Source organism: Triticum dicoccoides, chromosome 1B (genome assembly GCF_002162155.2).
Source record: "Triticum dicoccoides isolate Atlit2015 ecotype Zavitan chromosome 1B, WEW_v2.0, whole genome shotgun sequence".
NCBI lineage: Eukaryota > Viridiplantae > Streptophyta > Magnoliopsida > Poales > Poaceae > Triticum > Triticum dicoccoides.
The window spans coordinates 670,474,111-670,539,868 of NC_041381.1; the positions used below are offsets into that span (position 1 = coordinate 670,474,111).

At 46.8% G+C, this 65,758-nt stretch overlaps 5 protein-coding genes across 7 annotated transcripts; 3 read left to right on the forward strand and 2 right to left on the reverse strand.

Annotated features, from left to right (window-relative positions):
• Positions 1-30,818: 30,818 nt before the first annotated feature.
• Positions 30,819-31,812, forward strand: LOC119349540 (monothiol glutaredoxin-S9-like). The gene has a single exon (XM_037617579.1). It carries the CDS (start codon positions 31,025-31,027, stop codon positions 31,451-31,453), a length of 429 nt encoding a protein of 142 aa, XP_037473476.1. The 5' UTR covers positions 30,819-31,024; the 3' UTR covers positions 31,454-31,812.
• Positions 31,813-37,789: 5,977 nt separating this feature from the next.
• Positions 37,790-42,270, reverse strand: LOC119349541. The gene is made up of 4 exons (XM_037617580.1): positions 41,892-42,270; positions 40,937-41,046; positions 40,351-40,455; positions 37,790-39,012 (listed from the first exon to the last, which is right to left on the reverse strand). Exons 1-4 carry the CDS (start codon positions 42,250-42,252, stop codon positions 38,185-38,187), a joined length of 1,404 nt encoding a protein of 467 aa, XP_037473477.1. The 5' UTR covers positions 42,253-42,270; the 3' UTR covers positions 37,790-38,184.
• Positions 42,271-42,421: 151 nt separating this feature from the next.
• Positions 42,422-45,118, forward strand: LOC119349542 (protein N-lysine methyltransferase METTL21A-like). Its single transcript, XM_037617581.1, has 2 exons — positions 42,422-43,213; positions 44,890-45,118. Exon 1 carries the CDS (start codon positions 42,493-42,495, stop codon positions 43,165-43,167), a length of 675 nt encoding a protein of 224 aa, XP_037473478.1. The 5' UTR covers positions 42,422-42,492; the 3' UTR covers positions 43,168-43,213; positions 44,890-45,118.
• Positions 45,119-45,839: 721 nt separating this feature from the next.
• Positions 45,840-47,456, forward strand: LOC119312039. Its single transcript, XM_037587768.1, has 2 exons — positions 45,840-46,002; positions 46,103-47,456. Exons 1-2 carry the CDS (start codon positions 45,859-45,861, stop codon positions 47,255-47,257), a joined length of 1,299 nt encoding a protein of 432 aa, XP_037443665.1. The 5' UTR covers positions 45,840-45,858; the 3' UTR covers positions 47,258-47,456.
• Positions 47,457-49,727: 2,271 nt separating this feature from the next.
• On the reverse strand, positions 49,728-56,614 carry LOC119349543 (monothiol glutaredoxin-S9-like). 3 transcript variants are annotated; one of them, XM_037617583.1, is made up of 4 exons: positions 56,484-56,582; positions 56,238-56,391; positions 54,318-55,173; positions 49,728-51,183 (listed from the first exon to the last, which is right to left on the reverse strand). In XM_037617583.1, exon 4 carries the CDS (start codon positions 50,446-50,448, stop codon positions 49,942-49,944), a length of 507 nt encoding a protein of 168 aa, XP_037473480.1. In that variant the 5' UTR covers positions 50,449-51,183; positions 54,318-55,173; positions 56,238-56,391; positions 56,484-56,582; the 3' UTR covers positions 49,728-49,941. The 3 variants fall into 3 exon arrangements, with proteins under 3 accessions (XP_037473480.1, XP_037473482.1, XP_037473481.1); XM_037617585.1 differs by lacking the exon at positions 54,318-55,173 and having other exon boundaries at positions 56,238-56,614; XM_037617584.1 differs by lacking the exons at positions 56,238-56,391; positions 56,484-56,582 and having other exon boundaries at positions 54,318-56,220.
• Positions 56,615-65,758: the final 9,144 nt, after the last annotated feature.

The window sequence follows — 65,758 nt, forward strand, 5'->3', positions numbered from 1 at the left end:
CTCTAAGGGTCCCCAACGGTTTGGACTTGAGTAGGTTGAAAAAAGACATACAACCTTGGCAAGAACGACGCTCAGCAGAATATATGACCCACGCTCCTTTAGGCTCTTTAAATTCCGTGGGTGGCATAGCTACCGAGATCAATGCAGTTAATTATGTCTCTCCTAGAAGTTGGTTATCAACAAATATTCGGAGATGACTATGAAAACACCTCTCTGGATCCTCGAATTGAAAGAGAGATTGAGAGGGATCAAGAATCCTATTTCTCGCTATTTGGAATGGATCCAATTCTATTAAGTCTGACTCATAGTGATCATTTCTCTTTAGCAAAGAATGACCTTGGTTATCAAAGGATTGAACAACCGGGATCCATTTACTTATGATACCTAGTTGGCATTGATAACAAGGATCTAATGAATTATGAGTTTAATAGATCCTCTTTAGCAGAAAGACGTATATTCCTTGCTCATTATCAGACAATCACTTATTCCCAAACCTCGTGTGGGACTAATCGTTTTCATTTACCATCTCATGGAAAACCCTTTTCGTTCCGCTTAGCCCTATCGGGTATTTTAGTGATAGGTTCTGTAGGAACTGGACTATCCTATTTGGTCAAATAACTAAAGAAAAATTACGATTTTCCTTTCATTTAGGTACGAGGGCTTGGGAACGCCCCGGCAGTGCGTGCTTTGCTGGATGTCCAACGGAGATGTGACCCTAAGGTGATGTTTTTGTCGGAGACACACCTTGACAGTTATCCGGCTGAGTATCTGCGTCGAAGGCTCAAGATGGACCAGAAGTTTGTTTGTCCCAGTGACGGAAGGAGAGGAGGTTTACTGCTGTTATGGAAAAATAATGTTGAAGTTCAAAGATTAGCATTAGACCATATGTTCATTCATGTAAGAATTGAAGAAAGTAATAATGTCAGTTGGCGCTTGACTGGGATGTACGGTGAGTTCAGATGGGAAAATAAACACATGACGTGGAGTCGTATGCGATAGTTGCATCGTAGCAACAACTTACCATGGCTGCTGATCGGTGATCTGAATGAGATCCAATATCTACATGAGAAAGAGGGTGGAAATCCAAGACCAATCCAGTACATGCAGGCTTTTCAAGAGGCAATAGATGACTGTGAATTGCATGACATGGGGTATATTGGTGATCCCTTCACATGGCATAGAGGCAGAATACGTGAAAGACTAGACAGAGGACTAGCCAATGATGGCTGGTCGGTCTTGTTCCCTGATGCAGTCTTACAAAATTTGGAATATAATCACTCTGATCATCGGCTCCTATGTGTGGATACAGACTATTTTTCTCACAATCAGGTGGGGGGAAATAATGCACAGGTCAAGCGTTTTGAGGCAAGATGGTTGCGGGAAGAAAGCTTTAATGATACTGTTCTTGATGCTTGGACAAATGTAGGTGCTGATCCTAATGCTACAAGTATTTATGAGAAGCTCAATAAAATGCATGCAATGTTCCACGATTGGGACCAGCGTGTGCTTAAGAAACCAAAAAAAAGGTTGCGCAAGGCCCAACGTGAGCTTGAGAGAGTCATGGCTGGTCCTATGAACGATGAGAGTGACGTAAAGAGAAGGGAATTGGCTAAATTGATTGAGTACTTGCTTGAGTTGGAGGAGATTCAAACAAGGTAGAGGTCACGGGCGACCTGGCTTACAAGCGGCGACCATAACACAACGTTTTTTCAGGCCTTTGCCTCGGCAAGGAAGAAAAGGAACTACATCAAAAAATTGAAAGATGAAGCAGGGAACTGGCTTGAAGGTATGCCGAAATTAAACACTCACATTCAGAATTATTTTACTCAACTGTTGTAGCGCCCCAAGACCGATGCTTCAGAAGACTTCCAGCTATTCTGAGTTTCGTCGTGTGATTTGTTTTATTTGTTGCATTCATCCTTGCATCATGTGCATTGCATCATGTCATCATGCCATCATGCCATTTAATTTTTAAAACTCATCTAAATAAATTGTATGGATTTTTCGATCCATTTAAATCGAGGGACTCACATGGTGACTTCTCTTTATAACATATCCTCCAATATTAGGGAGCTATATTAAATATTTCTTTATTTCGGAAATCACCAAAACACACTTGCAAAATAATTCCCCATGCCTTTGACCTCAAACGTTGTCCAATAATTTATTTCATCATTTTCCGGAGCTCCACCAAAAATCCGAACATTTTTGGACCTTCCCAAACCTCACTTCCTATTCAAATCATTTGAATTTAAATCAAATGAGTTTGAATTTAATCTTTCAATCATGCCTCTTTCTATTTTTCTTGGTACGAGCATATTTTGTGAGTCCAAGGAAATTATCCCCTTGCGCTTTTTCTTCCCCTAACCTCTCTTTCTTTCTTTCTTTTCTCTGTTCTGTTTTTTATTTTTCATTAGAGTGAGGGAGAGACCCAGCTAGGCCTCTGCCAGCCCACCAGGCCTCTGGCCATTCTCCCATCCTCCCGCGCCGGCCCAAGGCCCAAGGCCAAGGCCCAGCCGCCCCCACCAATCCCTCTAACCCTAGCCCGGCCCCCACGCACCCCATCTCTCCCCTCGTTCCCTGCCAGCGCCGCCTACACACGCATCGAGCAGGGAGACGAGCTCCCTGCGCCCGATCCTCTCGCGGCCGCTCTCCTCAATCTTCCCCTTCCCCTCCGGTGCGCCTCCACCTCGCCCTTCTTTCTCCCTCGCGCGCGACCCCGTCGCCTCCTCCCTCCACCGGCGCCAGCCGTCCCCGTCGCCCGAGCGCTCAAGGGCAGCAGCTCCTCGAGCTCGTCGCCACTGCCTCCCCTTGCTCCCGCGCTCCGCCCTCGCCGGAGGAGAGAGCCAGGCCGGAGCCCCGACCTCCTCGTCGCCCGTCGCGCCATCTCCTGCGCCCAGTCCGCCGCCGCTGCCTTCTTCCAGCGCCACCGCCCGCTTCTCTGCCGCCGCGTCATCGTCTTCAGGCACTCGAGCACGAGCTCGCCCGCACCTCGCCTGCGACTTCTCCGTGTCGGACCATCTCTGCCTCCGCCTCCCCTCGCCGTCCCCGTCCTCAAGTCCGGCGTGGTCGTCGCCCCTGCATCCTCTGCCTCGAGCAGGAGGATGACTGCATGGCCACGCTCGTTGACCTCCATGGCCGCGGCTACCATCAGCCAACCACGCGGCTCGCCCCCTGCCTCGGCCCTCTTCGACCCTGCTCATGCCCCGAGCCTCTCGTTGCCAAGGAGCACGAGCTCCTTTGCCTCGCTGCCACGCCAACCGGAGTAGCAGCCCAGCCGGTCATCCCCTTTGGACGCGCCAAGTTTGAGTACATGGACCGCCAAGTTCCTCTACCGACGCCGTGTACGACTACATCCGAGGTGGATTTCGTCAAGTACCCCTTCGGATGCGCCGAGTTCGACTACACGAAACCGCTAAGTACCACTACGATTGCGGACGCCAAGACCGGACCAACAAGTACCCCGATGACCGTCGAGACCGCCAAGTTCCACTATCGCCGACGTGTACGACTACTTCCACGATGTCCGTGAACCACTACTGTCGACCCTCGAAGACCCCGTGGGCCCCGAACATCCACGGGACATGAACAACTACTTCCACTACGATATGTACCACTACCGACGTCATGTACGACTACCGTTGCCAAGATCGCGAGTACCTCTACCGTCGCCGTGAACAACTACTTCCCTCGACGACTCGAACCGCTCCAAAAAACGCACGCTTCGAAGGTATAACCCCGAGACGACGACCGCGATGAGATGCCCTTGCATGTATGAGATGCACCGTTTGCACCGTGATCGAATCGTCCTTGCGATGCCCTTTTTTTTGCCGTGCCACCGTCCCGTGGGAACCCGGAAGCCGGGATCACCCCACCATCTTGCATGACACGCTCACGCCTCCTTTTGCACCGGTATCTCTGTGAGCTACCGGAACCGATATGTTGCCGTGGCATCATTTTCGGATATGTTGCCGTGGCACCATTTTTTGTTTCGCCGCCGTGGCACCCTTTTTGTTCCGCCATGGTGACCAAATGCCTCATAACATGCACATGTCAACATTTTCATAAAATTGCATAAAACTTGTATATGTCATCCGCATCATGATAACAACATTTAAAATGTTTAAACTTGTTGTTGCATTAAATTGCTAAATGCATATGGGGATTTACCGAATTTGTTGTTTTTATATCCGGCCCCATTTAAATTGTTTAGATGGTATAGTTTATGTTATGCTTCACCTCTTGCCATGTTTAACAACAGTTAATATTGTTGGGTAGCTTAAACGAGAGATAACTAAATAATTGATGTGGTGTTCCGTCAACATGCACCTCGTTGCATATTGAGCTCCACTTAACTTGTAGTATTGTTTGTTGCACTTTGCCATGCCATGCCTCATTAAACCGGACATGCATCATACTTGATTGTGCATCATGCCATGTTGATGTGCTGGTTGTTTACTATGTTGTTTGCTTCTTTCCGGTGTTGCTTCTTCGGGTTGGTTCCGATAACGTCGAGGTTGTGAGGATCCGTTCATCTACGTCCGTTTGTCTTCTTCATGGACTCGTTCTTCTTCCTTGCGGGATTTCAGGCAAGATGATCATACCCTCGAAATCACCACTATCTTTGCTATGCTAGTTTGCTCGCTCTTTTGCTATGCCAATGCTACGATGCCTACCATTTGCTTGTCAGCCTCCCAAATTGCCATGTCAAACCTCTAACCCACCATGTCCTAGCAAACCGTTGTTTGGCTATGTTACCGCTTTGCTCAGCCCCTCTTATAGCATTGTTAGTTGCAGGTGAAGATTGAAGTTTGTTCCTTGTTGGAACATGGAGATGTTGTTCCTTGTTGGAACATGTTTACTTGTTGGGATATCACAATATATCTTATTTAATTAATGCATCTATATACTTGGTAAAGGGTGGAAGGCTCGGCCTTATGCCTGGTGTTTTGTTCCACTCTTGCCGCCCTAGTTTCCGTCATATCGGTGTTATGTTCCCGGATTTTGCGTTCCTTACACGGTTGGGCTATAATGGGAACCCCTTGACAGTTCGCCTTAAGTAAAGCTCCTCCAGCAATGCCCAACATTGGTTTTACCATTTGCACTAACAACCTACCACCTTACCTTGGGTTCTGCAGACTCAAGGGTCATCTTTATTCTAACCCCCCCCCCCGGGCCAGTGCTCCTCTGAGTGTTGGTCCGAACTAGAGCCCTGTGCAGCGCCCCCTCGGGGAAACTCGAGGTTTGGTTTTAGTTGTACGGATTGCTCATCTGAGTGTGCCCTGAGAAAGAGATATGTGCAGCTCCTATCGGGATTTGTCGGCACATTCGGGCAGTGTTGCTGGTTTAGTTTTACCCTGTCGAAATGTCTTGTTGTACCGGGATACCGAGTCTGATCGGAACGTCTCGGGTGGAGGTCTATTCCTTCGTTGACCGTGAGAGCTTGTCATGGGCTAAGTTGGGACACCCCTGCAGGGTATTATCTTTCGAAAGCCGTGCCCACGGTTATGGGCAGATGGGAATTTGTTAACGTCCGGTTGTAGAAAACCCGAAGTTGACCTTAATTAAAATACATCAACCGTGTGTGTAACCCTGATGGTCTCTTTCCGGCGGAGTCCGGGAAGTGAACACGGTGTTGGAGTTATGCTTGACGTAGGTTGCTATAGGATCACTTCTTGATCATACTTTTATCGACCGTGCTTTGCCCTCTCTTCTCGCTCTCTTTTGCGATTGTAGCCACCATATATGCTAGTCGCTTGCTGCAGCTCCACCTCATTACTCCATCCTTCCTATAAGCTTAAATAGTCTTGATCTCGCGGGTGCGAGATTGCTGAGTCCCCGTGGCTCACAGGTACTTCCAAAACCAGTTTGCAGGTGCCTATCTTACCGTGCAGATGACGCAACCAAGCTTAAGGAGGAGCTCGATGAAGATCTTGCCCTTTGTGTTGTTTCGTTCTAGTTGATCAGTAGTGGAGCCCAGTTGGGGTCGATCGGGGACCTTTGTCGCATTTGGGGTTCTTCTTTTATTTTGGTTCCGTAGTCGGACCTTGATTGTATCTGGATGATGTAATGCTTTATTCATGTATTTGTGTGAAGTGGCGATTGTAAGCCAACTATGTATCTCTTTCCCTTATGTATTACATGGGTTGTGTGAAGATTACCTCACTTGCGACATTGCTTTCAATGCGGTTATGCCTCTAAGTCGTGCTTCGACACGTAGGAGATATAGCCGCATCGAGGGCGTTACAAGTTGGTATCAGAGCCTTCCCCGACCTTAGGAGCCCCATTGCTTGATCGTTTTTAGCGGCCGAGTTTGAGTCTAGAAAAAAAATGTTTTGAGTCATTTAGGAATTATATATCGGAGAGTTAGGAATTCTTTTTACTCCCCAGTCTCTTCATCGCTCTGGTAAGGCATCCTGACGTAGAGTTTTGACTCTTCTCTTCTCAAATTTCACTAAAAAAAATTTTAGGATCACGCGGGTATCTTGGAATCGTTCCGATGGTTTTATGATGAGAACATTGTCTTGGTGCCTCCTGTCAGGGGTTTAGTGGAAGTGTCCCGGGGAGTTGAGCTCTGAGGTGTTGTCGTCATAATTTTATCGTTGCAGTTCTGGAATACCTGAGTTTAGTACGCCGACATCGAAAATCTCTTTTATGCAGTTGTTGGTGAGATAACCCCGATAACCCAGTACTGAGGTGAGTACGGGAGTATTGCCATGACTTGTATAACGGATGCTTTTCGAAGGTTGAGGTAGGCGATTTCCGAAGGTTTCTTGGTTATGTGTTGAAGGATGGATACAGCTGGATGTAGGATTTGTTAGTTTTGGGTGAGATATTATGCTTCCCCTGTATCCCCAACACCTGATTGCATAACCTGAAAATTTCGGGAGTTTCATAGGTGGGAATTCAAGTAGCTCTTAGGATATCTTTCTGACGGATGTATGATATGAAATTGGGGTTCGACGTCTAGTGGTCCGCCTATTCACGGTCGATTTTACAGTGGTCTCGTTGTGTCTTAAAGAGTTGTCAGGACCCCGACTCAATGCCACATCGATCTAGCATGTAACACCTCATATCACTTTGCGGCCTCACGCACGGTATTCCCACGGGTGTCGCCTTACCTTTGCCCGGGACCGTTTGCGCCTTTTGGCACACGTATATGACAGTGTCGCTAGCATCCATATGATAAGGAGCCCGGGCTAACATGGCTAGTCGTAAACCCAAAGCGGCACAGACTTACAGGGACAGGCATCCATGACCCAGCATCGAACGTGTCGGTCATCAGCGAGTGAATCCAGGCTGTAGCACTGGGCTAGCAGGACTCCGGTGAACCGGGCTGTAGCGGGCTAACAGGACTCCGGTATTCACCGCGTGACATTTCCCCGAAGGGACAGACACAGGAACGAAGAAGGACACATGCCGGCCAGCCTAAGTGTTCCGGAGCAGTAGCAAGCTACCATGGCTCGGTGGAAACACTAGGAGACATTTCCCCGTAAGAGAGGCTACTAAAGATAAACAACTAGATGGTCAGATCCCACACATACCAAGCATTTCAATAACATACACACAATATGCTCGATATGTGCAAATACAACATGGCATCACAACATGACTCTATTTGCTATTTGCTATTAATTCAAGACAGATTCTGAATGAATGGAATGACACAGCTATTGTCATGATACCCAAGATTGGCAGTCCAGAACTGGTAACTCAATTCCGTTCCATAAGCTTGTGTAATGTTCTTTATAAAATCATCTCTAAAATGCTTGCACTTCGGTTGAAAAAATTATTGCCTGAGATTATCTCACCTACCCAAAGTGCATTTGTTCCTGGAAGGATAATCACGGATAATATCCTTATAGCTTATGAATGTGTGCATAAAATAAAGAACAAGAGGGCTGGTCAGACTGGACTATGTGCGGTTAAATTGGACATGCACAAGGCATATGACAGGGTGGAATGGTCCTTTTTGCATGATATGATGGTGAAGTTAGGTTTTCATGAACAATGGGTTGAAATGATAATGGCTTGTGTTGGCTCTGTTAGACACAAAATAAGGTTTAACTCTCAGGAGACGGATGTTTTCACCCCGACTAGGGGTATTAGGCAGGGGGGTCCACTGTCCCCTTACCTTTTTCTCCTTTGTGCAGAAGGTCTTTCTAGTTTATTACAGTTTGAAGAAGAAGCTGGTGGCATAGAGGGAATTAGAGTGTGTAGAAATGCACCATCAGTATCACACCTTTTATTTGCTGATGATTCTCTGATTCTCATGAAAGCAGACGTTTTAAATGCAGCTTCCTTACAGCATTTCTAGATGCCTACTATGAAAGCTCGGGACAATTGGTGAGTTTGGCTAAATGTAGTAATTTTTTCAGTCCTAATACACCTGCAACTTCTAGGATTGAAATATGCCAGGAGTTACACATTGATACTGAGGCATTATCAGATAAGTATCTTGGGCTACCAGCTATGGTGGGTGCAGATAGGAGTGACTGCTTCAGGCATTGTTATGACAGAATAAAAGTAAAACTGAAGGGATGGATGGAGAAACAATTGTCTACTGGGGGGAAAGAGATATTACTTAAATCTATAGCCCATGCCATCCCAGTCTTTGCGTTGTCTGTTTTCAGCCTGCCCAAGGGCCTATGCAAGGAGATAACTGATTTGATAGCACAATTTTGCTGGGGGATGATGAGGAACACAAAAGAATGCACTGGTATACATGGTGGAAGCTTTGCTACCCAAAAAGTGAGGGGGGTATGGGGTTCAGAGATCTCTATTCTTTTAATCTTGCCATGCTCTCAAAGCAAGTTTGGCGGTTGATCACTAACCCAGATTCCCTATGTGCAAGAGTATTGAAAGCTAAATACTTCCCCAATGAAGTTTATTACAAGCTACCCTGAAGAGTGGTGCTTCGTTTACGTGGCAGAGCATTATGAAAGGTCTTGAAACATTTAATTTGGGGTATATCTGGAGGGTTGGTACCGGTGAGAACATTAACATATGGAGCGACCCCTGGATACCGTCTAGTCTGGACAGGAGAGTTTTATCGAACCGGGGGCAAACACTGATATCACGAGTTCATGGTCTAATTGACCCTATGACTGGTTTTGGGGACGAGGAACTGATCAGATCTATATTCATATCGGTTGATGTAGACAGGATCTTGCAAATTCCCCTCAACTATGGGGCTTTCGAGGACTTTATCGCATGGCACCCGGATCATAAAGGGTTTTTCTCTATGAAATCAGCATACAAAGTACAATGGATACAATCTTTCCAGGCACATGCAACGATGGCGCGACCTGGAGGCTCAAGAATTCCAGCGGTGTGGAGTACACTATGGAAACAAAAGGTCCCACGTAAAATTCAAATATTTTGTTGGCGTGCTCTACATGGTATTATTCCGCTAAAGTCCATACTCACGAACCGTCATATAGGAACTAATGGCGCATGTCCTATATGTCATCAAGATGCGGAAGATGTCCGCCACCTACTGTTTGATTGTTGCAATGCCAAGCACCTCTGGGAACGCCTAGGCATTGCGGGAATGATTGAGGAAGCAAAGTTGATTGATCGCTCATGGTCAGTTATATTGGAACATCTACTCCTTGCACTAGATTTACCCTTGTCACTGAAACCGAATATTACTGTCAAACAAGCTCTTATGGTGGGCAGCTGGTACTTATGGTGGATAAGACGTGAACTCACTCATGATGGTAGACCACCACATCCCACGCGCTAGCATATGTCCATCCTGGCAATTGCTAGTAATTATCATGAAGCTAATTGCAAACAAAATGATAATAGAGAGATGAAGTGGACGAAACCAGACCTCATGTTCATAAAGGTAAATGTTGATGCGGCCTATTTTGCAGATGAAAGTGCAGGAGCTTCGGCAGCTGTAATTAGAGATGATAAAGGGAACTTTTTAGCAGCACAATGCAAATATATACCTCATGTTGCAGATGCAATGATGGCTGAAGCAACGGCGATGCGTGATGGTCTAGTGTTTGCAAACTCCCTATGGTTTCCTCGTGTGGAGGCGGAATCAGATTCCTTAAACGTCATAAATTTTTGTGATGGCCAATTTAGATGGTGGGATGCTGCAACAACAATTTTCGCGGAATGTGTGGATGTTTCTTCTTTAATAGGGAAGGCTGTCTTTAAGCATTGCTTTCGTTCTTCCAATCAAGCGGCGCATGTGCTAGCTAACTTTTCTTATTGTAATAAGACCTCTTTAAACTGGACAGACGAGCCTCCAGGTTGTGTGATCTCTTCGCTTGTGGACGATGTAATGCCTATGTTAAATCAATAAAGCTAGCCATGATGGCCTTTCCTCAAAAAAAGAAGGTACGAGGGCTTCTTATTCCACAAGAACGAAAGCACCTTTTCATTCTTTCATATACTAGGGGTTTTTTACTTGGAAAAGACAATGTTCCATACTAAAGGATTCGGGTCCATAACCACGAGTTCTAGTGCACTAGATCTTGTAGCACTTAATGAAGCCCTATCCATTAGTATTCGTTGGGAATTATGCCTAGATCCCGTGTAAATGGAAATTTCATTGATAAGACCTCCTCAATTGTAGCCAATATTTTATTGCGAATAATTCCGACAACCTGAGGAGTAAAAAAGGCATTTACTTTTTTTTAGGAAGGCCATCATGGCTAGCTTTATTAATTAATGCATAAAGATACATCGTCTACGAGCTTGCTCACCAGACAATCTGGAGGCTCATCAGTCCAACTAGAAGAAAGTTTATTACAATAACTAAAATTAGCTAGCACATGCGCCGCTTGATTTGCTGATCGAAAACAATGCTTAAAGTTGACCTTCCCAATCAAGGTAGAGATGTCCACACATTCCGCGAATATCGCTGCCGCCGCGTCCCACCAAGTACTCTGACCGGAGCAGCAGTTGATCACCGTTAGAGAGTCGGATTCCGCTTCAACTCGCTGGAACCCTAGGCTATTTGCCAAGTTCAGTCTGTCTCTCATCGCCATTGCCTCTGATGTCATTGTGTCCACTGCATATGGGATAAAGTTACATTGAGCTGCAAGGAAAATACCTCGTTCATCTCTAATAATTGCTGCCGTAGCTCCAACTCCTTGCTCCGCAAAAAAGGTCGTGTCCACATTAAGTTTGATGAACTTTCGGTCTGGCTTCAACCATCTTTCCTCTTCTGTCACAACTATCTTTGTCATGGCTCGTTGATAGTTGCTTGTAATTGCCAAGACCGACAAAGGCCATCTTACCATCGGCGGGCAACTCTATTATGTGTTATAAGGCGGCGTGTCCACCAGAGGTACCAACATCCCACCACTACGACCTGTTTAATCTCCAATGTCTGCATTAGAGGTAGTGGCGTTTGATCAATAGACAAGATATACTCCATAATAACCGACCCAGATCTATCAACATTTGTTGCGGTGTTGATGAAATCTGTCAATCCAAGTCGGCTCCACATACCTCTTGAATGAATACATGTGAAGAATAGATGACGAATATCTTCAGAGCTCTTGTGGCAAATTGGGCACCCTCCAATTGCCCCAACGTGTCTATTAGCGAGTATACCTTTTAGGGGCAGAATTTCGTATAGTAAACGCCAGCAAAATATTGAAACTTTACGTGGAATTTGTAGCTTCCATAATGTACTCCATACCACTGGAGTAGCAGAACCTCCCGGTCGACTGATGTCATTTGCATGCGCCCCAAATTTATGTAACCATCGGATTCTATAAGTTATTCGAACGGAGAACATCCCTTTTTTATCAGGGTGCCATGCGATGAAATCGTCAAATGCATGAAGACTTAAGGGGATTTGCAGAATCCTTCGAGCATCGACGGGATTAAAAATCATATTAATGAGTTGCTCGTCCCAAAGTCCTGTGTGAGGATCAATCAAGTCACTCACCACCGATACGACTGTTTGACCTCTGGGCGTGATGATCATTCTGTTGGGACTAGAAGGAATCCATGGATCTGACCATATGTTGATTTCATTCCCATTGCCCACTCTCCAAATATAGCCTTTTTTAAACACTTCAAGACCTTTCATAATGCTGTGCCAAGTGAACGAAGCTTCATTTTTTAGAGATGCTTGTAAGAGGCCTCCATTTGGAAAGCATTTTGCCTTAAGAACTCGTGCACAAAGTGACTCGAGTGAAGTAATAAGTCTCCAACATTGCTTAGCTAGCAATGCCAAATTAAACGAGTATAGATCTCTGAAGCCCATACCACCTTCACTCTTTGGGTAACATAATTTCCACCAAGAATACCAATGCATTTTCTTATTTTCCTCATCATCTCCCCACCAGAAACTAGCAATAATATCTGTGATTTCCTTGCAAATACCTTTTGGTAGACAAAAGACAGACATAGCAAAAACAGGAATAGCTTGTGCCACAACTTTAAGAAGAATTTCTTTACCTCCAACTGATAATTGTTTTTCCATCCATCCTTGGATTCTTTGTTTAATCCTTTCAATGAAGTGCTTGAAACAGTCACTACGATCAGCTCCTACCATAGCCGGAAGGCCTAGGTACTTATCAGATAATGCCTCAGTATCAATATGTAATTGTTGGCAAACTTCAGATCTTGAAACTGCATTGGTATTAGGACTGAAAAAAACACTAGACTTTGCCAAACTTACCAATTGTCCAGAATTTTGGCAATAGGTATCTAGCACTTGTTGTAAGGAAGCTGCATTTAAAACATCCGCGCTCATGAGAATCAAAGAATCGTCAGCAAATAAAAGGTGTGAGACTGACGGTGCATTCCTGCACACTTTAATTCCCTCAATGCCACTAGCTTCTTCTTCATACTGCAATAGACTAGAAAGACCTTCTGCACAAAGGAGAAATAGATAGGGAGAAAGGGGGTCTCACTGCCTATAGAGATGGTGCGATTTGACTCTTTTTTTTTTGCTTTTTTTTTAGCCCTGCCTATACCTCAGTCTTACAAAAAGAGAAGGGGTTGGCATAGAGAGAACCAAATTTGTAAAGCAAACAAACCCATGCTTCGAGAAGGTGAGGCGACTAACAATTCCTTCTGTCGTGTATCCTCGATTGATGCGGCTTCAGATACTTCAATTGTAGATTTGAGTATTGAGCGAAAGGTTACACCTACAGGATATGGTATGGTATGGATTACAGGCCAATCTTACTCTATTAGTATCCGTAGGCAGCATAGGGGAGAAAAGCACTACACCTAGAAATAGGAATCAACAAAAGAAAAACTTTGTTAGAAATTACCCCTTTCCTGATCGGTAACCAGTCAATTTGAAATGCATCATGTTTATATGAAATCCAGTCGTGTTTGCAAGTGTTTCATCCAGTTTGTTAAAAAAGAGTTTGAAATATATGAGGTAGTGTTGGATATCGTCCTTCCGTATTTGTGTCCGTGGTCTGATATCCTTGTCTACGGACGGACGCGGGAGTAAATTTACGGGTTGCATTGGAGATGCCCTTAGTTCGATCTTCCTTCCGACACGTACGAGTGCCGGCCACCGTGGTTTACGCTGACACTCCCCGGCGGGCGCGTGGGGGCCGCCCGGCATGGTCAATCACTAGCAGCTTCTCGCCGCCGCGCTGCCGACATGTATATGCTAGCCTATTCACCGCACCCGTCGTGCCGGCGGCTTGTCTTGTCGCGGCGCCGACCGCGCGCAGCCTGTACACATGCGGCGGGTTGGCACGGATGACTGTGGGCACAGTCACGTAGTGGCAGATCGATCAGACGCGGCGGCGCACGTACGTGCATGTTCTGAACAGCCGGCGGCCGGCCGGCCGCCCTGATTCACGCTGACACTTCCCGGTAGCCGCGTGGTGCGTTGTCAGTTAAATTGGCAGCTTCTCGCCGTGGTATTGCCGACATGAATCCAATTCACCGCAACAACGTAGAGCAAGCACGCCGCTAGCTAATTTTTCAGTTGCCACGATGGGTTTCATAACAAGACTTATTAAGTCTCAGTTGATGCTATATTTTGTAGGATCTTACATAAAGATTCGTGTAAATTTTTAATCTTAATTTTTTTATATGCGTTGGCACTTGACTGAGACTTAATTAAGTCTTAATCAACTGAGATTTAACCACATCCTATAATAAAATAAACCGAAGATTGTTGTCAACTTTTTCATCCTTACCTTCATCGCGACGGATATACAATCCCCGTTCGTTTATCACGTACGGTTGTCCTATCGTGACGACCCATCCATCTGTCAGATGGGTGCGTAGGAGGGTTGAGAAAATCCCGCCGAATCGTGCGGTACGTGGAAGCTAGCTAGCGCCTCGTCCGGCAGACATGCGTGCATGCACACGCCTCACTGACGCAATCGTGTACGCATGCGCGGCACGCAGACGCTTCGTCCGTTCCGTGCCCAGCTACACAAGCCTACATAACATAACATACAACAAGGAAACCAGCTAAGCTCGCCCGAAATGCTTCTGGAAAACGTGACGGCGCACGTCACGGACCGGCCACAGCGAGCTAGCTAGCTAGCTGGATCGATCGATCGTCCTACCATCGGGTTAACGTGCAAGAATATGCCATGTTTCTAGAAGCTAATGCACCGTCGTCGCACTTGCACCCACCCACCCGGCCGGTACGGTACTGGGCGGGGCTGGAACTGGTCACGGCGAAACTGTGACTAATGCACACCTGATCGATGCCGTGATGCGTGACGTCTTATCTTATCTAAATTCCGAAACCGTGGACCGGCCGAGGAGCCGGTCAAATAACTCAGGAGGCAGCACGTATGTAGCTAGCTAGCTAGGACGACGCATACCAAGTCGTATGTACGTGACATGTGCGGCCGATGCCGGCACGCCGAGACAAATACACCATTCGTTGTACGTAGTATTCAACTGCCGCTAGCAGTTACGTTACGTACGTCGTGCGAGTCGTCATGCGTGTCATGCAGACGGCATGCATGCGCGCGCACGTCACGCCAGGTGATGATCGTCCTCTGGATGGAGACGGAGCAACCAATCGCGGCACGCACGCACGCACTCACGCACGTCATGCATGTCGACCTGTACATAGGACTACTATATGTTTACGACCAAGTATGTACGTACGTATACGCAGATATCTATACCAATACGATTGTATACTCAGTAGCGTAGTGTATTGTATTGCTAGCACGTCCCGGTCGCGAGGGATGTCACGCGTGTCCACGTCGCCGGCTGCTAGCTTTGCAGCCCTGGTTCATTATCCTGATCCAGCTAGCTCGATCGAGATGCATGCATGGAGAATTATCACTGGAGCGAGCGTCTGAAAAAGAAAAGGCTCCAGGTGCTGCTGCTGCTCAAATCGTCCATCTTTTCCAAGAACACGTAGGAAGCAAATCGGATTAGGGAGGTAGGAGCAGTGGGGAGGCAGCGGAGTGGAGGAGGTGCCCAACAGAATCACGTCCTCGACCGCGACGCGCTTTGACACCATCTTCCCCCGAGCACCAGCCGGGCGGCGCACTATCATCCAGCTTCAGAATGTTTCCAATCACGTTTAACTGTCTTCTGCTGTGCCTACACAGTAGATGATATTGTTCAGTTGACCTAGAAATTGCCAATTCTCTCCCTGCAATGAAAAAGAGAGAAAAGAGACTGCCACGTCTTTGCCGACATTCATATCCATTAGATGAGTAATGCATGCTTTTTATTTTATTTATTTGGGAGGCATAAGCTTTTGCCTCATCTATATCTATATCTATACCTACTATTAAAGCAAGGTGATATTCTTGGTTTCGTCCCGCTGGATGATTTTATTTTCTACTAAAAAGATATACGCGAGGTGGTACTAATTCCGGGACATATATATCTTATTCGGCGACGTGGATTGCCGAGCGTACACGCCTGGGCTGGAGTGAGGCGTTTGGCGGGATGGGCCAAGTCCGTTCGGCCCATAGCCTGCAAGAGCTCTCACTTTCATCCAAGCATGACTCCATCTCCTCATAAAATCAAATTAGAGCTCGACTCCAAATTTCGTTCATTGTGTGTCCGTGTGTGTAGGGGACACTCCCATTAGAGAACGACTTATACACCTGGGAAACTGATCCCTAATTTTTGCATATAAGATATAACTACGATACTTAATCGCTGCTACGAGAATAAACACATAGCTAATCCTTTTGATTTCCTCCTCATATCACAGGAACTCGCTGATGCCGCCCACCGCCAGCAAATGCAGGAGCCTGGTCCACTCCATCGACATTGTAGACAGCCAAGCTACTGTCACGCCGTGACAGCACTAACTGTGCCGCAGAAACTCACAAATGCCGTCGGGCGTGCCATCCTCTGGCAGCAAGTCTAGGAACCTGATGCTCTTCCTCGGCCCCACCAACAGCCGGACCATCGTCAATTGTGTCGGCATTAGCCAGTCCAGCATGAACACTGCCGTCCGCTGCTTTGGTCGTAAAGAAAAACGAATCGAGTCCCCACAGCAACGAGGAGGGCAAAGACGCTCCTGTGGGCCCACATGGAGGTGAACGAAGCCGTCGAAGCGGCCAAGGCGCCGCTGCTACAATTGTCGCGACAAAAGTAGGGGCGATCGCATAGATTTAGTTCGTCAACCTCGATTATTATTTGCGATTCTTCGGATCTGTGAGAGGTAGATTGGTTCGCCCTGGTTTTCCCAGGGGATGTTGGCCAATCAGGAATTACTGGGTATCTATATCATTTATTTACTTATGGTGGAAAATTGTTCTGCATAACAGTAGTTCTTGTGCCCCTTAGTGTATTTGTTCACATCTGTGGTCATGTATGCCCCTTGAGAAGATGTGAGTTATCAGCAGCCACGTAGTTCTTAGCTTTTGTTGCATCATTCTTCTGGATAGTGAATAAAATGGCGTACCTTTTAGATTACTTCTTCACCAACTTATGTTCCACCATACAATGATACCATGGAAAAATAGCTATGTATAGTGCCGCTATAAATTTCAACAGGTACGGGTGCATGTATTTTTTTCTGTTTTTTTATCCGTTGCAACGCACGGGCCTTTTTGCTAGTCCATTAATAAAAAAAGAAGAGAATATATTTTGTTACACAACACCATTGTTACCAGAGGTCATTACTCTCCCATTATGATGCCAAGATGATCGGTGGAAGAGTGGACTTTGTCCGAACACACATAAATTTCTCTCATTCTAAATATCACCACTAACAAACATGGTGAGAAAGGCCACAACCTTTCTATCGGGGTTGTTGTTGCCCGACATGTTGCACCACCAAATCGCCAATGCCTCAGGGAGTGCTCGGTCACCCAAATCGTTGTGTCAATTCAAAAAGTGTAGCGACACTTCAAGAAAACACATGCCCCACTTTCTTGTGATAGAAGTCCATATTGCAACTATGAACTACCATCAAAGTCTGATACAGCTCTAAACTCGAAAACCGTCTAATTTAGAACCTCGGACTTCCAAAACCGGACAAGAATCAATCTTGTCTCTAGTCGGATCAGTTCTCACTCTCTTGTGGCTGGTTTTGACCAGTCAAAATCCAAGTCACCTATCATCTCTCTTTCCCCACCCAAATAACAAAACCACCTGAGCCCCTCACCCAACACCCCCCCCCCTCCCCGCCATGCTTCTGATCCCTCTCCACCTCACGAGGTTGCTGCGCCAGAGCCTCCATGGACACTATTTTGCCACGGTTCGGTGTGCCCGAACTGGGAGACGACTGACATCATGCCAAAGACGGGCATATGCCGGGCCAGGGATTCGATGAAGGCGTGGAGGTCGCAGGGTGGCGCGACGTGTGTTTGGCGGTGGGGGGTCGTTGGCCGGCGGTAGTAGTGCGACCAGGCCAACCAGTGGATGTAGTCGCTAATGGGTGCATGGAGGTGGGGTAGGGGAGGAGCAGGGGAGAGGGAGAAGAGTAAGAGGAGCCTGGATCGCTCCAACTGCGACCTACCGAGGGCCATGGTGGCGCAACAAAAGGTGGCGACGAGCATGGGTTGGGCCGCTGGAGGCAATGGCGGCTGAGTGAGTGAGGAGAGAGACAAGTCCATGTTAGTGGGTGGATAACTGTTGGAAATATGCCCTAGAGGCAATAATAAAATGGTTATTATTATATTTCTTTGTTCACGATAATTGTCTATTGTTCATGCTATAATTGTATTAACTGGAAACCGTAATACATGTGTGAATACATAGACCACAACATGTCCCTAGTGAGCCTCTAGTTGACTAGCTCGTTGATCAATAGATGGTTATGGTTTCCTGACCATGGACATTGGATGTCATTGATAACGGGATCACATCACTAGGAGAATGATGTGATGGACAAGACCCAATCCTAAGCATAGCACAAGATCGTGTAGTTTGTTTGCTAAAGCTTTTCTAATGTCAAGTATCATTTCCTTAGACCATGAGATTGTGCAACTCCCGGATACCGTAGGAATGCTTTGGGTGTACCAAACGTCACAACGTAACTGGGTGGCTATAAAGGTGCACTACAGGTATCTCCGAAAGTGTCTGTTGGGTTGGAACAAATCGAGACTGGGATTTGTCACTCCGTATGACGGAGAGGTATCTCTGGGCCCACTCGGTAATGCATCATCATAATGAGCTCAATGTGACTAAGTAGCTAGTCACGGGATCATGCATTATGGAACGAGTAAAGTGACTTGCCGGTAACGAGATTGAACGAGGTATTGGGATACCAACGATTGAATCTTGGGTAAGTAACGTACCGATTGACAAAGGGAATTGCGTACGGGATTGCTTGAATCCCCGGCATCGTGGTTCATCCGATGAGATCATCATGGAACATGTGGGAGCCAACATGGGTATCCAGATCCCGCTGTTGGTTATTGGCCGAAGAGATGTCTCGGTCATGTCTGCATGATTCCCGAACCCGTAGGGTCTACACACTTAAGGTTCGGTGATGGTAGAGTTGTTATGGGAAATAGTATGTGGTTACCGAAGGTAGTTCGGAGTCCCGAATGTGATCCCGGACGTCACGAGGAGTTCCGGAATGGTCCGGAGGTAAAGATTTATATATGGGAAGTCCAGTTTCAGTCACGGAATAGTTTCGGGGGTTATCGGTATTGTACCGGGACCACCGAAAGGTGTCCGGAGGTCCACCGGGTGAGGCCACCTGCCCCGGGGGGCTTGATGGGCTGAACATGGGAGGGAACCAGCCCCTAGTGGGCTGGTGCGCCCCTCCCCAAGGGCCCAAGGCGCCTAGGGTTGAACACCCTAGGGGAGGGGGGCGCCTCCACCTTGCTTGGGGGGCAAGCCACCCCTCCTGGCCGCCGCCCCTCCCCTCTAGATGGGATCTGGAGGGGGCCGGCCCCCTCTCCCCTTCCCCTATATATAGTGGGGATTTTGGGGCTGCCAAACACATGAGTTTTCCTCTCTCCTGGCGCAGCCCTACCCCTCTCCCTCCTCGTCTCTTGCAGTGCTTGGCGAAGCCCTGCTGGAGTGCCACGCTCCTCCATCACCACCACGCCGTTGTGCTGCTGCTGAACGGAGTCTTCCCCAACCTCTCCCTCTCTCCTTGCTGGATCAAGGCATGGGAGACGTCACCGGGCTGCACGTGTGTTGAACGCGGAGGTACCGTTCTTCGGTGCTTAGATCGGATTCGGCCGCGATCTGAATCGCTTCGTAAACGACTCCACCGACTGCGTTCTTGTAACGCTTCCGCATCGCGATCTTCAAGGGTATGAAGATGCACTCCCCTCTCTCTCGTTGCTAGTATCTCCATAGATTGATCTTGGTGATGCGTAGAAAATTTTGAATTTCTGCTACGTTCCCCAACAGTGGCATCATGAGCTAGGTCTATTGTGTAGATTCTATGCACGAGTAGAACACAAGTAGTTGTGGGCGTTGATTTTGTTCAAGATGCTTACCGTTACTAGTCCTATCTTGTTTTGACGGTATTGTGGGATGAAGCGGCCCGGACCGACCTGACACGTACACTTACGTGAGACAGGTTCCACCGACTGACATGCACTTGTTGCATAAGGTGGCTAGCAGGTGCCAGTCTCTCCCACTTTAGTCGGATCGGATTCGATGAAAAGGGTCCTTATGAAGGGTAAATAGCAATTGGCATATCACGTTGTGGTTTTGGCGTAGGTAAGAAACATTCTTGCTAGAAACCTATAGCAACCACGTAAAAACTTGCAACAACAATTAGAGGACGTCTAACTTGTTTTTGCAGCATATGCCATGTGATGTGATATGGCCAACAAGGATGTGATGAATGAAATATATGTGATGTATGAGATTGATCATATTCTTGTAATAGGAATCACGACTTGCATGTCAATGAGTATGACAACCGGCAGGAGCCACAGGAGTTGTCTTTATTTATTGTATGACCTGCGTGTCACTGAATAACGCCATGTAATTACTTTACTTCATTGCTAAACCATTAGCCATAGTAGTAGAAGTAATAGTTAGCGAGACAACTTCATGGAGACACGATGATAGAGATCATGATGATGGAGATCATGGTGTCATGCCGGTGACGATGATGATCATGGAGCCCCGAAGATGGAGATCAAAAGGAGCAAAATGATATTGGCCATATCATGTCACTATTTGATTGCATGTGATGTTTATCATGTTTATGCATCTTATTTGCCTAGAACGATGGTAGTAAATAAGATGATCCCTCATAATAATTTCAAGAAAGTGTTCCCCCTAACTGTGCACCGTTGCGAAAGTTCGTTGTTTCGAAGCACCACGTGATGATCGGGTGTGATAGATTCTAACGTTCACATACAACGGGTGTAAGCCAGATTTACACACGCGAAACACTTAGATTGACTTGACGAGCCTAGCATGTACAGACATGGCCTCGGAACACAAGAGACCGAAAGGTCGAACATGAGTCGTATAGTGGATATGATCAACATGAAGATGTTCACCGATGATGACTAGTCCGTCTCACGTGATGATCGGACACGACCTAGTTGACTCGGATCATGTATCACTTAGATGACTAGAGGGATGTTTATCTGAGTGGGAGTTCATAAGATGAACTTAATTATCCTGAACATAGTCAAAAGGTTTTGCAAATTATGTCGTAGCTCGCGCTTTAGTTCTACTATTTTAGATATGTTCCTAGAGAAAATTTAGTTGAAAGTTAATAGTAGCAATTATGCGGACTGGGTCCATAAACTGAGGATTGTCCTCATTGCTGCGTAGAAGGCTTATGTCCTTAATGCACTGCTCGGTGTGCTGAACCTCGAACGTCGTCTGTAGATGTTGCGAACATCTGACATACATGTTTTGATAACTACGTGATAGTTCAGTAATGTTAAACAGTTTAGAATTGAGGCACCGAAGATGATTTCGAAATGTCGCGGAACATATGAGATGTTTCGAGGGCTGAAATTGGGATTTCAGGCTCGTGCCCACGTCAAGAGGTATAAGACCCCGACGAGTTTCTTAGCCTGCAAACTAAGGGAGAAAAGCTCAATCATTGAGCATGTGCTCAGATTGTCTGAGTACTACAATCACTTGAATCGAGTGGGAGTTAATCTTCCAGATGAGAGAGTGATGGTTCTCCATAGTCACTACCACCAAGCTATTAGAGCTTCGTGATGAACTATAACATATCAGGGATAGACATGATGATCCTTGAGCAATTCGCGATGTTTGACACCACAAAAGTAGAAACCGAGTAGGAGCATCAATTGTTGATGGTTAGTAAAACCACTAGTTTCAAGAAGGGCAATGGCAAGAAGGGATACTTCATGAAACGGCAAATCAGTTGCTGCTCTAGTGAAGAAACCCAAGGTTGAACCCAAACCCGAGACTAAGTGCTTCTATAATGAGGGGAACGGTCACTGAAGCGGAACTACCCTAGATACTTGGTAGATGAGAAGGCTGGCAAGGTCAACAGAAGTATATTGGATATACATTATATTGATGTGTACTTTACTAGTACTCCTAGTAGCACCAGGGTATTATATACCGGTTCGGTTGCTAAGTGTTAGTAACTCGAAATAAAAAGCTATGGAATAAACAGAGACTAGCTAAAGGTGAGATGATGATGTGTGTTGGAAGTGTTTCCAAGGTTGATGTGATCAAGCATCGCATGCTCCCTCTAGCATCGAGATTGGTGTTAAACCTAAATAATTGTTATTTGGTGTTTACGTTGAGCATAGACATGATTGGATTATGTCTATCGCAATACGGTTATTCATTTAAGGAGAATAATGGTTACTCTGTTTATTTGAATAATACCTTCAGCGGTCTTACACCTAAAATCAATGGTTTATTGAATCTCGATCGTAGTGATACACATGTTCATGCCAAAAGATATAAGATAGTAATGATAGTACCACATACTTGTGGCACTGCCATTTGAGTCATACTAGTATAAAATGCATGAAGAAGCTCCATGTTGATGGATCTTTGGACTCACTCATTTTTTGAAAAGATTGAGACATGCGAACCACGTCCATTGGTATATATGCATGAAGAAACTCCATACAGATGGATCGTTTGGACTCACTTGATTTTGAATCACTTGAGACATGCAAATCATACCACATGGGCAAGATGACTGAAAGGCCTCGTTTTTCAATGAGATGAAACAAGAGAGCAACTTGTTGGAAGTAATACATTTGATGTGTGCAATCCAATGAGTGTTGAGGCACGCAGTGAATATTGTTATGCTCTTACTTCACAGATGATTTGATTAGATTCTGAGTATATTTACTTGATGAAACACGAGTCTGAATTATTGAAAGGTTCAAGCAATTTCAGAGTGAAGTTGAAGATCATCGTGGCAAGAGGATCAAATGTCTATGATATGATCATAGAGATAAATATCTGAGTTACGAGTTTGGTACACAATTAAGACCTTGTGGAAATTGTTTCATAACTAATACCGCCTGGAACACCATAGCGTGATGGTGTGTCCGAACATCATAAATGCACCCTATTGGATATGGTGCATACCATGATGTCTCTTATCGAATCACCACTATCGTTTATGGGTTAGGCATTAAAGACAACCACATTCACTTTAAATAGGGCACCATGCAATTCCGTTGAGATGACACCTTATGAACTATGGTTTAGAGAAACCTAAGCTGTCATTTCTTAAAAGTTTGGGGCTGCGATGCTTAAAGTTTTGCCTGATAAGCTCGAACCCAAAGCGGATAAAATGCATCTTCATAGGACACCCAAAACAGTTGGGTATACCTCCTAATTCAGATCCGGAAGCAAAAGTGATTGTTTCCAGAAACGGGTCCTTTCTTGAGGAAAAGTTTCTCTCGAAATAATTGAGTGGGAGGATGGTGGAGACTTGATGAGGTTATTGAACCGTCACTTCAACTAGTGTGTAGCAGGGCACATGAAGTTGTTCCTGCGGTGCCTACACCAATTGAAGTAGAAGCTTATGATAGTGATCATGAAGCTTCGGATTAAGTCACTACCGTACCTCGTAGGGTGATAAGGATGCGTACTACTTCAGAGTGGTACATTAATCCTGTCTTGAAGGTCATGTTGCTAGACAACAATGAACCTACGAGCTATGGAGAAGTGATAGTAGGCCCGGATTCCAACAAATGGCTAGAGGCCATAAAATCTAAGAAAGGATCCATGTATGAAAACAAAGTATAGACTTTGGCAGAACTACTCGATGGTCGTAAGGCTGTTGAGTACAGATGGATTTTAAAAGGAAGACGGACAATGATGATAAGTGTCACCATTAAGAAAGCTCGACTTGTCGCTAAGATGTTTTCCGACAAGTTCAAGGAGTTGACTACGATGAGACTTTCTCACTCGTAGCGATGCTAAGAGTCTGTTGGAATTATATTAGCAGTTACTGCATTATTTATGAAATCTTGCAGATAGGATGTCAAAATATTGTTTCCTCGACGATTTTCTTGAGGAAAGGTTGTATGTGATACAACCAGAAGGTTTTGTCAATCCTGAAAGATGCTAACAAGTATGCAAAGCTCCAGCAATCCTTCTAAGGATTGGAGTAAGCATCTCAGAGTTGGAATATACACTTTGATGAAGACGATCAAAGATTTTGGGTTTATACAAAGTTTATGAGAAACTTGTATTTCCAAAGAAGTGAGTGGGAGCACTATAGAATTTCTGATGAGTATATGTTGTTAACATATTGTTGATCAGAAATGCTGTAGAATTTCTGGAAAGCATATAGGGTTATTTGAAAAGTGTTTTTCAATGGAAAACCTGGATTAAGCTACTTGAATATTGAGCACCAAGATCTATAAGGATAGATAAAAAAACCTTAATAGTACTTTCAAATGAATACATACCGTGACAAGATTTTGAAGGAGTTCAAAATAGATCAGCAAATAGTGAGTTCTTGGCTGTGTTATAAGGTGTGAGTATTGAGTAAGACTCAAGACCTGACCACGGCAGAAGAGAGAGAAAGGACGAAGGTCGTCCCCTATGTTTTAGACGTAGGCTCTACAGTATGCTATGCTGAGTACCGCACCTGAAGTGTGCCTTGCAATGAGTCAGTCAAGGGGTCCAAGTGTGATCCAGGAATGGATCACAGGACAGCGGTCAAGGTTATCCTTAGTAACTAGTTGACTAAGGAATTTTCTCAATTATGGAGGTGGTAAAAGAGTTCGTCGTAAAGGATTACGTCGATGCAAACTTTGACACTAATTCGGATGACTCTGAGTAGTAAACCGGATTCGTATAGTAGAGTAGTTTTTTGGAATAGCTCCAAGTAGCGCCCGATAGCTGCATCTACAAGATGACATAGATATTTGTAAAGCACACACGGATCTGAAAGGTTCAGACCCATTGACTAATAAACCTCTCTCTCAAGCGAGATATGATCAAACACCATGGGTGTTGAATTCATTACATTCACATAGTGATGTGAACTAGATTATTGACTCTAGTGCAAATGGGAGACTGTTGGAAATATGCCCTAGAGGCAATAATAAAATGGTTATTATTATATTTCCTTGTTCACAATAATTGTCTATTGTTCATGCTATAATTGTATTAACTGGAAACCGTAATACATGTGTGAATACATAGACCACAACATGTCCCTAGTGAGCCTCTAGTTGACTAGCTCGTTGATCAATAGATGGTTATGGTTTCCTGACCATGGACATTGGATCTCATTGATAACGGGATCACATCATTAGGAGAATGATGTGATGGACAAGACCCAATCCTAAGCATAGCACAAGATCGTGTAGTTCGTTTGCTAAAGCTTTTCTAATGTCAAGTATCATTTCCTTAGACCATGAGATTGTGCAACTCCCGGATACCGTAGGAATGCTTTGGGTGTACCAAACGTCACAACGTAACTGGGTGGCTATAAAGGTGCACTACAGGTATCTCCGAAAGTGTTTGTTGGGTTGGCACGAATCAAGACTGGGATTTGTCACTCCGTATGACGGAGAGGTATCTCTGGGCCCACTCGGTAATGCATCATCATAATGAGCTCAATGTGACTAAGTAGTTAGTCACGGGATCATGCATTATGGAACGAGTAAAGTGACTTGCCGGTAACGAGATTGAACGAGGTATTGGGATACCGATGATCGAATCTCGAGTAAGTAACGTACCGATTGACAAAGGGAATTGCCTACGGGATTGCTTGAATCCCCGACATCGTGGTTTATCCGATGAGATCATCGTGGAACATGTGGGAGCCAACATGGGTATCCAGATCCCGCTGTTGGTTATTAGCCGGAGAGATGTCTCGGTTATGTCTGCATGATTCCCGAACCCGTAGGGTCTACACACTTAAGGTTCGGTGACGCTAGAGTTGTTATGGGAAATAGTATGTGGTTACCGAAGGTAGTTCGTAGTCTCGAATGTGATCCCGGACGTCACGAGGAGTTCCAAAATGGTTCGGAGGTAAAGATTTATATATGGGAAGTCCAGTTTCAGTCACCGGAATAGTTTCGGGGGTTATCAGTATTGTACCGGGACCACCGAAAGGTGTCCGGAGGTCCACCGGGTGGGGCCACCTGCCCCGGGGGGCTTGATGGGCTGAACATGGGAGGGAACCAGCCCCTAGTGGGCTGGTGCGCCCCTCCCCAAGGGCCCAAGGCGCCTAGGGTTGAAAACCCTAGGGAAGGGGGGCGCCTCCACCTTGCTTGGGGGGCAAGCCACCCCTCCTGCCTGCCGCCCCTCCCCTCTAGATGGGATCTGGAGGGGGCCGGCTCCCTCTCCCCTTCCCCTATATATAGTGGGGGTTTTGCGGCTGCCAAACACATGAGTTTTCCTCTCTCCTGGTGCAGCCCTACCCCTCTCCCTCCTCATCTCTCGCAGTGCTTGGCGAAGCCCTACTGGAGTGCCACGCTCCTCCATCACCACCACGCTGTTGTGCTGCTGCTGGACGGAGTCTTCCCCAACCTCTCCCTCTCTCCTTGCTGGATCAAGGCACGGGAGACGTCACCGGGCTGCACGTGTGTTGAACGCGGAGGCACCGTTCTTCGGTGCTTAGATCGGATTCGGCCGCGATCTGAATCACTTCATGAACGACTCCACCGACCGCGTTCTTGTAACGCTTCCGCATCGCGATCTTCAAGGGTATGAAGATGCACTCCCCTCTCTCTCGTTGCTAGTATCTCCATAGATTGATCTTGGTGATGCGTAGAAAATTTTGAATTTCTACTACGTTCCCCAACAATAACATGGCAGGCTGACTGGGCTACTGACTAGGCAGTCAATTGTCCAAACCGGTCAAACATGTTCTGGGTAGGTTTTTGTCCTATTTTAGAAGTTTGAGGTTGTAAGTGGATGATTTTGGTCTTGGAGGCACTGTCCCACCAACGTACACACAAGACGTGGTGAAAAGGTTGGATTCTCTTCGGTGTCACAAAGAATATCATCTCGACCACTCAAGAAAAACTATCCTTTCAGAAGAGATTTCCAAGTCTTCACTCGAAGAAATAGGTTTGGATTGAGTACACACCGAAGACATAAATCTCAACTTCACTAAGACCCCTTAATAGTATGGTTCATCCCATGACTCACATAGAAGAAAAGAAAATGAAACTAGAAAATCAAAGTATTCGTTAGGCTCACGTTCCTCCCTGCGAGCTGATTGCCTTGAATAGGCATTCCGAAGATATTCGTTGTCATTACAATTTTTAGGAGTCATAACTATCATGTTAAACTAAATACTGTAGGACTTCCACTCGTGTATACTCACAAATATAATAGTCCTTTAACTGGTTTGTCATTAATCATCCAAAACCGTCTAGGGGCACTAGATGCACTTACAATATCCCCCTTTTTTGTACGGTTGATGTAAGAATACCAATTAAGCTTCAAGAGAGGATAAATTAAGTTGGAAGTAGAAACATGAGGATTTTGAACTCGAAGATGCAGAGAAAGCTCCCACTAAAGATGCACATATGGAGGAATATGCTTTTGAATGCAAATGCACATGTTAGGTTGGAATTTTGGAGATCTCCTCTGTATCTTGGAATTCGAGGGCATGCATTGCGTATAGGATAAGCTTGGGAGGAATAATACAATGCGTCCAATGGTGGACTTCGAGGAATAACCACATGCATACAAGATAGCAATTTAAGCATGCACAACATATAAAAGGAGTTTAACGCATACTGAGGATCACAAACTTAAGAGTTTTACAACACTTTAAGAGGCAAATCAAAGTTGAAGTGTTGCAAACTCGAGGAAAACCCCTCCAAAGGACCGTGAAGTTATTAAAACATTGATCTCTCCCCTTTTCAACAAGTCACCAAAAAGGACAAGAAACAATGGCAATTTACTCATCCACCCACACAAGGAAGGCATCGATGAAGGATCCAACGAAGAGGAAGAAATCAAAGTATTGGGGACGATCAAAGAACCTTCTTGGTGGGTAACAAGAGCAGTTCGTACCGATGGAGCATCTTGGCATTGCGAGCCTAGATCAAATGCTATCAATGTGGCAGTGTCGTCGAAGAAAATGTCACTAGGGTGATCATGATCCCATCCTAAGAGCTTGACAGTGGCAGAGGAGGAGTTGTTCAACGAACAAAGTTTTTGCGAGGAACATCATACATCCAATAAAGCAAAGTTTTATCACTATCCAAAGTTATTGTTACTGCCCAAAGCTCCAAGTTTTCTTTTGGCTGTAATGCTTTAGCAAAAGTGCAAAGCTTTATCCTTGTGGTCATGCTTGACGCTAGGGCTTGCTACAGACCAATAAGAATCTCGTGGTTTGAAGGTGGCTCGTGGTTAGGTCTTATACGGAAAAAGGAAGGATATATGTATTGGTGTAATAATCAGGGCCTACACCAAATGCTCGATCTTCGTTAAATGGAAGTTGGTGTGTTGGAGCTTCAGGTTGAGGAATTTGTTTAGAGGTGCCCACAATATCTTTGCCACAACCATTGCGAGGGGCGGGAGGGAGACCATGAACCGGTGGTAGAAGATATTAATGAGAGGAATCTATCATGTATGGCCATTCGAGGTCTCTGCTGAGGAACAACTAGATTTAAGGAGCATATATCTTCGGAACAAACAGATCCGAGGCAGAATGCGTCAGATTTCTGATGAAGAAATCTTCAATGTCAAGGAGCTTGTTGTGAGCCAGATGCATCGGTAAGTCCTCATATCACCTTCAATTTCCACGTGATCACTCTTCTCCGAGCAGAGGGTTTTGCACATAACACGGTAGAATGTCTTTCGCAAAACTCTAAATCCTTAACCAGAGGAATATCTTTCACTGCATCTCCAACATTGCTTGGATCCATCAAAAGATGAAATTTGTCGACAGTAACTACATATATGAAGTCACATTCAGATCCATCTCTCTTGTGGTGACGAAAATTGAAGCCACACATGAAATGATACACTGACGACTTGATTATCCTCTTTTCTGTAATCCATTCCATTTCCCACGTAGTGGAATCTTTTGGATAGCCCACGATGAACAACATTACATAGAACTAAATCACAAGTTGTTCCTTCCAGTCATGATGAAAGTGCAGAATGTTGGACAACCCGAGGAACTCAATCCTGTCCAGAACCGGTGCGAAGAAATTCAGAGTTGGCGTCCTTGGGATATTCAAGCACTCATGATGAAAAACTCTTCTCTTCTCAATGGACCAAGATTTGCTGCTCAATGGACCAAAGCGCGTAGAGTGCGAAGTGCATTCCTTCTGATATTGATTGTTCTTTGAGAAAAAGTCACATTCCGGTGAATTGCGGTTGAATGATGGAGTAGGAGCATTTCCTCTTGCAAAGTTGGGGACAAACGACCGAGGGGAAATTAGAACAAGGTGTTGTGATGTTTCTTCTTCGTGCTCCTCGAGAATGGTAGGAAGGCATTTCTGAGGTACTTGAACAGAGGGAACGACAACGAACTCAGAGTTATTAGTGCCATAGGTACCAGCAACAATATTTTCTTCGGGTGGTTTCACTTTAGGTACCTTCTGCAAGTTCTTTGACATGAGCACTAGGCTCAATGAGATAGGTGCCTCTTTAGCACGAGGATATTGCACATGTTCTTGTTCACGGGCCGTATGCCCGGGTGGGACGACATATTCTTCTCTTTCTTCGGACGGAGCCCTTTGCTCCAGCGGGACATTTTCTTCTTAAACATATGTTGTTCCACATTCTCTTATGGGGAGGATGTTTCACGAGAACTTCTTATGTGCCGACGAGAATCATCTCTCGACAAGGACTCTCAGTGGTTGCTGATGCAGTACCACTCTCTGATACCTGCATTGGCTCATTGATGTGGAACCTAGTGGCGATTTTCTTCTAGAGAGGCTAAGTTCAATTTCTACAGCCTTTCACTTTTTCCGAGTCACTGATGCAGCAACATTTGGTTTAGAGAGGAGGGCTGGCACAACGACATTGTGCTTTTGAGTACATTCTAGAATGGCATCTGCTAGGCGCGCTCGCCAGGTGTTTTTCTTCTCAATATAACCTTCCTTATTTTGCTTCAACTCTTCTATGTTGAGCAAGATAGTATCTATCTCGTCATCATCAAAACTGAACTCATATCGGCCAGCTTCATCCTGCCATTTTCATTGACTCTGGCAATTTCTACGTGAAGATTTTGTAGCTCATCCACAAAAGATGTCACTTCCTCAAGTACATCGCCGGGAAAAGGCATTTCCTCGATGGGAGTGCACAAGTCTTCAACCGAAACATACATGAGATCCAAGATAGATGTATAGGATCAAATAACCCGAATTCTCCTTCAACATGCTTTGAAGAAGAACATTCAGCAGAGCTCTATTGTGGAGGTATGTTATACTTCTATGCCAGAGGAATTAAATCATCTGCACTATCATATGCAGAGCTCACCGGAGTTGATTGCTGCGGTGGTGCAGATGTGAGAATACTATTATGGCGCTATCATGATGGCTTTTCCTAAAAAAAATACAATAAAAAAGCGGTTCATTTTTCATAGTATTTTAGAACTAAGAATATATCTCTACCACACCTCAAAAACCACTCTGCTGGGTATAAACAGACAGACCATTCCTTTTCAAAAAAACAAACAAACAGATCACTGTTAGGACACATCATGCTCCTCATCCCCACCCTCCACACCTGATCCCAGTTCCTCCACGGCGTCCTCGTGCGGCACGGCAGCCGCCCACGGTCCCACCCGCCAGTCAGCAGGAGAGATCCAGCCACCCGAGCAATCGTCACCGGCCACGTCGCCCCCGTCACGAGCCGGGCCCGCCGAACCACCGCGCGGTCGCCCCCGCAACCGCGGCTGACGCGCCGCCACGTCACGCCGCCCTCCCGCGTCGCACTACTACTTTGCATGCGCACGCACACGGCCGCGCCGCGACCGGCGCGAGAAAGCCGCGGTCGCCGTCGTCCTCTCTCCGCGTGGGCCCCGCCGCGGAGAGAAACGCTCGCCACCGCGCTGGTGACGGGCGGGTGACGTACGCCGCTTCCCGCCGTGAGCTCATCGCGCTTTATATATCCGGCCTCCCAACGGCCATTGCCCATCACACCACGGACGCAAGCAAGCTGCGCAAGGCACCCAGCGCAAAAGGCAGCGGAGGAGGAAGAAGAAGAGCTCGATCACGTACGTACGACCCCCGGCCGGTTGGTCGAGATGTACCAGGCGATCCCCTACAGCGCGGGCCGGCTGCCGGCGTGGCCGCGGCGGTCCGAGCAGGCCGAGGCCGACGGCGCGGCCGGCCAGGAGGGCGGGCTCGCCGACGCGGCGGCGAGGGGCGACGGCGGGGAGGCGGTGAGGCGGGCGGTGGCGGAGAGCCCGGTGCTGGTGGTGGGGAGGCGCGGGTGCTGCCTCAGCCACGTGGTGAAGCGGCTGCTGCAGGGGCTCGGGGTGAACCCCGCCGTGCACGAGGTCGCCGACGAGGCCGAGCTCGCCGCGGCGGTGACCGGGGACGAGGCCGTCGTCGCGCTGCCGGCGGTGTTCGTCGGCGGGAGGCTCCTCGGCGGGCTCGACCGGCTCATGGCCGTGCACATCTCCGGCGAGCTCGTGCCCATACTCAAGGACGCCGGCGCGCTCTGGCTCTGAGCCTGCTCCGAGCAAAACCAAAGACGCATACGGGACGGGGTAGACTACGGACGTACGCACAACCGTTTGATTAGGAGTTAATCTTTTCTCCTTTTGATTGACTCTTGAGATCATGTGAGTTTCTGTTGCTCGATCTTCAGTCTCTCTTGATTGGGATCAATAATGGAGTTCTAGTATGTACTAGCTAGCTATAGTTAGGCTTAAATTCTTTTGGTTAGGAGAGGAAAAATTAGGAACTATTGTGCCATCTCGTGCTTATTTTCGACCACACGCTTGTAAATACATGGATGAGTGAAGAGGGGTGTACTATTTAGCACTGTATAAATCATGTTCCTTTCATCTTGCACATCAGTTTTCTAGATGCCAATTCATGTTATCTTTGAAGGTTTCTTTCAGCGGGCTTATGATGTTATCATGAAATGGCACTGTGTTGGATATTTGTAAATTGTAATGCATGGCAGGTGGTTTGTTTGTTGCAGCTGACTTCCCCCCTCTCTTCTTCTGTAGTAGTACTCCTCAAAATGTAAGACGTTTTCGGACATCATACGTACGGTTCACCACCACGACACTCAAACTAAGCTGGTGCTAGCTGCAATTTAGTCGATGTCATGATGAATCTTATCGGTGCAACAATGACATGTGACGTGTGATTTATCATCACGAGCTAACCTCACCCACGTGGCGCCTGCAGGAAGCTAACCACCAAGTTATTAGTATAAACAAACTAATCATGATACATTTCCTACGAAGGTTGATTAATTCACTTTCACCCTGCAAAAAATCCACTCTCCCCGAAGAGCTCAATTGCTATGATTTTTCATTTGCTCATGGTGCCTTTTGTGTGTTGGTTTGAGCCAACATACCCTCTACCCCACATGTGCCAGCCTTTTCTCCTTCTACAACGATGCAACAACACACACAACACACGACCAAAAGACCTCGAATGAACAACACAAATAACCAAGGTGTATTCTTACTGTCAAAATGAATGTTAGGTCGATGATGTGTCGGGTCCCACATCAAATCCACAACCAAGACGATAAGAGCTCCCTTTTGTCAATGTAGAGAGCTCCCTAGGGAGTTTAGAGAAACTCCAGCAAAGTCCCCCTGATGGGCAAATCGCCATGAAAACCATGAATGTGGTGATTCCGGCTAAAAAACGCACTTTAGCAGAGTCGCCATATCATGCCATGTCATTGTAATTTGTGGAGCACACTCCATATCTGGTCTCTAAAACTCCATATTTGGAGTCACTGGGCTGCCTTTGAGCACACTCCATATGATAGCTGTGTGTGGCAGGAAGGAAACTTTACGTACGTGGTCGTCCGTCTCACATGGGATGATATGAAAGTAAGGGAAAACGGATGTCCCATTAATAAATGGGTCCCACGCGTGGAGGCAGCTAAATATGGTGACTTTGAGTTTCTGCATAGCTGGCGCAGGCTTCCATATCCATATAGAGCACGCTCTATATGCATTATTGAGGTTGTCGGCGTGATGCACAAACTCAATATAGATACTCGTAGGGATGCACAAACTCAAACTAAATATTTGCATTATGCATTATGCATTATGGCATCGTCGTCATGGACTAGGATGGACGGAAGTGGACGGCGCTACGGCATAGAAGGGGAGGTGTTGGCGTGTGCGGGAAGAGTAGCAACAGGCGAAAATGCCGCTCGCATCAAACTATTTTTGGGATGGAGTGCGCTCTAAAATATCCCCCCACAATGAAGACCCGCAGGCTTAATTTGGAGCGGCCTCATTATGCAGATAGCACATGGGATGAGGACTCTACTAGACCACTCTTTGCCCTAAAAAAACCTAGACCGCCCTTTTCGACAAATATCGCCAAATCAGACGATTATTATGGCATGGATCACTGTGATTCTGCTAAAATTGCTCTTAGAAGACGACGATGGTGTAACTTGCGGCAAGAAGCAAGATCTTGAATCACACGTCCGCATGTCGGCCCCTAGGTATGTGAAGTAGAAACCTACCTTGCAAAAAATGACAAGCTACGACTCAACGGCACGTACTATGTAAGAATAAGCATATACATAGATCGCTACTGTGGGTAGGTGCCGGTGGGGAAACAACGAGAGCCCCATGACTTGTCGAGGGCAAGGTACGTAAAAACCGAACAAAATGACATGGGTGCATGCGTGCATCCTTGTGTCTTATTATTATTTTATTTTGTTTTTGCTTGCTGTTGGGTGCGACCAGATCGACAAAATCATGCGCAGCACGTACGTGCAGGTGCCCTACGTCAGGCTGGCCGGAATGGCACTGCCCAACCAACTTTGGATAGGACCCGTTTGTCCCCAACGGAGAAGAAAATTCGACGACGTCTATTTGGAGCAAAGTACACAAGTCGTACTACGTGCGTAGGAACCAAAAATCCGAGTTCGTCATGAGAACTTGAGCCCAAGTGGCCAAGTTGTGATGGCAACTCCAACGCACAACCCCGAAAGAACGAGTTTTGTCCGAATTTTATCAGTTTGAGGTGGCAATGGGACGGTGGTCGGCGGATTTATGGATGAACCGGGTGTGCGTCGAACGCGCGGCCGCATCTGATCCGTCGTGCATGCAAATATTTGAAAACAACAAAAGATGTAGCTAAATGGCATCGGCCATGGTACATGCCAGCGTCCGCGGTTCACGCCAGTTCATGCCGGCCGGCAACAAAGCCAGCAGCCTACAGAATGGCCTTCCTTCAGTTTCATGCCGGCAAACAAAATCAGCAGCTGGCACACTAGCAATCCTTCAAAATGAACATGTTTTTGACGTCGACAACAAAGCCAGCGCTTGGCACACGAGCCAACCTTCAAGATGAACAAGTTTTTGGCGTCAGCAACAAAGCCGGCTGCCGGCACATGAGCCAGCCTTTAAAATGAACAAGTTTTTTACGCTGGCAACAAGGTGATACTGCGCGGACGAACGCTCGACGAGCCTGTGCTAGCTGCGGCCATGTCAGCGACCGAGAGAATAGTCGACGAGGGTCGGCACAACCCTAACGTGAGGAGGGTGTGTGCCTTGGCGGCGATGGACTCCTTGTCGTCGAAGTCGGCCTGGTGTTGCGCAGCACGCGGCGCGGCCACCTCGGCGGCGTAGTCGGTAGTGGCCTTCTTCTCCGCCACCTTTGTCCGCCGGTTCCTCCTCTTGGCTGATTCGGCGTCAAGCTTGGGAAGCTCCGCCAGGGTGAGCTCCAACCGTGGCTTCTTGGTAGCCTTCTTCTTCTCCGCGGGGCGTGCGGCCGCGACCGGGCCGCCGGCCATGGAGGAGGGAGGGGAGAGGGCGCGGGAGGGTTTGGGGCGAAATGGAGGAAAAGTGGGTGGATGTGTCCCCGACAGGCGGGCAGGGGAGGACAAGGGCGCGCGTCCCGTCCATCCGGGCGCTGTCAGTTTCGCCGCAAGCACGGCCGAAATTTTGACCGAAAATAGGTTGAAAGCGATCGAAAACGGACGTCCATTTGCTCCCGCGCGTTGAGCCGCGTCTTCCGTCTCCGCGTGCACTCCCACGGACCCAGCCCTCCTGAAATTCCACACAGTAAAATTGAAGCTAGTTTCCCGTTGAAATTGTAACATGGAAATTCCCCAGCACCACCGTGCCAATCCGAGGTAGGCGCTGATCGATCTAGTATTAGCTTCAACAGTGAAACACTGATCAAAGGCAGTGTCTCAGCACTAAGACGGAGATTGCGTACGTACCAGGAAGCTAGTGCGAATATGAAATTGGCCTTTGACCATCTCCGGCCGTTGGGCAACCACCGCAGTAGAGCTCATGCGTCGCTGGCGTGGCATGCATCACGCTCCTCCGACTCCGATCATGGGAATTCTGCCTTTTCTTCTAACGGGAAAACGACATGATGATGATGGTATACCCTCTCTCGATCAGCTTCTCAGGAGTGTTCCCTCGAGGTAAAAAGGGGTTACCGCATGCGCATGAGCTGGTGAAGCCGGCACGTCGCGCTCACGCGCAAATCGCCCGGATCCAGATGAGCTCAGCGACCCGAGAAGCACGAGGGCGTGAGCCAACGGATGGTGGGTGAATTGAGTTGAGAGAAGAAGAAAGGGACGGTGAAAAATATCAAACTGAAACGGTCAAGAATTTCCAGAAGATTTGCGTCACTTGTGCCGAGCGAGTCTATGGCCAATGAATCGTCGGAAAGCATTCTGATGACGCTGAAAGCCTGAAAAATAGTACACGCTTGCATGGCTTCAACATCAGGCCAGTTGGTTCTGAGCGTTAGGTAGATCTCTCTTTTTCCGAGTCTTCAACTTTTACGTGATTCCTATCGTAATTGAACCGAATTGTTTCTGGTGAAATTCATGTGAACTGTCATGGATTTTTTCGAGCTCCTTTCACGGCTTGAACTTTACTAGACGCATGGTAATCTTGATAAGAAGATGAAATAATATTGACACGACGACTCTTGGAATCCAAAACCCTGTTCCTGGGCTAGCACAATCTGCAGGAGATGTGGTCACAGATTAATCGACTGATGTCACTCGGGGCGTCTAAAACTCTAGCCAGGGAGTATTAAAAACGTGTAGAAGCAACCGCGCGACGACGACGACGACGACACCGACAGCAACGTTGTCGCGCCCGCCTACGTGGCGCGACGAAGGCCACGGCAGGACGACGTGGGGTGGAGATCCGGAGGATCGCACCCTGACATCAACGTGTTTGACAACTAGCTACCCGGTGGTTGGATGACAGTACCACTTAACAATTAGAGGAGATAGCACTTAATTAATTACACTATTACCAGGAGTACGTACTACCGGTAATGGCCTGCCAAGACGAACGGCTCCTGGCGCCAGTTGATGTCACGCCCCTGCGCATGTGCTCATGGACGTACGTCATGGATCACCAGCAAATGGTTTCCAGCCCGGCCTAGTGGGAGGAGGATTTTGGACTTGGTCTTTGTTAAGCAAAAAAATATGCATCTTTTGTTGTTTATAATCTACAATCAGGCTGCTTTGGATGCTAACTATGATTAGTTAGGCTCTCCGGCATCATCAAGTCCAGGGGAATGAACCTATTCTATCTCCCCCTTGTGCCAAACCGACAGGATGGACTTGTGCTGGCCTATCACAACTTGCTTGATGCCGGAAACGAGCATGGACCCTCCCTCTATAAGGCTGGCTGGAGTGGAACAAAAGCTAGCTAGATAGGAGGATCAGGCATCAATATCATCATCATCATCATCGTCGACGTCCTCGTCGTGGTGATGCATTGTTGTTGTGTACCACTACCTGTTTTGATGCCAGGGAACCTTTTTCTTTTCTTTACAAGAGAAAGCACTTCATATTAGTGCAAAAATACCACATGGATATGCCGGTTTATCGGTCGCGATTTTCATATATGTAAAAGCGCAGAGAATAAAATGAAAATAAAGAAGAAGCAGGCACCGGATAGATTTTGTTGCTCTCTTTTATGTTTCATTTTGCATGTACATATGTACTATCGTTCTATGGTTTGGGGCTTCAAAAAATACCCATGAAAAAGAAAACATGCCTGTGTATTTATCACTGGAAAAAATAGCGTGCTATGGCGTCCTGAGAATTGTCTCACTAAATAAATCAATGTACAATGCCTCGCTAATAGCATGTTATAACGCGATATAGCACGACATAGCATATGCTAATAGCATATTTTAAGGCTAGCGCTATTTTGCTACAGCAAGCTATTTTTTTCATCGGTATTTATCGGCTGCGATTTCCATTGTGTACGTGGTGAACTGACCTGCAATGCGGAGTGAGTTCAAGCGGGTCTTATCCAGACACGGAGAAGATGAAGCCATGGGATGGATGATGGGCGAAGAGTGCTGCTCTCACGAGCAACCGGCATGTGTGCACCCTGGCTCCTGGATAGCCCTTGGGGCGACGCAAGGGCCAAATTGTGTGCGTGTGTGTGTGTACAAATCGTAATAATATCTGGATTTGGACATGGGCAGGGTGTCAAGATAGATGATAGGCTTCAGCGTGTACCTGGACAAGGATGAGAAAACAAAATGAGTGATGATGAAGGAAGGCAAAACAACTGGGCAGACACGGCATGTGATGCCAATCAAACGAATGGAACCTTTGCACGGACGAGCGCACCTCTCTTTCCAGATCAAGCAGAAGATACCACCATGAGGAAGAAAAGGCTTTGCTTGGACCACAGCGGTTTCTCCATGGAGTGGGAGGCGAAGGGGGTTCGGATGCCGTGCCTTCGCCGCGAACATCTCTCACCTTGCAGTCTACGAATCAGCGCAATTGCAGTGCCCATGTTGGTCCTTGAGGTGGTGAATATGTTGATCCTTAGCAGATTGCAGATCATACAAAGTAAGACTGAACTGTTTGCATTGCTCTGTTTCCCTAGGAAAATCAACAAAGTAAGGATGTAACGTACTACAAAGATGTGACCAAGTACAGGTCACGAAGGTACAGATCGACAGCTATAGGTTTAACAGCAGTCAGCCTTGTTCTGGACTCCTTATCAGTATGACAACAGTGCAGCATAGCACAGGCCTAGCACCGAACTGACACAAGCCGGCGAGTGAAGCGCGTGGATATCCATTCCCGCATTTCCATGGACCTCCACACCAACGGGTACACGGGAGCTTCAGCAGACAGCTTTCCAAAAAGGTTTGCTAATTAGTCTCATGAGCTGAGCAAAAGCACAGTAGGCCCCTAAAGCCAACTGGCACCTCTTCGACATCGAAAGTGTTTCTTCTACTTCTACAGTGAGTCAAACCACGAATCAAAGTCAGCTGATACATTCGAGGAACCAGAAGGTGGAGGCGCGTTGGCATTCGAGATGTTCTGTTCCCCCTGTGCAGGCGTAGCTTGTTTCTGATCACTCAGGCAGAAAGGGGTGTCGGCAAGCAAATCATCCACCGAATCATCGATAGATGTTACATCAATCTGCTTGGCATATCTGAAGTCGTCAATGTTGCTTTTGGAGTCAAAAGTTGGGCGAGAAGATAAACTTGATGCAGCAGAACCATCATTCTGGACAGATAAGGATGTCTCTGAAAGCAAGGCATCTAGATCATCGTCAACAGGAGAAAGTGCCGGCGATTTGGACGTGGTGCTGCTAGACGTGACCTTCTCATTTGACTCCTTGATCTTCATACCTTCCAAAGTAGAACTATTTCCAAACGACTCGTCTAAGCTGGAGCTGGAAAGGTGAGTTCCATCGAGTGAATTAAGAAGCATATCGAGCTCTTCCTCTGGAGCCACCATCCCAAGCTTCGACTGTTCTCCGTGGCCTGCATTTGGAACAGTGCCTGTGATTCCTGTGTAGGCTTCAGTGTCTGAATGCACAGGTCGAGGAATAACTTTGAATGATGTTGTAGCTTCTTCTTCTGCAAAACATTCCGACTGATGATGTGTTTTCATTGGGTCATCAGAATGAATGTTGCTAGCATGGTCAGGACTAACAGCATCTTTCCCAGGCTTTATGTCCCTGAAGTTATGTTGAACCAAACTGCCTTTAGCATCAGACTCCAATGTTGTGCCCAATTGAATCAGTATTTCATCATCTTCGTCTTCAGAAGCAACAGCCTAGGGAATAACAAGATGAATCAGCCTAGGAGAAATCAGATGAACAGAGGGATATCAAGTCAAGCTGAACGGATTTGAAAGAGGCTTAAGCATACATGCATGTTTAGCATAAAAGATAATGTTTATAAAATAGGCACATGCATACAACTCCTGGGCTCCTGGCTCCTGGAATTAGGACCTTATAGACACATGCATCAATATTGATGGCTCAGATGAACCACAACACTCCAACAGGTCAACAGCAGCTTTATCTTTGTCTATTTTAATATTGTATGAACCATGCAGAAGACAAATTAAGGGTGGAGGGTTTAATCGGTCAAACAGTGAAATAGGGATAAAATGTCTACTACATTACCCTATATAATCATTATGGATGGGTACTGCTCCAATGAAGGGAACAAACGTGTTCCTCCAATGAAAATAACATCATCAGAAATAACACGGAAGCTTATACAAATTTTATTGCTTCAGTTAACAACAGAGTATGTAGTGCAGGAAATTGCCGTGATGGTGAATGCAGCAGAAAGCGGTGGCCAGAATAGCCAAAAGGTCAGATGCTAAAGTACCCTATCCTTGTTGCAGAAAATTGGGAGATCAGCGGAGAAAATGGCAGCATAACGAGGCAGACGGGCTAGCTAGGAGGTGGCAACTACTCCCTCCGTTCCTAAATATAAGTCTTTTTAGAGATTTCAACATGGACTACATAAGGATGTATATAGACATAGTTTACAGTTTAGATTCACTCATTTTGCTTCCTATGCAGTCCATATTGAAATCTCTAAAAAGACTTATATTTAGGAACGGAGGGAGTACTAGTCATGATTTACGAAAGTGCACGTAAATATTTAGAATGCAGCAATTGATAAGGTTTGAATACCAAATTGTTTATGGTAGTATTTGTCAGGAAATATGAATTTTGATTGAAGGTTTCTTCGTATACAGATTGGATTAGACTTTGTCGTCCATTTTCATTTAATATAAGAAGGGCCTCTCCAAAATCTAACAGATCATCAATTCGTTTACACCTCATAATATTACATGTTCTCCTAAACTACTCTTATCTATCAGCAAACTTACTGCACCTAATGCCAAAATCTACCACAATTAATTTACTTCATTGCCATTTGTCAAAATTAACCTCAGAGGTTATTATAAAACTGGAAACTACCAACTGAAAGGAAAGTACCAACATGAAACAAAGTTAGCAACTGGAAATAGAAATTGCAGTACTGTTTTTACTTAAAGAAGGCATCTTAGTACTCTTCCATGATTCAATACATTCAATATTTATAACATCTGCGAAGCTGAACACGGTAGCAATAGAACAGAATGTAGTACCATATCCTCGGGTAGTAGATTTTCTTCCATAAAAAGTCTCTGGGAGAGCTTAATCTTTGAGAGTTTGGTGGCCAATGCATGGAGATCCATGGAGAGAAAAGGCACCTGAAATTAGAAGAAAATATACTCCCATATGAATATGTGAAAAACTGATGGTCCTGAAGAAGCCACCAAATTCTGAACAAAAAGGTGCAATAGTTTCGTAAGTAAAAAACCACAAGAGTCCACCAATCCAAATAAACCTCTACATTACTTCATATTCTTTTCTATTCAATAATCTAATACGCTGATATTGTCTATTTGATCCAAACACATTTTCCTTCCATAAACTTCGACAGATGCTCAGACAAGGAAGGGACCAAGGGCAACTCCTGCCAGAATCCCATGCATTTTTAAACTAAATATTTGCTCCCAGAAAATTATCTATACCTACTCTTAAGACAACATCAAACCCAACGCTTGTGTAGAAAAAAAGGTAGGGATTGGACCTAAACATCACCTACCCAAACAAGCACCAAAGCAAGTTATAAATTGCATCAAACAATACATTTCACAAACATGATATAGCACAGTAGCAGATATGTACCTCAAAATCTGGTGCTAAATCATCCTCTAATACGAAATTATCGTCTTCAAACCAGGACATGATCCCTTCCGCTTTAGCCTCAAGCATAGATGTAGAAGCCTGCATAAAATCTAGAGAAGGAAACATAAATTAAAATCTTAGCACCGCTAGAATCAAAGCAGTCACATAAACAATGGGCCACATCCTAATCAGCACGTGGTGCTATGTTCAGCACAGAAAAGCAGAATCCACATATCAATTTTGCCAAAATTATTTGCTAACTCATTGTGGTGGGGAATTTTTAATATCGCTCCAAGTCAATCAAGGGATATATGCTCAATTCCAGTCCTAATAAGAACACAGTAACTAATGATGAAATGCAAAGGAGGCCTTATGATGTTTGATAGACTCGATTCTAAGTCTTTTAGGAAGAAAACATCTTACATGAGCGTTCACAGCAGGAATTTAGTCATATTCGAAGCAAGGATCACCTAAGCATGGTTGAAGCGATAGGCTGAATAAACTTGCTCAATGAACAGAGGGTGGCAAATAACATAGTCCACACTCAATTTGCAGAAAAAAATATGAAACAGTGGGTGAGTGATTGGTATGCTCCAATAACTCGTTATTGTTGGAATTTTCAACACTGCACCTAATCAATCTACAGGTTATCTGTTCAATTCCAGTCCTAATAAGAGCACAGTAATTACTACTGAAATGCGAAAGATATCTTATGATGTCTGGTATACTCGATTGTAAATCGGCGCTGCCGTTAACATGATTAGGAACGAGTCAACAAAGCATTCGTTACTTTATCAAGTATTCACAGTACAAATCTAGTGATATTTAGATTAAGGATCGCAATGATGACCTAAGTGGTTGAAGCGACGAACTGAATAAGCTTGCTCAATGAACAGAGAGTGGTGAAACATGCTGAGAATAGAAGCGGCAGCCGAAGCTGGCAACGAGAGCTCACCAAATGCCGAGTCCTGGGAGGCGAGGCGGCCGGCCGCGCCGAGGCCCCGCTCCTCGAGGGGCTGGGCCCGGGCCTGCTCGAGCAGGAAGGCGAAGTCGGCGCCCTTGCTCCGCGGCGCCACCTCGCCGGCCCATTCCGCGGCGTCGTCGGCCTCGGGTTCGTCCTCGTAGCGGTCCCAGTTGGAGGGGAGGTTGCGGCTGCGAGGGGCGGCGGAGGAGGAGCCGCCGCCGCCGCCGCCTCCGCCGCCGGCGGCGGCGGCGCGCTTCTGCTTGTGCGCCGCGGCCGCCGCGGGGGTCTGGTGGGTCCGGCGGCCGTGCACCGTGTGCGAGCGCTTCGACCTCGCCGCCGCCTTGGGATCCATCGGGGGAGCAGCGGAGCAGAGGGGAGGGATCGATATTTGCAGTTCAACCCCTGACACTCTTCATCAGAACAAATGTGCGCTCGCCGAGGGTTTCTATGTAAATTCGCAGGGCCATTTTATGATTATACGCTTTCACGAGGGCCTTAAGCTTCTACGGCCTCAGGACAGTTCCGCAGAGCAGAGAGCCCAGGCAAAACCCTTCCGTGGCTGGCTTGACGGGCGGCGGCGGCGGCGGCGGCGATGCGGTTCACGGCGTCTCCGGTGGTGGAGCTGCCGGTGGGCGGCGCGGTGCTGAGCTTCGAGCAGGACAACGACTCCTTCGAGGTGGGCACCTCGGTCTGGAACTCCTCCCTCGTCCTCGTCAAGTTTGCCGAGCGCTGCCTCGGCGACGAGGCGCTGCCCTTCGCCGACGCGCTCCGCTTCGCGGGCGCCCGCGCCATCGAGCTCGGCGCCGGCTGCGGGCCCGCCGGCATGGGGCTCTCCCGCCTCGGCCTCGCCGACCTCGTGCTCACCGACACCGCCGCCGTCTTCCCGGCCCTCCGCCGGAACCTCCGCCGCAACCGCCGCCACCTCCCGCGCGCGCCCCGCCTCGCCCAGCTCCACTGGAACTGCCCCGCGCACCTCGCCCAGCTCGCCGCCCCGCGCCGCTACGACCTCGTCGTCGCCGCCGACGTCGTCTACGTGCAGGAGTCCGTGCCCCACCTCGTCGCCGCCATGGACGCGCTCGCCGACGCCGACCGCGGCGTCGTGCTCCTCGGGTACCAGATCCGGTCCCCCGAGGCGCACCAGGCCTTCTGGGACGCCGTGCCCGCCGCCTTCCCGGTGATCGAGAAGGTGCCGCGGGAGCACCTCGACCCGGAGTACGCCTTCGAAGAATCCGATGTGTTTGTGCTCCGCAGGAGGCCGCGGCAGTGAGATTTCGTTCTTGTTGCCAGGCATTTGCTCGTCATTTGCATAGCAGGTTTGCAAGAATTGCTTATTCCAGTTCAAAAGTTTGAGTACTTAGTTGTGATGGCTGGTGAAGGCCTCTGATATACAGTGCTGAATGTTTGGCTTCAATGGGTTAATGTTTAAGTAACATGTCAAGTTTCGCCGATGTTTTGCGGTGTAAACATGTCAGGTATTTCATGTTCACGATCGTATTTGTCCATTGCATTGGGTGATCGACAAAAGAAATTCAATGTGTAGACTTAATGGAGTTGTAAGCATCCTAACACTCAACTTCTATGTCAAAATCAAAACTTCTGTGTCAAAATCAAATCTTCTTGTGAGTGACGCTCTGTCTTGCTGGACTGATGAAATGCCCCTCTTTCCAACTAGGGTAAGGGATTAACTGAATGTGACTTCAAATTAAGAGATAATTGACTCAACTTCTGGGTCGAAATCAAATCTTCTTTGTGAGTGACACTCTGTTTTGATTAACTGATGGAGAACTGGAAATGTCCCTCCTCCCAACTTGGGCAGGAGATAATTGAATGTGACTCCCCTGGTATGCAAAATCTAGCTGAGTACACTGAGAGGATTCTGTCATGTCTTCTGTTGTTTAAAGCAAGTAAGTATGTTTCTGCTGTGGTTTTATGAAATGGTGGTGAAAACCTGATAGGATTTGTGAAAGAGCCACTAGTTTTGGCCTTTTGGGAAGCGTGGTGCTTATACGGCTTGAACTTAAAAATACAATGATTCTGTTTCTGTCTATGGCACATTGAAACTGTGCTGTATGCCCATTGCGCCCTTGATGAGGCGAATCCAGTTCCATTTCCCATTTTTACCTTTTGGTGTTGAAGTTGAAGCCATGACTGGATCCAAGGGGGTGAATTGTGGGTCATGGATGGGCTGTTGAAGCTTGCGATTCCGAGTGATTTGCGCATGGGCTTGTGTCCATCCTGAAGTGTGTCTCTTGCTTGGGTTATGCCTCGGGGGGCTGTACCATGAAGAGGCATCAGATGATCAAGCAGTTTATGCTCTGCTCATATTTGTTGCATTTTGTAGGGAGTTAGACCTGAGCATGGACTGGCCCTCCCTGAAAGTGATGGGCTGTAGTAGCTAGGGCTCCAGTTCTCCACCTAAAACACGGTCCAAAAGGCTGAAACTTGTGAAATGTTATATTGATCTGATAGAAAGTCTTGTAGATGCAGTACAAGATATACCCTCTCCATTTCAAATTACTTCGCATATCATGTCTCGCGTAAGTAACATGCTATTCTTTGTCCGGGCACCATTGGCCTTATTTCATCCGGTACCTCCGGGGATTTGGATTCTTTGAAGGTGCAAGTTATTATAGAAGCTGTATATATCGTTCATATACAGGTATGATGCATATGATGTTTTAAGGCAATAAGTTATGCTGGAATGAAAATTGCACGACAAGTGCAGCAGCTATTACAGCAGCTTTATATGTCGCTCATGCTTGCTGTAATCTGGCACAAGCTTATGGATACTATTTCTGTCGTATTGCATTGTAATTTAGGTCCAGCTTATGCATTCTATTTCTATGTCGGATTGCATTGTAATCCGGCACAAGCTTATGGCTTATGATATTACAAATGTCTCTGCGGCGCACTTTACTAGCCGAATTTCTGAATGAAGCTTAGAACACAAATGTAGTACTATAACTGTTTTTTCTTTATGATGTTTCAGTGGAGTGTACTGTCGGACAAAAGCGTCGAGGAAAGAAGGATCAAGGCCAAGGTGGTCTTGTCTGATGATGATGACCGGAGCGAATCCAAGGTTCTCGTGCAGGTTAAGTGGAAGAGGAAGGAGCTCAATTTGGGTGAGAAGCGGATGATTTGTGTAAAAGGGATATTCAAAAATCGACAAACAGTTTTTTTAAAAACGGTTAATCAACAACTTTATTTTACACTTCAAATCTCCTCTGTTCATTTACCAATGTATATGTATATGTATATACTAGCAGTAATAACCAAACAAAAAGGCCGACTATATTGAAGTTGGCTTAAAAGACGATTGGGAGTGAGTCGACGTAGCTGAACCGTTGGATTTTTGTTGGACGTTCCCTTATGCTTTCTTCTTCCTCAGGCCTCCCCTTCCATCTACCCGATCTAGCACCAGTTGAACCGCTTGCTGCCGCAACCCACGGTCGGCGGCGCCCCGCCCCGCCCTCGCTGCCGCCAAGGGCTTCTAAGCCCTTTTCTTCAATCGTTAACGAACTCACAAAAAATCATGAATATTACAAAATATTAATGAATATGCTGGCTTCTTTGGTTGATGAGACCAATCATGAAAAATATTCACCAATTTTAGAAAACATTCCTGAATTTTGAAATTGTTCCTAATTTTAAAAATGATTTCGCATTTTGTAAACGTTCACTTATTTCAAAATATCAACACACTTTTCTTTTTTAAAACAAAAACCGAAAAAACCATAAGAACAAAAATTCGTTAAGCGTTAGGCCTTTGGCAACGGGGAGATGCAGAACTGGGCCAGCGCCCATGACCGCGCTTTGTGACGACGGCACCAGGCAACAAGACGCTAACGATCCGCTCCCCCTCCCGACCCTAGGCGACGCGACGACGACGTTCGAGACGAGGGCGCTGACCCGGCGGAGGCAATGCCGCCGCCAGGAGGAGGAGGAGGAGAAGGCGGAGATGGAGGAGATCACGGGCACAAGGGACCGGCGACCACCCACGGAGACGGAGGCCACGACGAGGAGGACCCATCTGAATCTTCTCTGTCGCCGCCGTCGTCGTCGCTGCCGGCCAGGCCTCGCCGTCGTCCCCGTAGAGTCTGAGGTTCGCGCTCGTCATCTTTCCCTTGATCGATCTGGTAGATGTACTATTAACTCTTTCCTTCAAAAAAGGAAGATATATATCGTCTCTGCGTTTTTTTTAGAATAAGAAGAGGAGGCACGAGCAGGCCCAGGTGTTCATCCCGGAGGGCGTCCTCATGGTGATCCTGTCGCGGGTGCCCTACAGGTCGCTATGCCGCTTCAAGTGCGTGTCCGGACCATGGCTCGCCCTCTGCTCGGACCACGGCGTCCGCAAGAGGTCGCCGCAGACGCTCTCCGGCTTCTTCCATTTCAACCGCGGCTGGCGCTTCCACAATTACTTGTCTCGGGAGAAAGGCCCTCCCATGGTCGACCCCGGCCTCCGTTTCTTGCGCGGCACCTTCGGACACTTTGAGGTCCTGCAATGCAGCACCAGCCTTCTCCTCTGCAGATGCTGGAAAGCGCCCCATCCTAAGCTACTCGGTTGGAATTCGTTTCCGGAAGGCAGGGCTGTTGAGCGCTTCAGATGGGGGCCCGAGGCTGATCAGTTCGATTATGTCGTCTGCAATCCTGCTACTCGGCAGTGGGCTTTGCTGCCTCCTGTTCCTCCTATAGAATTGCACAATCAGGCAGATGGTGACCTTTTCCGTGCCATCGCAGGCCATTACCTTTTGGGTTTTGATCCAGCCGTTCCTTCATGCTTTGTGGTGTTTGTGCCCGTATTTGGCATTGGCCTGCCGATGACATGGATCTACTCATCAGAAACCAGAGGATGGACTTCCATCCGGTGCCAGTTGGATGATCATGTTAATAATCCACGGTGCTTCTTTCTGAATGGCACTATCCTTTATTTCTGTAACTCTCTTTCAATAGTCACGGTGAACACGAAGGGAAATGTGTGGCGGGAAATGAAATTGCCACCTGCCATGACAAACATATATGTTGGCCCTTCCTTTGGGCAGTCCCAAGGATGCCTGTATGCTTGGCGGATGGACGATTGCCAGCTCTCTGTTTGGGCTCTTGAGAACTATGATGGTGGACAGTGGACCCTAAGGTGTACTGTCGACTGTTTGGAACTGTTCGGAAGGGATTGTCGCAAAGAAGATGAGTTCTACCGGATGTTTGCAATTCATCCAGAATGTGATATGATTTTCCTTATTGACAGAAAGGAGAAGACATTGTCATACGATATGAATAACAAAAAAGTGCATGCTATCTGCGCTTCTGGAGATTTCCCGGAAGGTCTACCTTACACTCCCTGTTTTGAGGAATGGACATGAGATGCTTGTCTTGAGTCGTTGGGTATATTCCAAATCTTGTAGTTTTGAAGCTGTGGGTTTGTTTGTTCTTGTTGTATAAATGCACTTGAGTTTATCTTTTCATATTGTGTCCGGGTGCATGCCCTTCTTTTGCTTTGAACAATGCTAGTTAGCCATGAAGAATATATCACTAGCCCTATGATGAGAAAGTTTAACTGCATGAATAAAGCTAGCCATTGTTCTATTTCATTTCCTGTAATAATTATTGATTTCACTCTTTGAGTTCATAATATGGGGTTAGATAATATAGTATGCAACTTGCTGTCCACCAATTATCGATAACACTTGAGGTTATTCCACTTTTTTGTGTTTTTCTTCTTCAGATTTGCTAATTCACATCTTGATGAGAATTAACAAATTCTCATCTAACCCCTATGTTATTTGATTCTACATGAAGATTAGTGCATATTTTTCCTTTTTCCATTCTAATGTCACTTAGATGAGATTTAGTTAATTCACATCTAGATGAGAGCTGGCCATACCCCGTACTTCTTCCTTTTGAAAAATGCATATGATGTTTTCAGGCAATAAGTTATGCTAGAATGAAAATTGTACAACAAGTGTAGTTATTATTAGCACACTGTAATCTGGCTCAAGCTTATGGACACAATTTCTAAGTTGGATTATTGCTTTGTAAACTAGGGTAGCGTATTTTACGTTTCCAAACAGCTTCGAGGGAGCGTTGGGCTTGTAATGTCAATTGCGGTCTTGGAAAGTGGCAACAGCTGGTTCTGGCTTATGACCTCTAGCCCCTTGGAGTATGTCTCTGCGATGGACGCACTCTACTAGCCAAAATTTTGTATGAAACTTACAATACAAATGTGGCAACTGTGTTTTTTGGAGTATGAAACTTAGCAAAGACCAAGTCCTAATTAGCCAAAATCTTCCTTCCCCTAGGGTGGGCTGGAGGCCGTTGGCAGTGATCCATGACGTATTTTCAGCAGCACATGCACAAAGGTGTGACATGGACTATCCAGGAGTCTGTCTCGGCAAGCCATTGCCTGCAGCATAAGTATGTACACTTATGTCATCCAACCACTAAGCTGCCTACTTGTTCAAACATTGTTGATGTCAGGAAGTGATCTGATCTTCCAGATGTTCATCCCACTCTCAGATCGATCATCGTACCGTGGCCTTGGTCGCCCCACGTAGGCAGGCGGCACAAGGCGCTGTCGGAGTCGTCATCACCTGATTACTTCTACACATTTTTAATTTGTGATGATGATCGTCTCCTGGTTGATTGTGCACCTGAATTCTGGGAGGCGTCATGTCATCTCTTCATCAAGATTACCACGTCTCCAGGTGGAATTCAGGCGGTGAAATAACTTGGCGGTCAGGAAATCAACAAGAATATTACAGGAATTTCAGAAGAAATATTTTGATTCAAGTACGACGGGAATTAAGAAGAAGAAAAAAAAAGATCTACTTAACAATCAGAATCAACGGGCTGAATGTTGAAGCCATGCGTGCATTTTTTTTCCAGCTCTTCAGCGTCATCAAACTGCTTCCCCTCGCACGTTTCACTGGTCATAAGACTCTCTCGCATAATTCACCCATCTCTACCTTCTGGAAATTCTTGACCTTTTCAGTTTGATATTTTTCACCGTCCCATTCTTCTTCCAATTCACCCGCCCTCGTGCTTCTCAAGTCGCTCTGAGCTCATCTGAATCTGCGAGAATTGTCTGTGAGCGCGACGTGTCAACTTCTCCTGCTCATGCAGTAGCATACTCTCTCTTTTTTACCTCGAGGGCATTCCCTCGACTCTCGACAGCATTATCTCACGTCGTTTCCCCGGTAGAAGAAAAGGTGGAATTCCCATTCATTATCGGAACGCGAAGCATGCAGCGTCAGCAATGCACAATTAGTCAAAGTTTCTTTCATTTGACGCATCGATCTATGCTTTGAACAGACTTCCATTTGTCATGAGTACCTATGTTTAAGACAAGACTCGGCACCCTGCTGAGCCCATCTGAATCCGTGCAAGCTGTGCTGAGCTTGACGTTCTAACTGCAGTAATATTTTTCTAGCTGAATGGCATTTGAGCATGCGTCAGCAATGGGTAGTTATTCAACGTACGTATGGAGATAGTCAACGCTCTTTCATATTTGTACTAGTGCCACGCAGTTTCCTCAAGAGCGCGTGATAGGCTATAGGTCGGCGTCTCGCAGCAACCAGTTTAGTACCTCGGAAAAACAGACAGTGGTGCTGCTGGGAGATCTCCTTGTTAAACGTTTACTTTGCCTGGGCTCAACTTTTCATGATGAACTTGGTTTTTGTGTTTTCAAAACAAAGGAAAGAGATTTGTCTCGTCGATTAATTAAACAGAAGAGAAATTGTTCAGCTAATTTTTGGGAGGAGGTTTCTCTTCTCTACACTATCAGAATATCCGACACAGTGCCGTTTCATGAAAACATGGCAAAAACAGAACAGATTGATTGTCATCCAGAGAATTTAAACTATCATCGTCTAGCTAACTATCATCACCATTACTGATTGATCCCAAACAAGAGAGGAAGGTCGAGCAGCAGTAATTCACATGACCTCACGAGTCAAAAGGAGAAACGAAAAGAAGGAGAAGAGATTACTGGTTTGTACTAACTCCTAATCAAACGGTTGTACGTACTACGTCTACGTATACATATGTCTCAGAGCCAGAGCGCGCCGGCGTCCTTGAGTATGGGCACGAGCTCGCCGGAGATGTGCACGGCCATGAGCCGATCTAGCCCGCCGAGGAGCCTCCCGCCCACGAACACGACAGGCAGCGCGACGACGGCGTCGCCGCAGGTCACCGCCGCGGCGAGCTCGGCCTCGTCGGCGATCTCGTGCACGGCGGGGTTCACCCCGAGCCCTTGCAGCAGCCGCTTCACCACGTGGCTGAGGCAGCACCCGCGCCTCCCCACCACCAGCACCGGGCTCTCCGCCACCGCCCGCCTCACCGCCTCGCCGCCGTCCCCCGCGAGCCTGCTCTCCTGACCGACCGCGCCGTCGACCTCGGCTAGCTCGGACCGCCGTGGCCACGCCGGCAGCTGGCCTGCGCTGTACGGGATCGCCTGGTACATCTCGACCTCGACGCCGATCAATCGGTGCGTGGTGCCGTGGTGTGTGCAGATTGCGTCAGTGGTGTGACGGGCAGCGGGAGCGAGGCTGGACATATAAAAGGGAGGGAGGTGAGCTCATCGGAGGAGAGGGGTGGCGTCACCCGACGACCATCAGGAGCGCCGGCCAGGTGTGTATGCATTCTTCTCTTGGGCGGCCTCCACGCGGCGAGGACGACGGCGACCGCGGCCTTTTCGCGCTCCGTGACGCGGCTTGCCTGCGGCCTTGGCGTGCAACCATCGGTGCGACGCACCCATCGCACGGCTGTGCATGAGCTCCCTCACGCTGCGGATTTTCTCTCTAAAAAAAAAACAGAATACGGATCGTGATACTGGACGTCCCGTGGTACCTATTTCGTTCTGTAATACTCTCACACCATTAAGACTAAACAAAAATCAAGTGGAAAAAAACTCATCGCCTGTGTAACATATCCACAAAATTCCCGTGAAACAGATTCGCATATGCAGAAAAGCGCGCCAAAATATACTCCTGAAGGCGAGAGAGACCTACAACCTCGGCAGAACAATCAATGGCGGCTTGACCAGGGCAAGCACAGATAAATTCTCCTCTTGAATTGGGCAGCCAAGGAATCCCGTCCCTGATGGCTTCTTCGAGTCTCACGTCCCCGGTGGCTTCTCCAAGAAGTGGTCCGGTGAACCAGGATGCTCCTGATGATTCTCAGTCACCAAAAGTAAGAAATCGCACTTTGTTCTTCACGATGAATCACCGGCAAATTCTCCTGCTGTACCGTTTTAGAACTTGTACAAAAAACCATGACTAGCGACCACGATCTGCAGGTGCGAAACAACGACAAGAAGTTAGTTCTGTTGCATTTCAAAAAACAAAGTAGGAAACATGTATAGTACCCCGATTTTCACATTTAATTGGATGAGAAGACGTTCTTGCACAAACCGTATAATGATATGAAATAAAAATAGAACAAGGATTGCAGAGTCCATCTTGATTTCTCCTCTAAACCTTAAGACTACTACAGTATTGATCCCTCAATGCACTGCATGTTTCCCAAGACGAATATGATTGCAGGACAGATAAATATGATTCATGAATTGGTTGATCAAAACTTGTGGTAGGAAAATGAACTAAAGAGGTACATTAGTGTTAAATATGACATGCTTACTTTCTTTGAGCATTTTGAACGGCTAGTTTCAGATAAAAGATGTGAAGAGGTGAAGTATGACTATAAAGCAACACAAACTACTCCAAAGTTGAAGGCTGAATCAAGCCATATGCTAACACAAGCTGCAGCTACATATACTCCAGCAATATTCAAGATGTTTCAAGATCAAGTGCTTCGGACTCTGAACTACGACACATTGCTTTGTGATGAAAGTGACACAAAGTTGAAGATTTATACAATAAAATTTCATGGCACACAACGGGAGCATGTTGTTAGATTCATTCCAAAACAAGAAAAGGTTAGTTGCAGCTGCAAAAGGTTTGAGTTTTCTGGAATCCTTTGCTCTCATTGCTTAAAGGTACTTGATATTAATAATATCAAGCATATCCCCGGAGAATATATCTTGAAAAGATGGACAATTGATGCCAAAGTTCTAGATATAACAAGCAAATGCAACCCGCATGAGAATCTAAAAGCAAGAATGTTCAATCGCTACAAGGAACTGTGTAGAATGTTCTTGAAAATAGCTGCTCGTGCCGCTGAGTCAGAAGACTCATACAATAAGGCTGCTAAATTTGCAGAGCAATTAGCACAAGATGTGGAGAAATGCTTGAAGATTAGAGCTGATCCAGATTTGGAAGACTCATGTACTAAAGAAGGTGCATATTATACTAATAATAATTTCCTAGACTATTGACAAACAAAGACTGATATTTACCATTACAGTGGCAGCAGGAGTGAACATCCCCTGTAGCAGAATTTCAAAACACAATGATGGGTTTGCAAAGCCAAAAGGTATGAAGGTCAAGGAGAAGAGTGTCTAAGGATCAAAAAGGCCCGTTGGTGGATTTGAGAAAGCAACTTCAAAGAAGAAAAGGAACACATATGATATTGTACAACTAGAGCCCCATGGCACCTCAAAGGTATTATACTTCATCGCTTTGTCTCTTATAAAAGCTTCAACATTATTGACATTTCATATCATTTTTGATAGGCCCCTTCGAAGAAAGCAACTTCAAAGAAGAAAAAGAACAAAAAAGATATTGTACAACTACAACCTCATGGACTCTCAACGGTATAACTCTGTTGCTTTTTTGTTATAAAACACTCAATTGTATTGACCTTTCTCTATCATTTTCAACAGGGTCCTTTGGAATTTTTTGGTAACCAAATGGGTGCATCTCAATTACACTACAACACTATCCTAAATGCCTCAATGCAACCATCAATTGATAATACCATCCCGATGCCACCGCATACCCAACAACTGTTGGCGGGATTCCAACCATACAACACAACAGCGGTAGAAGTAGTCCATTCTTTCAAGTTTACGATTTTTAAACTTTATTGAAACTGAACTTTGCTACTTTGTGCACAGGGTCATCCGACAGACCACATGTCCACCTATTTACAGCAGTAGAACTCTGCTCAGCCAACACCTATCCTAAATGCTACAATGCAGCCATCAGCTGGTCCGAGCTTCCCGATGCAACCACAAACCCAAGCCCCACACAACAGCCTAGTGGTACAACATTCCACCCTTTCGAGTTTTCCAGTTTTTAAACTTCACTGAAACTGATAGTTGCTACTTTGTGCACAGGGTCATCCGACAGACCACATGTCCACCTATTTACAGCAGCAGAACTCTGCTCACCTATCCTAAATGCTACAATGCAGCCATCAGGTGGTCCGAGCTTCCCGATGCAACCACAAACCCAAGCACCACACAACACTCTAGTGGTACAACATTCCACCCTTTCGAGTTTTCCAGTTTTTAAACTTCACTGAAACTGATAGTTGCTACTTTGTGCACAGGGTCATCCGACAAACCACAAGTACACCTTTTTACAACAGCAGAACCCTGCTTTGAACCCCTGCCTGATAGAGGCCATTGGAGCCTCTAACTATAGTTCGATTACAGGAGAAAATCAAGGCTTCCTTCTTCAACCGAAGGGGACATCTATTGTAAATGCTACAATGCAGCCATCAGTTGGTCACACCATCCTGATGCCACCACAGACCCAAGACCCACACTATACTCCAGTGGTATAACATTCCATACTTCCAAGTTTTCCAATTTCTCAACTTCAATGAAACTGAAATTGCTACCTTTCTGCCCAGGGTCATCCGACAAATCACATGTCTACCTATTTACAGCAGCAACACTCGGCGCAGAATCCATCAGTGCAAAGGACCATTGGAACCTCTACCTCTAGTATGATGAACAGGACAAAACCAAGCCTTCCTCAATCAACCGAAGCCAGCATGATCTATTTTGTTGTTGCGAGTTTTATCTCATGTGTGTTTTGAGTTCAAAGTGTACCATCAACTAAATGCTACTAAATGTCCCCAATCAAATATACTAGTTACATATATTTTTTAATTGCGTACTAATTCATAGAATTAGCTATGAACAATTTTCCACAAGCATCCTGCTCATATGAGCCTCTAAGCTATCCTTCTCATTTTAAGTTACGATGACCAGGATCCCAATGATCCATTTCAATTATGCATAATATATGTACACTGAACCATCTATCTAAATGTCATGCTTAGAGGCATAAAGCGAGTAGAGAACAGATTGACAATCAACCCGAATTTAGCATGCAAGGAATCTTATTTAACTGAATGAAAGCAGAGTACTGTAATTGCTATTAGCTCTCCCTTCTCTGAATTTAACACACATCTTAACTGAATGAAAGGAGAGTAATGGAATTGCTAATAGCTCTCCTTCTCTGAATTTAACACGCATGAGACGGGAATGGCACAAGAAAAAGAGGAAATTACTTGTGTTATGCGTACTGCATGTATGAGCTGCAGTCCCTTTCTTCTTCCTCTCTCAGTACCAAATTGATGGCGCTGATGCTGATTCTCGATTTCCTTCCCCTCTATACTCGGCCCCTCCTCCACAAGCCCGAGCACCCGCCAAGGACACGCCAACCTCTTGCGTGGTCGTCCCACATGCACCCGCTAGGCTCCACATCTCGGATCAGCGAGCACGGCACTGCGTAGGATCCCGTTCCCACCGAACTGCTGTGCGAGTAGGTCGAGCAGGCGGACTACGGCGGCGGCCAGCCGAGCCGGGGATGCTGATTCAGCAGGCGGACCACGGCGGCGGCCAGCCGAGCCGGCGATGCTGATTCAGCAGGCGCACGTGGGCGGCGGCCAGCCGGGAGCCAGGATGGGGTGAGATGCGTGAGTGCGCGCGCCTGAGTAGAAGCTGCACGGCAGCGCGCCGACATCCGGTCGATGGGCAGGAAGTGCTTGGAGGCTCGAGGAGCAGGAGCAGCAGAGGACATGGAAAGCTTCAGCTGAGCTTGAGTTCCGACCAAGGAGAGGGATTGTGGATAAGGGATGTATCCATATCACGATCTGTATTCTGTTTTTTTTTTGAGAGAAAATCCGCAGCGGGAGGGGGCTCATGCACAGCCGTGCGATGGGTGCGTCGCACCGATGGTCGCACGCCAAGGCCGCAGGCAAGCCGCGTCCGATTATGTGCATGCAACGCGCCGTGACGTGGCGGCGGGTCAGCCGCGGTTGCTGGGCGGTTTGATGGGCCCGGCTCGTGACGCGAGGCTATGTGGCAGGTCACGATTGCCGGGGTGGTTGGCTCTCTCTTGCTGCTTGGTGGGCCCTGAGCCGGCTGGCGCACGAGGACATGGGCGAAAATTTAGGATCAGGTTGCTTCATTTCTTATAGAAAAGTATGTTTTTTTTTCTTTAAGTCCCTCAAAATTTTTTGATACACATCTGGTCCTTCAAGTCTCAAAATCGGATAAGTTTGTTCCAAAACCAGTTTATAAGCACGCTGACCGGGTTTGATCACGTTTGACCAGGGGTTTGAGTGGTAAACAGTAAATTCAAAAAAATAGCAAAAAACTTTAAGATTTGGGGCGACCAAGATGCTTTGGTTCCCGAAAATTTATGTGGTGTTTCGACATCCGAGGATCTCGTCACAAAAAAAAAACCTAATTTTGGCTCACAAAAAAGCACTTTTTTTTACAGCTCCTTGGATATTATTTGATCAAAATAATTTACACGCACCAAGTGCACCTAAGTATGTTGTTTATAAAGAAATTAGATTTTTTTTGAATTTACTGTTCATCGATCAAACCAGATCAACATGGTCAAACCCCGGTCAAGTGCTCAAAATCTGAATTTGGCCAAAAAACTTATCCGGTTTTGAGACTTGAAGGACCAAATATATATCAAAAAAACTTGAGGGACCAATCCTATACTTTTCGAAACTTGAGGGACCAAACCATACTTTTCTCTTTATTTTTTGCAAGGGGTGCCAACACGTTACTGATCTATTTGGACAACTAGATGATGCCCCGCGCGTTGCTGCGGGACTTTATGCTAAAATTAATTGTTTTGAGCATTATTACACTTAATCTCAAGAAAAATATCCATTGGAATTTTGAGTCAATAAAGAGACACTGTGCACAAAAAGACTTCTTTTTTTAGAAAAAGATGTTGAGTCGAGAAAGTTGAGGAAGGAATGTTAATAGTTGTATTGATGTAAAAGGATTAACCATTCAGATATTGTCACTGTCAGTGAGAAAAATGGTAGTATTGCACTATTGCAGAACTACTGTCATTGTATTACTGTTCCACAAATCTTTGTCTAACAATTTGGAAGAGCCGAAAAACTTAGTAAAGCAGGCTCTCCCTAGAGGTAAATATTATCTGAGCTTCTGGAGGTCACCTGATGTGGCTGATATGTGATATGTCCATATCTTCTAGCTCCAATTATCAGTTTCTCTGCAGCTACAAAAGCCATAAAAATTTCTGGGAAAAAGTGCCACTTAGTCAATAGTACTAAAAGTGCTACATGGATAAACGGACTGCAGCCTGAAGTTCTGAACAAAACGCAATTTTCTTTTCTTAGTCATCTTGCATCGTACATCCTTGTTTATACAAATTCATGTAATCAGAACTGAATAGAGCATACCAGAAGCATAAGAACAATCACTGAACCTGTTGACCCCAGCCACCAATGCCAAGTAGAATTCTGCTCTGATCTTGTTTTCCTATGCAATCGGGTGTAAAGGGATCAAGGGAAGTAACAAACCCATGCAAGCACACGTCTTTGAAAGACATACTATCTGAAACATTGGAAACACATTTGAACAAAAAAGAGATTTTAAGATGATAGTAGTAAGATGGCTTTCTACATAACGACTTAAAGGTTTAGAAGAATTTCAGAAGTGGCAGGAATGCCACTTGTCTCGAAGTGTAGATTAAAACATGTAGAGAAAGGGGTCACCTTGTTTAACTGAATTTAAAATTGACCAATGTAGGAAAGCCAGCCATCACTAACCTGCAAAAGCCTCAGGAACAACCAAATTAACATTACTAAGATGTGTACTAATGGATAGCAGTATAGCACAAAGGAAAAGCCTGACGAAAGAATTCAATCAGGAACTATGTATGTGTGTAGTGTAAGATGAAGCGTAAGTAAATCAGGAACTATGTATGTGTGTAGTGTAAGATGAAGCGTAAGTAAACTGACCTAAACCACATTGTCATGTGAAAAGCAAACTGACCGATGCACTTCTGTAAATTAAGGGGTATTTAACCGGAGTGTACCTACTACATAAAAGATACTATACTGGAATCCTAATAGGAAGGTTTGTTTCAAATTGCCAAGGAACAAAACGATTCAAGAGAGGAACTGATTATGTGTTGGTACATAGTAAGATGAGAATGTAATCATTCACAGCCAGCAAGACAACCCAATGTCACGCTCCACCTGTAGTACCCAAAAAAAGAACTCAAATGCAAAAACATTAATGCATGTTGGAAAGGCAATTAGCTTTGCCTTGCCTCATTGAACTGAAAAAGCAACAACGCCGGCAAACACACACACAAATAGGAGATAATCTGTAAAGAAAACACACATGTAGGATTTGACCAAATCAGCCTGGGTTAGGCATGGAGGGAGGGAGGCAGGGACGAAGGACAAACAGGGGGCTGGAAACCCTATATAGCAGCACCAGATTGGATCGAATCGGCCTAGGCTAGGCCTGGACGGAGGGAGGCGGGCATGAAGGCGACTTACATGTTCAGAATCTTCAGATGCATCATGTAGTACTCGAATGTAACACCCCCAGTATGGGCTGTCACGTTATGTATGTAACATGGGCCTCGGCTACGAGATGGGCTGGTCATCGGAGGCTTCACACAAGCTACATATGCAACCCGGCGAGCACAGGAGGAGGGCATCGAAGGAATGAATCGTTATCAAGTCTCTCGCCCCCTTGCTCCTGCTCCTCACCTCCCGCTCTCTGTATTCCTCTCCTTGCTTGCTTATTTCTCATCCCAGATTCTCCTTGTATCCTCAATTTATATCTAGATATTGGTGCTGATCCGTCTCTCCGTCCCATCTCTGATCTTGGGTCGTGACAATTTGGTATTCAGAGCCAAGAAAAAAATCACCACCCACTTCCTGCCTACAAGGTGTTCGACCAAATGTCTAGCCACGAAGAGTTGTTCACCGGCGGCGTTCTTCACGTCACTGTGCATCATGTGTACTACCCGGTCACTGAGGAGACGCTGCAACAGGTGTTTACATTGTATGGTGTGGTGAAGATCTCCGTGTTCCAGAGAATCAACCATGTGGAGGCAGTGGTTCAGCTTCGATCAAGACTCGGAGCAGCGCGGGCTCTTGCCATGCATGGTCGGTGCATCTATGAGCGTGCCTGCCTCCTCGACATCCAAGATGTGTCACCGGAGTACAACCTGCACTTGTGCTCGCTGCTCGAGCAGAAGCAGACTGCAACCGTGGCCGAGTACACGACGACGTTCTGGGAATGCGTACATCGTGTGCTGGATCTCAACCCCAACCTGAGCATCAAGAGTTTCGTCCACCAATACATTGAGGGTTTGCAGGAAGATATCAAGGATGTCGTGCGGTCGCAATCTCCATTAAGCATCACCGGGGCTTCGTCCCTTGCCCGGATAAGGGAGGATGAAATCGTGCAGGAGGCGGCAATGGCTGCGGAGAAACTTGATGACGGCCATGGAGTTCACGTCCTCATGCCTACGGTGATCCTCACGGACGTCTTCCTTGAGCTCACTACCCCAGTGGAGTGCAGTGCAGATGACAACATCATCACCATTGACAGCAGCAACCATGCTGCACCGACGCCTATCACATGTTTGACAGAGTGCCCAAGTCCCGCCGCCGTTGACATCTCCCCTGAGCCGGCAGCTTCTGCTCTATGCGGAGAGACCATCGACATCGAAGCCATCAGTGTTGCTGCACCAACATTCGATGTGTGCTCTATTGTGGGTCCGACCAATGCTGAAGTCAACAGTTATGTGCCGGTGCCCCTCATTGTGTGCAGTGTCAAACCATTCTCCGCAGCTCCTCTCAAGGTCGTGCCAACCATAGCGCATTGGTCATGTTCCACCCCCAAACTGGACACCATGGCGTCAACAAGGTGTTGGACCCTCTGCTTCGACCACATTGGTGCGTTGACGCCCACGTACATGCTGGATAATAATGTGAACATAAAGCAACAAGCACAAATGTTACGACCAATGCCATGGCCATCATTTAAATGCCATTCAGAAGCAAGCAGTCCTCAAGATCCACGTCCAGCAACTCAAGGTATATTTGGGAAACTATCTACATGTCAGCCACACAAGGATCTCAAATGTTGGGCTGCCAGTTTGGTATTGCATTGGAATAGCTCATTTGATGGACACTATTTACAACTACTTGCTGCACTGAGAAGTTCCCGGTGTGAGTTATATTGTATTGGGGGGCCCTGTGGTTATTGGCAATATGCATATCCACAGCAGTGGCGTTCATCTCAGCGAGAAAGTTATACGAATTTTGGGAGGGCTGGCGATGCTACATTGAACACAAAACAAAAATCACAAATTTTATTAAGTGGCATTCTTGTGGAATTTGTGAGTAGGCGAACCCCCGGAGTCGGCTATTTCTGCCAAACATCTGACCAGAAGAACAAAAGGCTTAATTACATTCTTGAAGTGGGTGAACAAGTTATGAGGTTGTGCTCTGTCGAACTGGCACCTTGGGCTTGTTCTGCATTACATTTCATTAAGCCCTGCGGTTATGGGTTGGGTATGCGCATAATTGTGGAGTTGAAGCCTTGGCCAAAATGGAAAATCAATGGTCGTTGTGAGGGCATGCCTTTATTTTGGCGGTCTCCTCATAAGGCATTCCCTGCAATATTTTCAGTAACTACAACCAACGTGTTGCACCAAATGGATTGGTGCTATGCTGTTCAGTGTGTACAGCCAACTAATGCCATTGGTGATGCTGCTTTACAGATGTGGTCTGCAAAAAGTAGCGTTCTTGCCTTCCTGAGTGTATGGTTGTACCCAATATCTGCAGAAACAATGTTCAGTTTCATGTTACAGCTTCAAGCCCTCCTGCCGATAACAAAGTTTTCGGATCATGGAACTCTGAGTGCAGCTACAGCTACTAAAAAGCAGTTCGGAATCAACAACAATTCCTTGATACAATCTGATGTTACAGGTACAACACGATCAAGAGACACACGTCTTATTTGCACTCCATGGAGTTCTTGGGTACTCTGTCTCATGTTAGTTGATCGAGCGGAAACGGAAGAAAGGGTACATGTCTTTGATCCCAAGTCTGGTTTACTCTGTTGCTCTTCTCTCGCTCTTTGTACTAGTGAATGCCAGACCAACTTGATTCCGGGAGAGATAGTCGCTGGCGTTTGGTCTTCTCACAATTATGAGTACAAGGGTGCAGCATTTTCTGGACACTTACACTTCACACGCAAGTTTTCTCGAGATGGTCCAGCTGGCTACTTGCCCTTTCAGTTCCTTATATTTCTCCAGACTTACAGAATTGAGATATATTTCCCTGGGATCCATTGCTCACTGTTTCTATGGTGGTTCCCATCTGATACAAGATCACTTCATGAATGGACACCTCGTATCACAATGTATAAGCAGGTGCAGATGTTCATAGGATGGCTCGATTATGTGATGAATCATCAATCTCAAGGCAGCATAAGAACTGCAGTCATGTTGTTGCAACATCTCCAGCCTACTAACCAGCTGCTCAGTTCTTTCTGGTCATGGGCACAACCAAAAGGAAAGGTAGACCACTACACAAGTTATGTGCGTGAGTGTTCTTGCTATCTTTTATGTATCATTTGCTCTGGGTATCTGGTCAGTGGAGGGCCCAAATATTGCACTTGCCTGCTTGCTCTCAAGGACACTGGTTGGTTCAGATGTATCATGTGTGTCCACAAGATGTCCTACTCTGCAGTTGCAACTCCTTTTGGCAGTGAAGTCAAGTCATGTTCCTCTGATCTGACCATTTGCAAGCGCATGATACTACCCTATGATCCAGGAGGGTTGGCTCTTCAACCAGATGAGATAGGAGGCACTCATGGGTCCAGCTTGATCATCATCGGCTTGAGGGCAAGCCGAATTTCAAGGGGTGGAGAGTGTAACACCCCCAGTATGGGCTGTCACGTTATGTATGTAGCATGGGCCTCGGCTACGAGATGGGCTGGTCATCGGAGGCTTCACACAAGCTACATATGCAACCCGGCGAGCACAGGAGGAGGGCATCGAAGGAATGAATCGTTATCAAGTCTCTCGCCCCCTTGCTCCTGCTCCTCACCTCCCGCTCTCTGTATTCCTCTCCTTGCTTGCTTATTTCTCATCCCAGATTCTCCTTGTATCCTCAATTTATATCTAGATATTGGTGCTGATCCGTCTCTCCGTCCCATCTCTGATCTTGGGTCGTGACAATTTGGTATTCAGAGCCAAGAAAAAAATCACCACCCACTTCCTGCCTACAAGGTGTTCGACCAAATGTCTAGCCACGAAGAGTTGTTCACCGGCGGCGTTCTTCACGTCACTGTGCATCATGTGTACTACCCGGTCACTGAGGAGACGCTGCAACAGGTGTTTACATTGTATGGTGTGGTGAAGATCTCCGTGTTCCAGAGAATCAACCATGTGGAGGCAGTGGTTCAGCTTCGATCAAGACGCGGAGCAGCGCGGGCTCTTGCCATGCATGGTCGGTGCATCTATGAGCGTGCCTGCCTCCTCGACATCCAAGATGTGTCACCGGAGTACAACCTGCACTTGTGCTCGCTGCTCGAGCAGAAGCAGACTGCAACCGTGGCCGAGTACACGACGGCGTTCTGGGAATGCGTACATCGTGTGCTGGATCTCAACCCCAACCTGAGCATCAAGAGTTTCGTCCACCAATACATTGAGGGTTTGCAGGAAGATATCAAGGATGTCGTGCGATCACAATCTCCATTAAGCATCACCGGGGCTTCGTCCCTTGCCCGGATAAGGGAGGATGAAATCGTGCAGGAGGCGGCAATGGCTGCGGAGAAACTTGATGACGGCCATGGAGTTCACGTCCTCATGCCTACGGTGATCCTCACGGACGTCTTCCTTGAGCTCACTACCCCAGTGGAGTGCAGTGCAGATGACAACATCATCACCATTGACAGCAGCAACCATGCTGCACCGACGCCTATCACATGTTTGACAGAGTGCCCAAGTCCCGCCGCCGTTGACATCTCCCCTGAGCCGGCAGCTTCTGCTCTATGCGGAGAGACCATCGACATCGAAGCCATCAGTGTTGCTGCACCAACATTCGATGTGTGCTCTATTGTGGGTCCGACCAATGCTGAAGTCAACAGTTATGTGCCGGTGCCCCTCATTGTGTGCAGTGTCAAACCATTCTCCGCAGCTCCTCTCAAGGTCGTGCCAACCATAGCGCATTGGTCATGTTCCACCCCCAAACTGGACACCATGGCGTCAACAAGGTGTTGGACCCTCTGCTTCGACCACATTGGTGCGTTGACGCCCACGTACATGCTGGATAATAATGTGAACATAAAGCAACAAGCACAAATGTTACGACCAATGCCATGGCCATCATTTAAATGCCATTCAGAAGCAAGCAGTCCTCAAGATCCACGTCCAGCAACTCAAGGTATATTTGGGAAACTATCTACATGTCAGCCACACAAGGATCTCAAATGTTGGGCTGCCAGTTTGGTATTGCATTGGAATAGCTCATTTGATGGACACTATTTACAACTACTTGCTGCACTGAGAAGTTCCCGGTGTGAGTTATATTGTATTGGGGGGCCCTGTGGTTATTGGCAATATGCATATCCACAGCAGTGGCGTTCATCTCAGCGAGAAAGTTATACGAATTTTGGGAGGGCTGGCGATGCTACATTGAACACAAAACAAAAATCACAAATTTTATTAAGTGGCATTCTTGTGGAATTTGTGAGTAGGCGAACCCCCGGAGTCGGCTATTTCTGCCAAACATCTGACCAGAAGAACAAAAGGCTTAATTACATTCTTGAAGTGGGTGAACAAGTTATGAGGTTGTGCTCTGTCGAACTGGCACCTTGGGCTTGTTCTGCATTACATTTCATTAAGCCCTGCGGTTATGGATTGGGTATGCGCATAATTGTGGAGTTGAAGCCTTGGCCAAAATGGAAAATCAATGGTCGTTGTGAGGCCATGCCTTTATTTTGGCGGTCTCCTCATAAGGCATTCCCTGCAATATTTTCAGTAACTACAACCAACGTGTTGCACCAAATGGATTGGTGCTATGCTGTTCAGTGTGTACAGCCAACTAATGTCATTGGTGATGCTGCTTTACAGATGTGGTCTGCAAAAAGTAGCGTTCTTGCCTTCCTGAGTGTATGGTTGTACCCAATATCTGCAGAAACAATGTTCAGTTTCATGTTACAACTTCAAGCCCTCCTGCCGATAACAAAGTTTTCGGATCATGGAACTCTGAGTGCAGCTACAGCTACTAAAAAGCAGTTCGGAATCAACAACAATTCCTTGATACAATCTGATGTTACAGGTACAACACGATCAAGAGACACACGTCTTATTTGCACTCCATGGAGTTCTTGGGTACTCTGTCTCATGTTAGCTGATCGAGCGGAAACGGAAGAAAGGGTACATGTCTTTGATCCCAAGTCTGGTTTACTCTGTTGCTCTTCTCTCGCTCTTTGTACTAGTGAATGCCAGACCAACTTGATTCCGGGAGAGATAGTCGCTGGCGTTTGGTCTTCTCACAATTATGAGTACAAGGGTGCAGCATTTTCTGGACACTTACACTTCACACGCAAGTTTTCTCGAGATGGTCCAGCTGGCCACTTGCCCTTTCAGTTCCTTATATTTCTCCAGACTTACAGAATTGAGATATATTTCCCTGGGATCCATTGCTCACTGTTTCTATGGTGGTTCCCATCTGATACAAGATCACTTCATGAATGGACACCTCGTATCACAATGTATAAGCAGGTGCAGATGTTCATAGGATGGCTCGATTATGTGATGAATCATCAATCTCAAGGCAGCATAAGAACTGCAGTCATGTTGTTGCAACATCTCCAGCCTACTAACCAGCTGCTCAGTTCTTTCTGGTCATGGGCACAACCAAAAGGAAAGGTAGACCACTACACAAGTTATGTGCGTGAGTGTTCTTGCTATCTTTTATGTATCATTTGCTCTGGGTATCTGGTCAGTGGAGGGCCCAAATATTGCACTTGCCTGCTTGCTCTCAAGGACACTGGTTGGTTCAGATGTATCATGTGTGTCCACAAGATGTCCTACTCTGCAGTTGCAACTCCTTTTGGCAGTAAAGTCAAGTCCTGTTCCTCTGATCTGACCATTTGCAAGCGCATGATACTACCCTATGGTCCAGGAGGGTTGGCTCTTCAGCCAGATGAGATAGGAGGCACTCATGGGTCCAGCTTGATCATCATCGGCTTGAGGGCAAGCCGAATTTCAAGGGGTGGAGAGTGTAACACCCCCAGTATGGGCTGTCACGTTATGTATGTAGCATGGGCCTCGGCTACGAGATGGGCTGGTCATCGGAGGCTTCACACAAGCTACATATGCAACCCGGCGAGCACAGGAGGAGGGCATCGAAGGAATGAATCGTTATCAAGTCTCTCGCCCCCTTGCTCCTGCTCCTCACCTCCCGCTCTCTGTATTCCTCTCCTTGCTTGCTTATTTCTCATCCCAGATTCTCCTTGTATCCTCAATTTATATCTAGATATTGGTGCTGATCCGTCTCTCCGTCCCATCTCTGATCTTGGGTCGTGACATCGAAGTAGTGCTCGGGCTCTGACGAAAAAGGGTTTCCCCCCGCTTTGTATTACAAAGCAACCAACCGATACAACCGACGATAGGGGCTGGGGCGGAAGCAGCACAAACACGCCCAAAAAGAAAAGAAAGAGAAAAAAGAAAAGAAACAAATGCCGATAACGGCGGATCGACAAAAACGACGAAGCCTCGTGACCGCTGCGTCCACCGGAGATCACCCACCAAGCTCCGAGACTCCGAAGTGCCTGTACCCAACAACACCTCCAAGAAGGGACGCGACGATGACGACGCTGTTGCCAAGGGTTTCCCCCGGTACACGAGGAGAGAGGAAGGGTAGCCCCGACGCCCTCCAAGAAGGTCCGGCGGCACCCTCAGGCGCCACCGCGTCGGTGTCGGCCAAGCCAACAAAGATTTCTCCCGATCCCAGCCTCTCCCTCAGGCACTCCGGAGCTCGCCACCAGACCGACCACCACCCTGCGCCAACACGAACACGAAGCTTCCCACGCTGTCACACCACAGCACCGCGAAGATGGTCTGCACAACGGAGAAGAGGAGCCGGGACTAGAGCAACAGCACCATCGGCATACGGGAGGGCCCCACCTCCACCGTCCACGACGGTAGCCGACCGGACGCCATGGCAGGAGCCTACCAGGCCCGTGGCCCCACAGGCCCGGCCGGGCCCTCAAAGGCCCGGACAGCTCCCGCCTCCGCGCAGTAGCTGGTACGCCGCCGGCGTCGCTGACCCAGTCCAAGCCGCTCCCCAGCCTCCTCATACAGAGAGCGTCGCGGTTGCGCCAGAACCGACCCGCAAGGACCCAGAAGGAACCCTACGGGGCCAGATCTGGACCGGGGACGGCCCCCGGCCGGCCAGTGCCACCGGACCACCCCGCCGCCAAGAGGCGGCACCACCAAGGCGAGCACCGCCGGCCTCCACACCAGGACGCCGGACCGCCACCGGCCGAAGCGCACCGCCGCCGGCCATCACCGCCCGAGCAGGGGAGGACCGCGCGCGGGGAAGGGCAAGCCCACCGCCGCCAGCATCACGCGGCCGAGGGCCAGCGGCGCAGGCTGACGGCGGCGGGGGGAGGCATGCGTGCAGGG

Bases quoted from the DNA above. Each gene is read 5' to 3' on its own strand.
- LOC119349543 (XM_037617585.1), bottom strand. From the start codon at position 50,448: ATGTCCAGCCTCGCTCCCGCTGCCCGTCACACCACTGACGCAATCTGC.
- LOC119312039 (XM_037587768.1), top strand. From the start codon at position 45,859: ATGGAGGAGATCACGGGCACAAGGGACCGGCGACCACCCACGGAGACG. The intron at 46,003-46,102 runs GTTCGCGCTCGT...CGTTTTTTTTAG, and splicing joins TCGTCCCCGTAGAGTCTGAG to AATAAGAAGAGGAGGCACGA.
- LOC119349540 (XM_037617579.1), top strand. From the start codon at position 31,025: ATGTACCAGGCGATCCCCTACAGCGCGGGCCGGCTGCCGGCGTGGCCG.
- LOC119349542 (XM_037617581.1), top strand. From the start codon at position 42,493: ATGCGGTTCACGGCGTCTCCGGTGGTGGAGCTGCCGGTGGGCGGCGCG.
- LOC119349541 (XM_037617580.1), bottom strand. From the start codon at position 42,252: ATGGATCCCAAGGCGGCGGCGAGGTCGAAGCGCTCGCACACGGTGCAC. The intron at 41,047-41,891 runs GTGAGCTCTCGT...TTCCTTCTCTAG, and splicing joins CTCCCAGGACTCGGCATTTG to ATTTTATGCAGGCTTCTACA. The intron at 39,013-40,350 runs GTACTACATTCT...GTTATTCCCTAG, and splicing joins ATCTACTACCCGAGGATATG to GCTGTTGCTTCTGAAGACGA.